General features: G+C 52.0%; 1 protein-coding gene across 1 annotated transcript; it reads right to left on the bottom strand.

Annotated features, from left to right (window-relative positions):
• Nucleotides 1-15660: 15660 nt before the first annotated feature.
• DISP3 (dispatched RND transporter family member 3) lies at nt 15661-64039 on the bottom strand. Its single transcript, XM_032863397.1, has 21 exons — nt 63769-64039; nt 44057-45161; nt 42979-43198; nt 34560-34696; nt 33539-33673; nt 33092-33252; nt 31697-31836; nt 30636-30784; nt 30270-30431; nt 29339-29500; nt 27183-27296; nt 26251-26387; nt 24967-25151; nt 22965-23095; nt 22718-22890; nt 21602-21728; nt 20899-21044; nt 18842-19001; nt 18172-18285; nt 17524-17690; nt 15661-16894 (listed from the first exon to the last, which is right to left on the bottom strand). The coding sequence occupies exons 2-21, from the start codon at nt 45156-45158 to the stop codon at nt 16532-16534; spliced, it is 4185 nt and encodes a 1394-aa protein (XP_032719288.1). The 5' UTR covers nt 45159-45161; nt 63769-64039; the 3' UTR covers nt 15661-16531.
• Between the last annotated feature and the right edge of the window lie 6655 nt (nt 64040-70694).

The raw sequence follows: 70694 nt of genomic DNA, 5'->3' as shown, positions 1-70694 counted from the left end.
GTGTCCTGGAAGCTGCCAGTTTCTAAGGGCTGGACCTGGAAATGGGGAAAACGTTACTTTTGCCATATTCTAGCGGTCAAAGTAGCCACAAAGTGCCCGGATTCAGGGGAGGGGACATACACTTGCCCATGAGATGGAAGGAGAGTCAATGTTACACTTTAAGAGAACATGTAGGATGAGACATATTGTGGGAGCCATGAATGGAAAAATACAACCTACATATACTTAGTGTGGTTGTCAATAATGGTGTTCTTCTAGTCTGGGAGTATATTTTGGACCTATGGTGACCCTCTTGGCTACTGGCAGAATGATTCTAAGCTGACACATGCAGAGCTGAGAGTTGGAAAGAGACAGAGTTCAATCAACATTGCTTGATCCTCTAGGTAGAGTCATGCGCCCATCCAGGTCTTCTCCAGGATTTTCATGTTTCTGGCACAACTGAAAGAATTCTTAACAATAAAGCAAGGGAGACAAAGATGATTGTAACATGAAGGTAGTGTAAGGACCAAGATTTTGGGCCCAAGTCTCATTCTGTGGGGGAGAAACTTCCTCCAGAAGGAGGCAGAACACCTTCCAGGAGAGAAATAGTGGGAGACTGCTCTGGGGAGTTTCCATCTCCCATGGAGTATATCACCCCCATTCCTTCCTCTCCTCTCACCATGAATTTATCCCCCAAAGAATCCAAGAATCATGGAGATAACCTAGAAGTTGGGCAATTAAAGGTAGCTTGCTTTCCATTCCTGTGATATTGAGCCAGTCACTTAAATCTCTCCTCACCTCACCATTCTCATCTAAAATGTGGAGATCATAGGGTTTTGGGAAGTTTAAATGGGGTGACACATGGGAAACCCTGAGCACAGTCCTGGGCACACTGCAAGCTCTTCATGACTGGAACCTATTACATGAGCTCTTTGGGTGGTCCAGTTTCCTCTAATGTTAACACAAAGAAGTGTTAGCACAAAGGAGGTTCCTCACCTCTCAGATAGCCTCGGCTCTGCCCTGCCTTCTCTCAGTGCAGCCTGTGGAACTATTAGAAATGACAAGAGGCTCTCTTACAGATCTATATGTATGAGCGAGTGATAATTTCCATAACAAACACAGGCACACACGGGTGGGGCACACATTCCTCCAAGGTCCAGGAGCTGCAAAGGGAACACCTATTAAATCAGAATGGGTGAATAAAGCCCAGATTGTCTTCCTCCCTTTCCCCATGTTAATGAGCTGATATATTCCAATTATGAACCCAGTGGAAGGGCCTGGCCATGATGGAATTTGCCAGTGGCCTTGAAACTGAAGTAGCAACGCATACCCAGAGCCTGCACATAGCACAGGCATCTTTGTGCCTGTGTACTTCTCCTGGGTATGACCAGAAAGGTTTCAGGATAGCCAGGGCCCAGCAGGCGCTTGAAGGGCCTGGCAAAAGGGGAAGGGAATGTCTGGAATGAGGCAAGTAAGGCTCGCAGAATGCACTGCTGTCAGTTCCTTCTGGAAGAGTTAGGATCTACCTGAGCGAGCTGTTATGGCATTTAAACCCTCTGTTATGTTATAGCATTCAGTTGGTAAATTTCTGACTAGTGCTTGTGACCTCAAGTCCTCAGTTTTCCCATCCTGAAAAATGGACATAATATTACATGCTTTCCATACTTTTTTGGGATTTGGAGAGGACAAAAGGAGATTTAAAAGAACATGGAAAATTAAGGTCCTAGGGCCATTACAGATTCAGAGACTTTTTGAGCTAGAAAACCCCCTACTTTACAGTGGAGAAAAATGAGGCACAGGGAAGGGAAAGGATCTGCCTGACATTCTCAAGTGCATTCATGAATGAGATGAGACCAAGTGCCAGAGGTCCTGATGCCAAGTCAAGTAATCTTTAGTTTTTTCCCCTCATTGCTCAGTTTGCTCCCTTCCCGGTGGTCATGTTGGATGTCAATTCCTAAGGCTCTTATGGCTGGCAAGATTGGGTAGAGCAGGGGCTTGTGCACTATGCATTTGTAGTCTCCCTGGGTCCTCTGGCTGGTCTGGGAATTAATATCCCTGTTACATTAATGCTTTAAACATCATATATGTTGATGTTTTTATTCACTACATAATTAATAGTGTATAGTCTCCCCCATTGGCATCCCATCAGCATGAGCCTACAATTCCCACTGGCTTGATGAGGCTATCTCTCAGATGATGAGCCATGAGGAGAGGATTAAGTGCTCTGCATGTCCTTCCTCCCCAAGTGGTAACCCATGAATTGAAAGAGTGAGAAGAACTGGCATCAAAGAGGTAATAGATTCTATTTCTAGATGAGACAGGCAGCTCTGAAGCCACCATTTATTCATTCTTTCAATGGCAAATAAACCATAATATGTGATCCTGTGCATATTCTCTCATAATATCTCACAATAACTAGTGTATGGCACTGGTTACAAGAGGGACTGGAGAAAGGGAGCATGGATGGCTCAGAGAAGTGCATCTTTAATCTTGGAGATTAAATTGCATATGGTGGGAGGTGAGAAGGTGTTATCAACACCATTGTCTCTCAGTGAACCATTGCAACAGCCTAACTTGGTCTGCTAGCTTCCTCTTCTACCTCCCCAGTCCATTCTTCACATAGTTAAAAAAGTAGGTTGTTTTAAACACAAATCAGATCCCTCCCATGCTTATGATCCAAATGTCTTATATGACCCACAAAGCCCATGTTGTCAGATTCCTTCCTACTTCCTCTCCTAGTTAGAATATTTCTCATTGTCACCACATAGCCCATTTCTCTACTTACTTTCTTCATAGAACCACAATGAACGGAAATTACCCTTGTTATTGATATATTTGGCTCACCATTATTTCTCCAGGGCTTAGCACAAGGCCTGGCACACTAGGCTCTCAATAAATATTAATTGAATGAATGAATGAATTGATTATGCACATATGTTAAAGGAAAGATTCTAAATGACCTTGCTTTTCAATCTCTCACAGAGGAATGCATTCTTGCATCTAGGTTTCAGAAGGCAAATAAGTTGGGTCCCAGGGGTTCTGTCCTTCTATCCATGCATTCCACTGACAATTCTGCATATGAGAAACCCCATTTACCTGGGCATTCCCTGAAGCACAGGTCCCTTGGGAAACACCTGCATTGGAGGAAGGAGGTGGAGGTAGAAGGGAGGCAAATGTTGGGTGTTTTCCAAACCAATCTTCTCATCACACATACATTTTTAATGCTGTCAGAATTTAATTTGTTATACAAAACTGGAAGCAGTAGCGTTGTGTGTAAATAGCAAACTGTGGGAAGATTGCTCTCTGCAAATACGTTTCGCCAGACCAGTGTATCCACAGCAGGTTAATGCATGGGTCGCTGTCCCCAGTGCTGAAACAATAGACTCAGCGGCACCTGGTGTTCACTGCGGGGGGCGGGGGCACCTCTGTGCGAGGTGCTGAAGTAGCCTCAGAGCTACCAGTGGCATGCGGTCACCAAGCCCGGCCACGGTTGGGTCACTGCAATGATAGCTATTGGAAATCATGAGGCTGAACTATAATTCAATTCTAATTTGGCATCTCTTGAAGTGAATCCAGGAGCTTCTGCGACAGCCATCCTATTCTGCCGTAGGGAGGGTAGCAGGGCTATGGGACGATAAGAAATTTAGCAGCTCCAAGGGGCATGTCCAGCCTCAGGCATCGTCAGCCACATCAATAATGTCATGAGGAAGGACAGAGGTGCCACAGATTGCGGTTCACAGCTGTACTCACCATGACATCTGTCAGTTCAGCCTTACATTGCATGGCCTCTGCCCGAAGATCCCATGCCTCATTATCCTCATTTGCACAGTGGGAAGGTACGTTTCCATTTCCCTCAAGATGGAGAATAAAGCACAAGTTTTCTGAATTTCATGGTCCTTGAGCCTTGAGAAGTGAATGACAGGTGATGATTTAAATTTTGGGCTGATGGAGTGGAGTGGAGTGACCATTTAAAAATACCTATTAGTCATTTTGAGGAGTAGCTTGTATAAAGCACACGGATCTTCAGTATACAGCTTAAGTGTGTGTGTGTGTGTGTAACCACCATCCATTTCTTGGTACCTGCTCCTTGTGCTGCCTCCCGCCAAGGGTAACCCTTTTTCTGACATCTGTCACCATAGATTAGTTTTTCTTATTCTTGAACTTCACATAAATGTATTTACTCTCCTGCGTCTGACTTCTTTCATTCATCATTATGTCTTGAGATTCATCCATGTCACTGCATATCAGCAGTTCATTCTTTTTTATTTCTGTATAATACTCTTGTGTGTGAATAAACCACAGTTTATCGATCCATTTGAATGCTGATGGACACTTGAGTTGTTTCCAGTTTGAGGCTGTTATGAATAAAGTTATGAACATTCTTGTGCATGCCTTATGATGGACAAAGCAAACATGTTGGGCTTATACCCAGGAGTGAAATTGTTGATCATGGTATATACATATGTTTCTAAAATGGTTCCATCAATTCACAGTAATGTTTTGGGGGGGAAAAAAGGATTACTCCTTTCTGATTTTGCCTTTCTTCATTCTTTTAATCAACAGAGAAGATGATCTAGGGAAGGCTCTGTTTAAATAATGTGGGTTTAGTTTTTTTCTGGAACATATTATTGACCAATATTGATTCAATGACTATTCCATACTAATCTCTTCCTGGAAACCAGAGACAGTCTTCTCTCAGACCTTTCTTGTCTTTGGTTATCACCATGACTGACCCCTGATATGGAATGCGAATGAAGTGATGCAGAGCTTAGAATGAATAACCTTCTCCTTCTTCCTCCACACCCCAGGTACGACATGTCTGAGAGAAGAATCTGGTCAAGAAGAGCTAAGAGCATGGTATTTACCCCCACTCCCCCCAGTGCAATGGAGGAATCTTGGGAGTTCCACACACTTAAAGCCCAGTTAAAAATCTTCAAGGAGTTTTATGTTCCAAGAATGGGATGGGGATAGGCAGCAGGGGAAATATCTAGTGCTTCCTCCTTTGTTCTTTCCCATTCTTGTCTTTTCCGCAGATTTTATGAGATTTAGGAGCAGTGTATCTACTGTATCTACTGCTAGTATACAATGTTTAGATAATTTTAAGATTCAAATTAGGACTGTATTATAGACAGCTCAACAATCTCAAGGGCACACAAGGATTATTTTACAAATTGTCCTAAACATTGATCCATTCATTAGGAGACCCAGTGCTCACAGTCTGCTTCACCTCCCTGATCATTCTCCCTGACGTTGGGGTCATGAGATGTTCCATTACACATTTACTCCTCTGTAAATTTTCTCTCTCTCGGTTGCTCTATGCTCTCCTTTTTAAACACTAGGTCTCTGTCATTCTTCTCACTCCTTTCCTCTGGACCTCTCACTTTTCCCTCTCTGCTTCCCCTCCCACTCCTTTGGTCTGGCATACCCTTTGGAAAAAAAGATCTCTGGGTTCAGAACAGCCAAAAAGGCTGGTGAAAAATAAAATGAGACTTCAACGTTCTCTTGCGATGGAGCTAAAGTTTCTTACAACCCCTTTAGAGGTAGCAATAGAGGTGGGTAATGGTTTGTGCTTTATGAAATGGAAGCAATCAGAGCTATGCCAAAAGAACCTAAGAACTTCCACCCTGCCTTTCTGAGTTGAGGTTGGAGAAGCTCTTGGCTGAGCTGAGAGTTAAAGGACTTGAAACTTAGGATGAGGGAGGATAGTAGAACACATTTTTGGTATACCTTGACTTGGATCTCTTTGGCCTAGGGCGTTCGAGGTCAGATAGGCATGGTGGGACAAGAGAGGATGCAGTGTTCACCCTAAGGCCCTGGGAATCTTGGAGGGTCTCATGGGTTCTTGACATGCCTTTAGGGAGTTGCTGCAAGACTAGGATTAAGAGTTTTGCCTGTATCAAGGTTATTTAACTTCTTTATCAGCCATCAAGTCTATCTGCAGGTCATACAAAAAGTGATCTCCAAATCTGCCATGACTGCAGGATTCTCCTCTGGCCCACCCCATCCCTCTGGCCTGAAGATGGTCACTGTCAGCACTTTCCCTCTCTATGTAGATCAATAGGGCCCTTGGATATGACCTCAAGTTCAATTATGACTTCAATTATGGAATAAAGAGGCCGTTATTGCACACCTACCTCTTATTAAAAACACTGCACTGGGGGGTTGGCAGAGAATGGACCTGGGGGAAATCATTAACCCACTAATTTGAAATCAATTTAAAGTGCATTTGCTTAATGGCTTAAGCATAGTGAATTATCTATAAATTGTTAATTTAGTTGAATGTCACACCAGATTTTCATTTTATAAATTGCATTTTGGGGTTTGTAAATGTATGTGTCCTTTCCCTCCCCTCCACCCATGCTTCTTTTCTTTTTCTAAAACAAAGCTTGATAATCTATCTTCTGGGATTCAACCTATAACAGGAGGGTTGAACACAATTCAAGCCATAATAGGAGGCCTTATGTGCTCCCACTCATTCTCCAGGAACACACTGCCTTGTGAACGAGTCTGGTGAGTGACGTATGGCCCCACGACCCCCCATTCCTCCAGCCTGACAGTCAGCAAAGCCCCCAAAGCAAAACCACTCAGCTAACCTACAGCTGACTGCAGATGCAGGAGGGAGCCTTTAGGATTGGAAGAACCACCCAGATAAGCCCAGCTTAATTTAATTAGTTTACAGAATCATGAGCTAAATAAATGACTACTGTTTTAAGCCACTAGTTTCTGAAGTGGTTTATTAGGCAGCAATAGATAACTGGTATACTGAGACTCAGAGAGCTCATGCGGCTTTCATAAGGTTGCACAGCTATTGGTGATGGTCTGGTTACCACAGCACTGGGAAAGGATGTGTCCCAAAGTCCCCCTGGGCAAGGGTCCCAGAGTCCCTGAGTGTGACCTCCGGAATTCAGTGATCCAGGGGACAAGGTGGGAGGAGTCTTACCTCATCTTCGTTATTCGCTATGATACCTTGGGAGAAATCACTTCACCTTGCCGAGCCTCAGTTTCCTCCTCTGTAAAATCGGTGGTAATAGGTCTGCTTGGCAAAGTTAGGAGAAGCTGGGGAGACGGTGGCTTGTGAATTGCATAATGCTGTACGCGTTTTAGGGCGTCTCTCTTTTTATTGTAATAATGTCATCGATGCTCTCTGTCCCCTTTGATCCTACCTGCACCACTGAGGCACACCACATCACTGCTCAGTGTGGAGGCAGTTGCGTGCGGGAGAAACCGACCTTGGAGTCAGACAGCCTGGGTTAGACTCTGACCACTGGGTGAAGACGGGTGACTCACTGTTTTCTTTGAAAAATGGGGATACAATCCTCCTTTCAGGGAGGGTGGTAGGGAAGAAGTGATTTCAAGGCATGTGGAAGGGACTCGGTTACATGTCAGCTTCCCTCCACCCCTCCTCCTCTCGCCTACCCTGCATAACTCTACCTGTTCTCAGCAAGGCAAGGCAGATCTGCCCTGAAGGCACTCTGACGGGCAGAGTGTAGTGACTGTTTGGGGACAGCCTGGTCAGAAGCCCATCTCCTCTTCCCACACAGGCCAGAGAAATACAAGCAGCATCTCTGTCAGGTAGGCTTGTGTAGAACAAAGGCTCCACTGATCTGCTGAGAAAACATGTCCTTCACCTTGAGTCCTTTTGACAAGAGGTGGAGAAGGAGGTGAAGGCAAGGAGGGACGCAGGGTTGCTGGAGAGTAAAAGCTGTCAATTAATCCCCTTGCAGTGAAGCACAGCCTGGACATCGCTCTGCCCCGGTTCTGATGAGATGGCTCCCGTTTTACAGGTAGGTGGATGGAGGCTTGAAGGGGCAAGAAATTAATTCAGTCAATAAATATTTACAGCGAGCATGCCCTGTGCCAGGAGCTGGGGATTTTCAGCCTTTTGCCTTCACGGAGTATGCCCTTGTGGGGAGAGAGAGACAAGTAGAAGATCACTAAAAATACAGGACAGGAGCAATCCAAAGGGCTATGGGGTTGCATCCCAAGATGACCAGCCCAGACTTGGTGCACTAATGAGGGCTTCCTGGTGGAAGCTGAGTCTGAAGGGTAGAGAGGAGCTATGAAGATGCAGTAGGGGAGGAATGTTCCAGGCAGGGAGGACAGTCTGAGTGGGGGCTGGAGGTGAGCCACAGCACCACATGCATCAGGACTGAAAGTTTGGTTCGGCTGAGATCTGAGGTGCAAGGTGGAGGCAGTAGTGTGAGATAAAAGTGGGGAAATGGTCAGTGAGATCCTAAAAGAACTTGAAGAACCTTCAGCTTTATTCTGAAAGTCATGACCAATGCTTCAGTCAGCTACTGTTGCAATAGTGCTGCAAAACAAATCTCCCCAAACTCAGTGTTTTAAAATAACAGCCACCAGTGTCAGTTGAGAGTCAGGTGATCTATGTTGGGACCAGCTTTGTTTGGCTCCAGACTATGGCTTGTGTCGAGTCTACTCCACATATCTCTCAGCCTGCTGGAGCTAGTGGGCTCCCTGGGGAATGTCTTTCCCTTGGAGAATCAGAAGGTCAGAGGGCAAGTCCCTTCAGACAGACATATTTCAAGTCTTTGCTTGCTTCACTCCTGCCAGCATCCCAATAGACAGTCCAAAAACATATGGCTAGACCCAGCATGGGACAAGAAAACACATTCCGCCCACAGTTGGAGAAAGACTAATTGGGGAGCAAATAGTTCCTGTTTATTGAAGGGCTTTGCATCTCTAAGCACATAAATGCTACCCTGAGTTGGGAGAAATCTATTTTGTAACAATGCTGATGGTCGTGATGATGGTTTAGCAGGTATTGCTATGACCAAGCCCTTGGCATTATATTACCTCATTCAAAATGCAACAACCATGCACCATGGATTATTCTATTTAATGGATGAGCAAACAGGTTAAGATAGAGCAAATGACTTGCTCAAATTCACACAATTAATGGAGGCAGAATGAGGACACAAACCCAAAGTTCTAGGACTCCACACTGACACGGCTACAGAGCCCAGACCCAGCCTTTTCCTATCACCCTGTGCTGTCCCTCCCAAGCATTCCTTCTGCATGCTCAACTCCAAGGGGGAGAGGGAGAGGCATCAGGCAATGCCACACTCCCAATCACTTCCAAGGCTCTGATTAAACTCTTTGGCTACAGAGCAGGTGACTGCCCCATGTTTCTGCTTAGAGAAGGAGGCAGGGAGGGTACCGCTGGCCGCACTAGCTCCCAGCAGTGCCTGGGTTCGGACAATCTCAGCTAATGTTTGTTGTCGTCTTTTCTGAGTGGGGAGGTGCACCCCTCCTCTTCTTCCTCACTGCTCTCTCTGCCTCACTCTGCCTTCCTCCAGCCCACCCTCTGCCCTGCAACCAGAGTGAGCTCTCTAAGGAGCAAATGAAAGCCACATCTCTCCTCTGCTTTAAAAAAAAAAAAAAAAAAAGAATCATCTAGGTACTACATTCCTGCAGTCAAAAGAATCCAGAATGTGAGAAGATTTATAAAAAATCTTCCTTCAGTTGTTGTCTGCCATATGCCTGGTACCGGCCCCCCACAGCGTACCCACAGGTAAGCAGTGTTTTAGCTTTTCTTGTGCTTCCTTCAGATGCATACACAAGCAAAAATGAGTATATATCCTCTCACCTGCCCCCCTTTTTAAAAACATAAACTAGCACATTTTACACACTGTTTTGCAACGTCGCCCTAATTTGACAGCTGGGCGACGTTTCACATACTAGCACTTAGCTTCCTCGTTCTTTCTTTATAGCTACAGAGTATCCTATTGTCTGAAGAGACAACTTTATTTCATTGGTTCCTGTGCTGATGGACATTTAGGAACCCCCAGTCCTTTGCTATACCAGACAAGTTTTCAGTGATTAGTTTCTACATTTGACCAGTGTAAGTTTATCTTCAGGATAAATTCTCAGAAGTGGGTTTGCCGAATCAAAAGGATCGTGCAGCTGTGATTTTGAGAGTTATTGCCAAATTACCCTTCATAATGGCTGTTTACACTTCTACCAGCAATGCGTAAGAGAACCTGTCTCCCCATAGCCTTGCCAACAGAGGGTGTTATCAAACGTTTAGATTTTTATCAACTGGATAAATCCCAAATGATCTCCTGCTTAAAGAAACCCTTCATTTTATTCCCATTTCCTTGGGATAGAGTCCAGCTTCCTTGGGCAGTCCTGGTGGAGGGCACAGCTTTTTCCTTTCTCAAGGGCTTATTGTCAGCCAGAAAGGTAGATGTGGACATAACTCATGATAGCATGGAGCTTGGCATTCCAACAAGGAGCCATGAGAATGTAGAGGAAGCCTTCGTGGAGAAGGTAGCATCTGAACTGAGCCTTGAGAGACAGGTCAGAGTCTGACAAGCGTTAATGGGGAAAAGAGAGGGAGACATGGGTGCATAGTCCAGAATGGAGATGGGGAATGTCTGGGGCAGAATGTCTTGGATGGCTGGAGGACCTTGAAGGAGATGAGTCTGAAGCCAGGGTTGAGGCCAGATCATGATGGACCTTGAATGTCTTGCGTAAGAGTTGGGGCTTAAACCAGTAAATGATAGAAATACTTGAAGCCTTTGGGGGAGACTCTTTAGTTACGATTCTTGATTTAAGGTGAAAGAGAACCTTACTCAAAGTGGCTTAAGGAAAAGAGGATTTATTGGCTTAAGAAAGAAATCTAGGCACATTTAGCTTTAGGCATGGCTGGATCCAGGGGCTTAAGTGATATTATCAGAAATTTGACTTTTAACCTTTGGTGTCTTTCCTCTGTTTTGGCCTAATTCCTAGGTAGGCTCCAGACTTTTCTCCCACACCTAGAAATATTGGTCAAAGGAGAGTCTACCTTTGCCATAATTCCAGCAAGTCCGCAGGAAGACATTCATTGGACTGGCTTGGGTCAGCCCATCCCTCAACCTATCACTATGACCAGAAGATGGAATGTACTGATTGGCCAGGCCTGGGTTACATGCCATGCACACCTGGTTGGGGGGTAATGTAAGGGGGTAACTGGGGGAGTGTATGTGGGGGAGGGTGGCCTCAGCTTCACCTGTACCACAGGTCTGGGATGGGGAGAGAGCCTCAAAGAAAAAAGATTAAGGCACAGTGACCAGAAGAGGGAAGAATGGGTTTGTATGAGAGACTGATTAAAGGTGGGGAAACCAAGGAGGAAACAGTCAAGGCTGGGAAGAGGATGAGGGAACTGGAAGAAGCTCCCTTGGAGCTGCTTTGTTGGAGCTGTGGTGTGGGGGTGCTGAGTGCCTCTCTGTGGCTGGGAGGCGCACTCTACCCTCCTGGTCTCAGGATGCAGACCTCGTCTCTAAGGCAAATCAAGGCAGCCCTGGAAGGTGGAGAGAGAAAGGACATCAGGCCGCATGCCAGCCTGACCCCTAGGGACAGTCATGTGTGGACCCATGGCCCCCAGAGGCTGGGCTCCTGTTGTACATCTGTTCAGAGTGGCCAGCGTTTCACAGGACTCCACTGGGCCTTGAATGCCAAAGGCAATGGTATTTAGCCTACTGAAATGGGTGTGACTACCACCCCCAACCCCTCTAGAGGCCTCAAGAACCAAAGGAGACTTGGTTCTTTCTGAGCAACTTTCTCTGTAGGAAGGGAGGCTGGCCAGAGAGCCCTGTGCACAGGACACTCCATGTGCTTTGCTCGGCTCTCGTTCGATTCAGCTGGTGGGTTGTGTGTCCCTTTGAAGCAGATGTTCTTTCCTGGGCCAGTGTATTGTCCCTTTCCGTGTCTGCTGCCCCAAGAAGGCTCTGGCCTTAGTCCCTCTAGGGTCCAATGAATCCCTTCTTGTATGCCTTCACATCAGCCTGCAGTAAGCTGTCCTTTTGGCTCCAGAAGGCATGTGTCTGGTGGGTTCAGTGCCCCAGAGGCAAGGAAAGTGGTCCTCATCCTTCTCCAGGGACCCCTCTGTCAGCCCCAACTTCATGGCTTTGTGCCCTTATGCCTCACTCCTCTCCCTCACTGCCCTCGGGTTTGTGTTTTTATGTTTGAAGAGTTCTTCTATGAAAGTTCTTTTCCCCACCTCAATAGTAAGGTCAATGAGGTCAGGGTCTGGGTCTGTGTTTGCATTCCCTTGTATCACTGAGGCCTGGAACAGTGCCTGGCACATAGTAGGTCCTCAGTAACCAAGTTGTTGAACACATGAACGCCCAGCTCCAATGTGGATTCTTCTGCTTATGAGATGTGAACAACGATGAGAACAAGACTCACAGGGGACGGTCACCGGTGGTGGGCACAAGGCAGCTTGATTTCAGGAGACTCAAATTCTGCCAGCATAGCAGAGAACAGATCAGAGCTCTGGGTGTCATTCTGTCCCCTGCCCCATTTCCCAGATTAAGTAAATGTTCAGTGGCTTATTCAAGGTCACCTGGTTAGGGCTGGAGCTAAGACTTGGACACTGGACTCTCAACTCCAGATCGGGTGCTCCTTTCTCTCAGAGCAGCACACAGGTGGGCAAGCAGCTGTTGGAAGCTGGCCAGCTATCCTTGGAGTCAGATGTGGTGCATGCTGGGAGGCCATAGGGGACACAGAGCATGTACTCAGGAGTCAACAGCCCTGGATGGAAAGCCTGGCTCTGACTCTCACAAGCTGTGTGAGCTCAGGCCAGTTACTTCATGTCTCTGAGCCTCAATTTCCCTTAGCAGTGAAATAGAAAACAGAAACATTCCCTTCTGAGGAAGGCAGCGAGGATTCCCAAAAATGCATGGATAGGACCCAGGACACAGCAGGTGCTCCAAAAAAGCTGGCTCTCATTAGTACCTCCTGGCCTCCAAGAGAAGGAGGGAGAGAAGCAGGGGCTTGGGGAACTTTTGGAGGGGACAGGGGTCTCTCTCCCCTGGGCTCCCTTTGTATCCTGTGGCCCTCCTTGGCCTGCTGAATGCCTGCACCTCCGCGCAGACCCCAGGCTAACTGCTGTGCCCGAGCTAATGAAGGGCTTCTCATTAACGCTCAGCAAAAGCCCATTAAGACCGTGAGCTGTGCATCAGTAGCAAAGGAAGGTCAAGTTTCTTCTCATGGGATTTAGTGCTTCTGGGACTCAGTGTCAATATTCACAAACAAGAGAAAGGGGGATTTATCTGTAGGCAAGTAGACAGCCGAGGGTGTGGCCCCAAATAGTCACCCAAGTCCTTCCCCCAGCCCCTGGGAGGGAGAACATCACATCCCAGGAGCTGGACAGACGCAGGGCCTGAGGGACCAGGACAGGTCAGTTTTGATGAGGAAATTAAGATCCAAAGTTGAGAATGTCACCCTCAGGGGGCGGGTTGGGGAAGCAGCCTGGTACAGCCCAAAGCTGCCTTCCCCTCTCGGGGCCCCGGGAGCTCATCTGTGAGATGGGAACCCAGCTCTGCGGAGAGCTGTGAGGGGCACCAGAGTTGTACGTGGGCTGGGCAGCCCTAGTCACCTGGGGGGAGGTGACAGTGACACCAAGGCCTACCTGCTCAAACCCTGCCCCCCACCCAAAACTGGGAGAAAGCAAAGGTCAAGGGGAACGAAGTGGAGCAGCTTCTTAAAAGGAAAAGGGCTAAGTGAGGTATTCTTTACAAATGGGCATTATTTGGACTGCATGCAAATGACATGCAAACGACTCTGCATCCCCATTAAAACTAGGTTGTTGGAGAGGTTACTGGACAGGACAGTCCCTTCTCCGAGCACCTCTGGGATGCCTTGTCACCTTGCCAGCTGCCTCCCTGTCACCCCTCCCACCTGAACTCCTCCCACAAGCTTGCCTGTTCCTCCCACAGCACCAATCACCGGAAGGAGCCCTGGGATCTCCGGCTTGAACCCCTGAGAATCCCCTTCAGGGCTGTGGTCCCGAGCTCCACCTGCCCGAGCCTCTGCTCTTTGCTGGGCCTCCGAGGGCTCGGGTTTCACTGAAGGTTGATGGGAGAGTACTTAAGGGTGAAGTATTATACACATTCAAGGGTTTCCATGCCAGCTTTTCTGAGAACAGGCCTCTTGATTTGACCACCAACCTTGAATGTCCCCATCGTCAGGCTTTGCTACAATTCTCCCCGAGGTTGTATACCTTTAAAGGTTGAGTACACCTTAGGGCAGATTGGCTGGGGTCAAAGTCTGGCTCCGCGCTACCAACTGTGTGACCCAGCCAAGTTAATCTCTTAGAGAGCTTTGGCTTCCCCATCTGTAAAATGGGTATGATAGCACACACTCTGTAAGGCTCATGAAAGCTGATACACGTTGACCTCTGCTGGTTCCGGGCTGAAATGTGCCCCCCCCCCTCCCCGGAGATACGCTGAGGTCCTAACCCTGGTACCCATGAATGTGAGCTCACTAGGAGACAGGGTCTTTGCAGGTGATTGAGTAGAGCCACTGAGGTAGACCCTGACCTGATACCACCAGTGTTCTTGTAGAGGGCAGAGGATGGGAACGTCACAGAGAAAAGATGGCCACGTGCAGACGGAGGCAGAGATGAAAGTGACGTGTTTCTACAAGCCCAGAAACACCAAGAACTGCCCACAACCAGCAGGAGCCAAGAGAAATGCCTGGAACAGATTTTCCTTCGAAACCTCCAGAAGGAACCACCCAGCCAACACCTTGAGTTTGGACGTCCAGCTTCCAGAACGGAGAGAATAAATTTGTTGTTTAAGTAGCCCCCCATCCCCCGCCCTGCACCCAGTGGTGGCATTTTAATTCTGGCAGCCCCAGCAGACGATACAAATCCTGAGAAGAACATCTGGCACAGTAAGTAGAACCGTGAATTACTTGGGGTCTAGCTTCACCATAGATGGTAGGTCCAAAGTCGGCTATTCCCCAGACAAATACCAAGTCCCCACTTGGTCCCAGGCATGCACTGGGTGGGGACACGTTGTTACACCTCTGCCTTGTAGACCCAGCCCCCAGATATTTCCAGATGACCAGATGAGCTAACCCGAAGGTCACTCAGGACTCAGGGCTCAGTTCCAGCTGTTTGTGTCCGGCTTCCTAAGACTCAGGGGGCAACATGTGCCCCAAGGAAGGACAGTGCCTGGCACACCAGAAGTGCCCTGAAATGCCCCGGCTGGGGTGCCTGGGTGGCTCAGTCAGTTAAGTGTCTGCCTTTGGCTCAGGTCATGATCCTGGGGTCCTGGGATCGAGTCCTTATCAGGCTCCCTGCACAGGGGGGAGCCTGTTTCTCCCGCTGCCCCTCCCCCCACTCCTCTCTCTCTCTCTCTCTCTCTCTCTCAAATAAATAAAATCTTAAAAAAAAAAAAAAAAAAAGAGCCCCAACTGACAAGCCAGACAAGCTCCTTAAAAGAAGGTTCACTAGGGCGCCTGAGTGGCTCAGTGGGTTAAAGCCTCTGCCTTCGGCTCAGGTCATGCCCCCAGCATCCTGGGATCGAGTCCTGCATCGGGCAGGGAGCCTGCCTCCCCCTCTCTCTCTGCCTGCCTCTCTGCCTGTGATCACTGTCTAATAAATAAATGAAATCGTAAAAAAAAAAAAAAAAAAAAAAAAGTTTCATCTACGGAGCCCCATTCCCACAGTGCTCCTGAGGCTCCCAACCTCAACCCGGGCCCGCAGAGCACTGTGGGGCCTTGGTCCCTGGGGAGTCTGGCACCCTCCACCCACCTCCATCTCCCTCCAGCCTCCACCCCCCACCCCCATGCTGGGCTCTGGCCACGCAGCCTGTGAGCACTCAGTACTACAACGTGAAGAACGTGCAGCCCGTGACGCTTACGATGCTCATGTTAATGGCGGTGGTCTGCAGTGTCATTTCACTTGAATAGGAACGATCTGCTGTGACCTGGTGGCAGGCACAGCCAGCCCCCGACCCAGGGACTGCCTCCCCCAATTCCAACCCCCAGAGTTGAGTTGGGGAGGTGGGGGCTTGGATCAGTGAGGAAGGCTGTATTGGGGAACCCACAGCACCCCTGGGGAGAAGGAACCCCTTGAGGCCGGGGCCAGGGGTAGGACATGCAGAACCCAGGCCAGTCTCTTGTGCTCTCTGGCCAGGACCAAAAGGCCCGGGAGGGACCACAAGACCACCCAGCATTGGCCTCCACAAAGCTGGTGGGAAGGGGAAGAAGGGGTAGAGGGGTGCAAGGCCCCTGCCCTCGAACCCACTGTGCTCTTCCTGCAAATTCTCCGACCAAGGCACAGGGCTCAGGAGGCAGCTGGGCTCTGCCACCGAGCCTTCTACATGTCAATCAGTTTGCCTCCTGGTGCCTCAGTGTTCACATCTGTAGAATGGGGGCCCTGTAACAGCCCCGTGGGAGAGCTGTCATCAGTACTGAGGCAGTACAAGGGGGAAGTCCCTGTGGTGAGCCGGCATGGAGGGGCGCTGGACTCTTGGGCTGTCAGGGGGTACCTGACACAGCTGCTGGCCGCCCAGCAGAAGGGGGGTGGTGGCCGGCTTCCCACCCAGCTCTGGCTGGGTGCCGTCATGAAGGCAGTGCGGGCCACACGGGCAGGCGTCCACTCCCACACCTAGCGATGGGGCGCCTTTCCCGGCCCAGGCCTGGGAACAGAACTAGTTAGAGCCGAGCCGGGAAATAACGTGCCTCCGGGGTCAGAACAAGTACCTCGTCCCACACCCGCCGGACAAACGGTGCACTGGTCAGGACCCAAGTGCCAGGGCTATAGGGAGGCCCCGGCGGGCAGGGGAATCTTATAGCCGCTCCGGAGGAGCACGAGGCAGGCAGCCAGCCCCAGGGCCCCTGCCAGGAGCACAGCGCCCAGGGCTTTGAGGAAGGAAGTCCTGGTCCGGGTGAAGGAGCCGGGTGCCATGATGCCAAGCAGGGCCGTGCTGACCGTGAGCGTGTAGAGGATGGACACCCCCGTGTTGAGCGCGACGATCTTGCCGAACTTGGCAAATGGGGCGATGATGCAGAAGAAGAGGGGCACCGTGGCGATGACCGTGGTCAGGGCGCTGGACACGATGGCCACTCCCACGTGCCGCACAGCCTCCAGGGTCCGCCACTGGCGCTGCGAGTGGGCGTCCTGAGTGCAAAGGGAGGGCAAAGGCTGGGGCCAGGGACCCGACGTGCCAGGGGGATCCCTCCCTGCTTGGGGCCAGCCTGTTTCTGGACGGCCCCAGCTCTGCTTCCATAGACCGGGCCAGGGACGGCCCCTGCTCCCCGGGCTTGGTGGGAAGATGACCTGGTTCCCTGCCGAGGGTGCACAGGCAGGCGCTTAGCAGTTGCTGGGACAACTGGGCTGCTGCGGTGTGCGTAGTAGGTCCTCAGAAATGGCCCTGAGGGGAACGGATTTCTTTCTTTGGACCAAAAGCAGCTAAAAACATAACTGACTTAATGTATGTATTTACGAATGTTTCCACACCACCACAACTCCAAATTAGGAGAAAACAAAGCCCTTGAAAAGACCCGGAGCTGGTGCTGAGTAGATGAGTGCGTTCTCACTAAGCCACAGACGTGTGGGGGGTGGTGGGTGGCTTCAGAGTCACGACTAGAATGGGCCACCCCGTTCCCCAGGCTGGAGAAGGAGACTTGGACTCAGGGAAGCAGGGAGGCCTTATGCTCATTAGCGGAACAGGCTGGTTGGGAGTTGGGCACCAGGGTGTCCAGCTGGCCTCGGGGGATGCCCTGGGGTCGGGCCGGCAGGGCGCTCACCTCAGCCTGGTTGGGGGGCAAGTTCTCTCCGGCCAGCAAGTAGCCCTCCACCAGGTGGACACAGTAGTCCACAGACGAGCCGACGAGGATGGACAGGGAGATGGCTTCCACGGCCCCCATCTCCCAGCCGCTCCAGTACATGATGGTTACCACGAGGCAGACGATGCCTGCAGGGGGCAGGAGACAGTGGGCAGGCAGCTTGGACCCAGCCTTACCCACGCAGTCTAGAGGGGCACTGGGGAGACTCAGAGGGCCCCTGGGGGAGGCGGCATAGCCTAGAGTGGAGCCCCCATCTCTGGTGACAGGAGGGACCAGGAGGGCCAGGGTCAGAGAGAAGTGGGGGTTCTGGGGGAGGGACAGGTGCAGCAACAGGTTACTGGGCCAGGAGCTACCACCTGGCAACATCCGGGTCCCTTCTGGGAGCACACAGGTTGGTGGGGGACAGTCCTGGGAGTGACCATCACGCAGGGTCTTTCTGCCGGGAGTGGATGTGGGGGTGGCTGGGAAACCTTCAATAAGGACATGTGACAGTTAAGGATGGAGAGGAACCTGCCGGCCTGAGGCCACCTTCGGGACTCCTGCCCACTCCTGGCCCCAAGAGCCTGATGTCTACCTATTAGCCCCCACCCATCCCCCCGGCCCACATACCCAGGATGCTCAGGAGCACGGGCAGGAGGAGGAGCACGTGGGTGGTGAACACGGCCACTGCGGCCACGCAGATGAGCAAGGACAGGGCCAGGCCGTACAGGGCACTCTGCACCCCTGGAAAGCATGAGAAGAGGGTCTTCAGCTGGGCTTCATGGGGGGCACCTATAACTACCCCCCACTGCCCCTCCATGGTTCAGAGGTTACTGGGGTCCCAGAGATGGCCACCATCATAGCTGGCCATGTCACTCTAGGTAAGCCACAGGACCTCCCTGAGCTTCATCTGTAACACCGAGCGACAGGAGTACCCACCCCACAGGCCTCCTCTGGGGTTTAAAGAACATGGTCAGGCCCTTGGCAGAGGGCGTGGTCCCGGGAAGGGACCAGAGAACTGCCACAATGGTGATCACTGTCACTGTTCAGGTGACCAAATTTAGGAGAAAGGAATGGGGCTAGGTGTCCCTGAGCAGGAGACCCACACTCCAGCCTCTGATTGGTGCTCCTGGCCACTGGGCCATTCCAGTTGCCCCGGGGCTCTTGGCCAGGCTGGAGAAGATGACAAGTGGGCAACTCAGACAGGCCACACCCTGCCCTCCCTGCCCCAGGTAACCTGCTACCATCCCCGGCTTCAGACCCGGGGAGTTAGGGGGTGAGGGACTGGGCTGCCGCTTGCCTATGATCTCCATGAAGATCTGTTTCCAGTGCTCACACGTCTGGAACCCTCGGCGCAGGGCTGAGCCCTCAGGGAACGTCTGCAGCTGCTGCCGCAGGAAGCTCTCCCAGCGCAGGTAGTCCGAGTACGTCTGGAAGGAGGACTTGCCCTTGTACGTGGTCTGTGGGGCACATGAGCCAGTGAGATGGGTAGGGGGCAGCGTCCACTCACGCTTCCCAGGTGATGGCTGGTCCGCCCGGTGGCAGGTGCAGCTGGCCCTTGGGCACCTGCACATGGAGAGTGCCCCAGTCCGGGAGTACCTCCCACCGGCCTCTGGGTGCGTGTGTGAGCCTTACAAGGGCAGCAGGTTCTGATGCCACCAAAGTCCCTGCCCCTTCCCAACAGAACCAGTGGCAGCTCCCAGAGCCCCCAAGCTCTCACGCCCCAGCCTGTGCACACAGTTCCCTCTGCCCGCACAGCCAACTCCCAACATCCTTCAAGCCTCTCACGGGCTCTGTCTCCTCCAGGAAACCTTCTTGGAAGCCCTGAGACAGGCCTCTGCTGGGCTCTGCCAGGCCTCAGTGCTTCCCTATCAGAGCTGTTGTCACGGCCCAGCATCCGGCCCATCTCCAGCCCCGAGCCCCGGGGAGCTGTTCAGCGGGAGGACAAGCACTCAGCCTGCTCTGGGACCTTTGCACGCGCACTCCCACACCCACTTCTGCTCTCCCCGAGTGTACCACGTTACAATGTGTCTGTGCACATGTGTGTGTCTGAGCGTTGGTGGGGTCTGCCCGGAAGCGACACTGTGGTGTGGCCAAGCCCGAGAGGGGTTCTGTCCTCTCTCAAACTGTCTAGGGCCTCAGCCTCTGAAAGGCAGAGGATTCTGACACAGGCCGGACCTGGGTGAACTTGGGGACCGTTATGCTGAATGAGATAAGCCAGACACAAAAAAACCAGTGCTGTCAATTCCGGTTACCTCGGGTCGAAGCCAGGTTCCCAGAGACACTTCGTAGAACAGTGGGTGCGAGGGCTGGGGGAGGGGCGGGAGGGAGCTGGTGTCTCTCGGGACAGAATTCTAGAGGCGGCATCACAGCGTAAATATCCCTAAGCGTTACTGAACCATTCTTCCAAAATGGTTAAGATGGCCAATTTTACGATGCGTATTTTACCACAATTTTTAAAAAACTGCCTGGGGCTCTGAAGTGGTGTCTACATGAGCCTGGGGCTCCCTTGGAGGAGGACTGGGAGGGGCTCTGGGGCCTTGTGACTCGGTGCAGTGAGTGGCAGATGGCGGGAAGGAAAGCAGGGCCCCAGGCCAGAGCACGAGGCCTGGTTTTCATTCCCCTCATCTCTAGGTGACGGCCCTGCTGCTTCCGGGGATTGCCAGACAGCGGGCAGGGACATACCACCCTGTGCTTCAGAGGAGGCCTTGGAGGCCGGTGGGGAGCCGTGATTGGCACAAGGAGACACAGAGCGCTCCAGCATCAGCGCTGGGACTGGACCCCGGGTCTCAGCACACAGGCAGCAGTGGCAGGCTCGGCAAGCCTCTGGAGCCAAGCACCATGGCCATGGGGCCTGCAGAGGCCCAGGTCAGGCGTGCTTGCGTGTGTGTGTGTATGTGTGTGTGTGCGCGTGTGCATGTGGGCCTCCCTCCTTGGGCAGAGTCCAGGCAGTGTCAGGATGAGGGAGAAGGCAGTGAGGGGTGTGGATGGCTGGTCCCCTGGCTCCCAAGCTTCTTGGAGGCGGCCCAGCACCCAGGACTGTGGCCTAGAGCCCAGCGTCCCAGAGCAGCAGAGGGGAGCGTCCTGAACTTTCGCCAGGGCTCTCCACCCCAGAGGCAACAAAGCAACACAGGCCCTGGCATGGTGGGAACAGCCTGCATGGTAGAAAGGGCAGTGCCCTGTGGTCAGACGGCTGGCTTCACACTCGATGTTGACACCCATAACCGTGTGAGCCAGGGGGAGTGTCTTCAGCTCTCTCGGCTACAGTCTTCCCCCCCCTCTATAGAGCCGCCTCTCAGACCTGGGCTGGGCACTGCAAAGAGAGCCCTGGGCCTGGCGAGGCCATGGGGAGCTCACCGACTCAAAGGCCATGGAGATCCACTGTACCCGGCCCTCCTTGACGCCCACCGCCCCATGAGACAGCTGCCCCGGGAGCAGGTTGGGCTCAGGTAGCTCCTTGCACTCAGGATGCAGCATCTGCAGGAAGGATGAGGTGCTGTAGCCTGTAGGGAGAAAGGGAAGGGAGAGAGGCGGTGGGGCTGGGGACCCTGGGAGCATGTCCCTTCCCCTCCCCACCTTGTCCCACCCAGGGCATGTATGCACCTGCTGGGAGGGCATGTGGGAGGGGCCCTGCCCTCCCCACAACCCCCCGCCCTTAACACGTGTCTGTCACCAGGGACAGTGACCTACAGCAGTCATTTGCCACTGGGGTGGAAAAGGACACCTTGGGTCTCCTTCAGCAGAGCCCTGGCATGACCTCACCCGGGTTAGTGGCGTCCACCCCAGCCCTGGTAGGGAAAAGCCACTCTGACAGGTGTGCCCACACCCACGGCACACATCCCGCACACTCATGCACCTCCACACCAATCCGTGTCTGGGCACGATTTGGCTCTAGAAGTCTCCCCCCTGCCCCTTGCCCCAGTGGGGAACAAACTCAAGCAAGGACGTGTGTCTGCCAGACTCCTGCCAGGCACGGAGGTCCTCGTGGCTATCCACCCTGGGAGTGGCAGCACGGCCTCCCCAGTGTGTCCTCCCTCTGGCAAATGGCTCTCCCACACACCTGAGGGCAGACACTGGGCCCCGCCTGGCTTCACCAGCTCCGAGTTCCCCGCGATGGCCTTGCAGAGGCGACACAGGTGCCCAATTTCTTTGAAGAGATCAAAGCTGCTGTCATAGACGACACTGCCCTTTCCCAAGGAGACACAAGTGGGCACGGGCCGCTCAATGAGTTGGGAACTCGGTCCTGAGCCCCACCCCAAGGGAAGAACCTCCCCAGCCCCCAGCCACCGTTGCAGACATCAGGCTGGAGTCTCTGCATGGTTGTCTGAGCCCCCTGCCCGAGACTGCTGTGTCCTGCTCCGACCAGTACCTTCTGCTCCCAGCATAGACCCCTAGGCTCAGCCCTGCTTTGACTCACAAGCTCTTACCCTGGGCTTCCTCCTGTCTCTCCCTGCTCCACACAGCCAAATCTCCGCCCTCCCTCGACTGCTTAGTGTCCTCCCCGCCTCCCCACCCTCCTCTGAACACCTGGGGGACTCGTGGCAGGGACAGAGCACACGGATCCGGATTATCCCGGCTCCAGAACTACTTCGGGTCTGAAATCCTGTATACCCAGCCGGACTGACTTCTCAAGGCAGGAGCTCTGACCCTGCCACACCCACGGTCCTTCCCACCACACACTCAGCACCCACCCGTGTCACACAGACCCCACGGCTCCAGCAGTTTCTCTCCCTTCCAAAGCCCAAGAGCCCAGCGCAGGACACAAACATCTACAGGGGGAGGAGCCTACACAGAGGGGAGGGCCACTTAGTCAGGCACAGAGCAGAGGCTGTGGGTACAGGGAACGGCCTTCTGCAGGGAGGGGAGGGCCGGCATGGGGGGTGGTTTACACACCTGCATCTCCCTTGGCTCTGTTCTAACCCCTCACGGTGAAGGGCAACCAGCTCAGGCCCACAATGTACTCAGATTCCTGGGTGATTCTGAGAGCCCCGCCCTGATCGCTCCTCAAGAGAAACCACCCCCGAGGGCCCGTGGTGGTCCTGTCTGGGCCTCAGGAGCAGTCAGAGGAGCAAGAGGATGTGTGGGGAGCTGGGCCAGTGGCCACCCGGGCTGGCGTTTGTTTGCACATCTGGTGTGGTCTGGCCCCTTGACATCTGCCCAAAGTGGGCCCACGTACCGGGTCTCCGATGACATGGTTGTCCACCTGCCGTGTGCGGTTGATACCAATAATGCCAAAGACCACGAAGACCATGGCCCCTGTATCCACCAGCGGCCGCACGGCTGGCTTCCCGCAGCCCGTGTTCACGCAGGGGTTGAAGCCAAAGGTGGCTGAGAGGCGGGCCTTGGGCACTGCAGAGGGAGTCACATCTGTATGCGAAGGCGGGGCCCAGCCTCCCGAGGCCCCAGAGCCTCCCCGCATGTACCTTTCTCACTGGGCACATAGAAGAAGCCTTTGGTCGGGCCGTCGGGGCTGGAGCTGAGCAGGCAGCCAGGAGGCGCCGCGCACACGCGCCCGTGGAAAGGAGGCTTGTGGGACTGAGCAAAGTACACTTTCCTGCGGAGGCAAAGGAGACTGGCTGAGGCTGGGAAGGCCAGGAGGTGCCTGGGAGGTGAGGCCAGCACAGCCGCGTGCGGCTGTGCACAAGGACAGGAAGAATGCGGGGACGGATTCTGGTCCCCACCCCCCAGCACGAGGATGTAGTCTCAGGTTGGGGGCTGGGATGTGGAGGTCACTCCTGGTCCCGCCCCTGCCAGGGGCGCCTGCTCAGCAGCCTCCTGCTCTGTGTGGGTCTCCCCACCCGTGGCAAGGAGGGTAGAGACCAGGAGTTTCCAAACCATCCTCCAGGGGGTGTAAGAGTTTGCAGAGGGGCCCCGGGGCCGGCGGTTCCCTGCTTGGAAGCACCCCGGCTTTAATGGGAACAGTTACTGAGCCTCAAGATTTTGCGTGAAGCAAGGTTCCATGGTTAGCTTGTTCACCACTGGACCTGACATAGCTCAAGGTTCTTTCTAGAAAGTTCTAAGCTCCTCCAGGCAGTCTGATTCCATTTGCTATTGTATATATGCAAAGCAAGCCCAGTCCTGGGCTCAGGGGAGGATGGGCAGAGGGACCCCTATCCCCTGAGCCCAGGTACCCTGGGCTAGAAGGGCCCAGTGAGCCTGTCTTGGTCACCTCCCCCCACCTCCATGCCACTGCCCTCTGCCCCAAGGGGCCTCCAGCCTCTGTGGGTGCCCAGTGCCCAGAGGTCAGGCTCGGTCAGAGACCAGAGCCCCATGTGTCCCCAGGGCAGGGTCCGCACTATCGCTGTCCAGGCCCAGCACTGCTCCCCCTTCCAGAGCAGAGCACGTGCCAGCATTTGCAACGACACTGGTTGACTTGTTAGCTGTTGTCTCCCGCTCGCCAGCCTAAGGGCAGGAGCCACATCTGTCTTGTTCACCACTGAAGCTCCAACACGAGCAGGGTGTCAGCACATGCTCGGTGCCCCACGTTTGTTCAGTGAGCAACGAAATACAGTCTCAGTGGACACATGAATGTGGGGCCCTGGTCTGAACACAGGTGCCCCCAGCTGCTTGGGGCCCCCCGCCTCCCCAGGAATAGAATGCTGTCATCCATTAAATACTCTGGGGCACCTTCACGTGCCAGGCACTAGGCAGGGCCCAAGTATACAGAAGGTAAATATAACAGACAGTCTCTTCTCCCGTCTCCTTACAGTCTGGCAGAACGGGGGTAGGGGGGAGGAGTGGTGTGGGGGGTGGCATTTATTAAATATTTACTAAATTAATTATATGTAGAGAGTGAAGAGTGCCTTGGACAGGAGGTAGAAAGTGCACACGTCCACTCATTTGGCCAGTGTTCACCGAGAACCCCCTGGGTGCCAGGCCCGACGCTGGGGACACAGTGACAGAAACGGTCAAGGAGCCCGCTGCAGGATGCTCCCGAGGAAAGACAGGTTATAAACAGGTCAGAGTGATTCCAGGTGGTGATGGGGGCGGGAAAGGGAGCAGGGGTAAACGCACAGAGAGGGACCGAGCTTGGTTCTTCTGGACGGGGAGGGAGTTCCCATCAGGGACAGCCTCTCCCAAGAGGGGACCCTGGAATGGACACCTGAATCCCGGAGAAAAGTCATCACACCCGAGGAGCTAGGAAAGAGCATTCGAGGCAGAGGGAGCAGCAAGTGCAAAAGTAGCGCCTGCTACTGCAGGGAGGGGTGGTGCGAGCATGAGGCAGGGGGCAGACAGGGAAGCAGGTCCCCGCCCATCCTCTGCGCCCGCGTGCGTCCCCCGCTCCCCAGCCCTGGGCCAGGAACTAGTTGAACACACGTGTGCACATGGACGGGTGCCTAAAGGCACCTAAAGGTGCCTGCTGACATCTCTCGGTGGAGGGGGTGGTCCGGCTGGCGCAAAGGGGCTTATCCACGAGGCTGTTACCGCGTGTGCTGCTGCTCCTTGGCGGCCGCGTAGAAGCTGAAGTCAAACTTCCATCCCCGCTTGGCGTCGCAGCCCAAGGTCGTCACCATCCACTTGCGGGAGGGGCTCGCCGGCTGGAGCAGCCCTACTGTAGACATACAAGCGGTGAGCTTCTTGGTGAAGTTACCCAAAGGCGCTCTATACACCTAAGCAGTGGATCGACAGAGACAAGACAGGTGACTCCGGGGGGCTGCCTCGGCCTGGGCCCAGCCTCAGGCTCTGGCCCCTCCCTCCCTCCCGGGCAGCTCCCCTGACCCTGTCCCAGCACCCGCGGAGGGGCGGGGCAGAGCCCTGGGCAGAGGTTCAGGAGGCCTGGGTTCGAGTGTGAAGATGGAGCACGTCCTTCCTTCCCTGTCTGAGCCTCGGTCCTTTCCCCAGCGGGGCACCTACTCCGCCCAGGTCCTGAGCTGGGCAGTGAGCATCCAGCAGCGAGCAAGATGGGCTTGGCCCCTGTCTCCGGGGAGCCCCCAGGCACGATGGCTTTAGGTTCTACTGGGGGCTATGAATGTGCTAGGATGCGAAGACCGGGGATACATGGGCAGGGGAGGAGAAGGCAAACCGAGAAGTGGGTCAGTGCAGGGCTGTATGAGGGGGTGACATCTATGCTGAGGCCTCAACAAGGGGCCTGCCATGCGTTCCGCTGGAAGGAAAGCTTTCGAGGCAGCGGGAACAGCAATGCAAAGTCTCAGAGTCAGGAAATGCCTCAGATACCTCACCATTCAGATGGAAACAGAAACCCTGAACAAATGAGTTGACACAGGGCGTAACTTGTCCAAGAAACACAGATGATTCCTGAGAGGGAGAAACTGGAGGACTGGGGTGGCCCTTAGAGGCTCTTTTCTGGGGTGCTGGAGCAGCTGCCAAGAACAGTCACCTAGCTACCGGCTACCAAGCACTTCCTGTGTCCTAAGCACTACCTACCATTACCTCATGTACCTCCAACCCTGGTTGTCATTTATGCACCCCATTTCACAGATGAGGAGACTGAGGCTCAGAGAGATTAAGCAATCCGCCCCAAGACACACAGATTATAAATGGCAGAGACAGGACTCGAACCCAGGTCTGCCTGACCTAGAAGCCCGTGCCGTCACTACTCTGTGGGTACCACAGACCTCGCTGGGAGAGGGTCCTCGTCTGCCTCACAGACCCTGCCTTGCCCTCCCGATGTGGCCAGGGTCCACCAGCGTGACTCTGAGGGCCCCCTCCCCCATACTGGCAGTCCATGTCACTGCAGCCCAGGCTTACCTGGAAGGAGGGCACCTCCCCGTCCCCAGGGGACACGATCTGCCAAGGGGCAGGTAGGCTGGCGTTGAGGGAGAACCTGTACACAGCCGGGTGGCCTTTACTCTTCACCTTGGAGACATACACGGTGCCTGGGGAATCTGGGAGACAAATGAAGGATGGAGAAGGGGCAGACAGTCACCCACCTTGCCTGGCTTCCCTGGACTTGGAGCAGCCCACTCTCTGTTCTGTGGCCCGAGGAGCTAAGCCCTGACTTGGGCTCCTCTCTAAATGCGGGCTCTGTTCCTCTCTACTGGACCAAGCCCATGGCCATGATGGGGGATGCTGGTGGTGGACGTGGGGATGGGGTGGTGGGCACGGAGGAAGTGGGAGATGGTAGTGGTCACTGGGATGGGGTAGCACAGTAGGTGGCCAGATTGACAACGACGTTACAAGTCATGGGAAGATGTGGTGTCTGGGCTAGGGTAGCTGCTCTGCTGCCTGTGATGGGGGTGGGGGTGAAGGGCAGGGCCAGAGCTGTGAATGACAATGGCAGGCAGCGCAGATGGGTGACGACCGCCATGGGGTGACAAGGACACACAGAAGTGCCCCATGGGGGAGCTAATTCCCACACGTGTCCTAGTGTCCCAGCTCTGATGAGGATCTGGGCAGGGATAAGTCACTCTTTGGGGCTCAGGACACTCAGGAAGGATCTGGCACGCACGGCAAGTCTATGGGACGCCAGAGGCCTGGCTGGGGTGGTGTCAGGAGGGGATGCCACTGAGGAGAGCTAGTAGGATAGTGGGCGAGGGCCCCAAGTTCAACTCCCAACCCAACCCCACCTCAGTGTCCCCAAGGCACAGACTCTGGTTCTCATCAGGAGCACCCTAGTACAAAGGCAGGATCTCCCAAAGCCATCCCCCTCCCCCACCAGCCAGACCACACTCCCCACTAACCCTGTGGGGTGGCCTCAGGCCGGCTGGCCCAGGAAACCCCTGAGCCCCGCTTCTTCTTCTCCAGAGACGTCCGGATGTTGTTCTGCAGGCTGTGGGGCTTCTCCTGGAACAGACCTACCCCCGCAGCTCCTTAGGGACAGCCGGGCCTCCCTGGCTGAGCCCGGCAGGGAAAGGCAGAGACTAAGAGAGCTGGCCACCCTAGGGACATGGGGGGCCCTCGGCTTGGGGGACGGGTGGCAGGGGTCTGAAAGAAACTGGATAGAACTGAAAAAAAAAATGCCAAATATGGATTTTGTGGAATCTTAAGGCAAAAGGAAGGCACCTGTCTGCTCCATCTGGAGAAAGACACTCTGACACTTTCCTCATCCTCGCCGCGCCTCACGTCCCTCCTCTGTCAAATGGGGTAATGCCGAACCTCCAGAGGGTGGGCGGCAGGGCCAAACAGGACACTGCATCGCACGCATTTAGCTGATAAATGCTCCACGAGCAGGAACAAGTAGAAATGGGACGCCATCCACCAGCCGAGATGACAGGAGACTGTCCTGTTTTGCCTCAACAACTGGGGATGAATTTTCTGGTTTCCTTTGCTGTTGTTTCACGAGAGGAATTTTACACCTTCAAAGATGCAATCTTCACAGTAATTCTCGGAGGTCGCTATCATTAACCCCATAGGACAGAGGAGAAAGCAGAGAGGTTCCGGGAGGTTCTGTGACCTGCGGAGGAAGTGACAGGAAGAGCCTCATTTGGATCCTGTCTTGGTGGCCCTAAAAGCCCTTTCTGCCACAAACCCAACAGGCCTCCCAAAGGGCAGTTCAGGGAGACAAGAGGGCCAAGAGGCTGGGGGCTGGACTTGGGCCAGCATTCTGGCCCTTCTCCGGACAATTTTAGGAGCTTCAGCACCATTCTGGGTTTCACCTAGCTAGGAAATGGGGACTGGCTTTTTGACTCTGAGCCCCGAGGGACAGCAGGTGGCTTCTGAGCAGCAGTGGTCATGGAGTCTAATGCATATGCACTGGCGGGAGAGGAGCTGGGGATGCGGCCGGGGCTGGCTCCAATTTCGGAGGCGCTCTTCAGGCACCTCTCTGAGCTGCAGTCGATTATCGTGCATTTGGCTAATGCCATTACCGAGGGGAAGGCCAGGTTAATGCGAACACCACCCTAATTAAATGAAGGCAATTACAGCAGTCGGCGGATCTTCTCCTAGGAGCTGGAAGGACAAGCCCAACATCTTCTCATTTGATTCTAATGGACCTGGCAAAGCTGTATGACCTTGTGCCAACCTCCTCTGGCCCCAACCCCAACCTCCAGCTTCCCTCTGTGAAATGAGGGCCTGGATCAGACGACCTCTAAAGCAAGGGTACATCTTCAACTCACCTCCTTGCTCATTCCTGACACCCACTCCTCATCACTGTTTCTATGGATTTCACCTCCTCAAAACCTCTTGACTCCACAGCCACCGTAAGCATGCTGGCCCCAGGCCCACTGTCTCGTGCTCAGATGAGGGCACCAGCCGCCTGCCTGGTCTCCCAGCCAGCTTCCACCCTCACCCTCCCATCCACATCCACACAGTGCCCAGGAGACTCAATCATGGCCCTTCTCTGCCTAAAATCCTCCAGGAGCTCGCCTGACAATTAGAATCAAATGCAGACTCCAGTCCTCTAGTCCTTGGCCCGGCCTACCTGCCTTGCCTTAGCTCCTGTGACTGACTCTCTCACACTTGGCCTCGGCCTTGCCCGTCGCTGGTGCTTCCCTCTGCCAAGACCTCTTCTCTTCTCTCTCAGCCTGGCTAAGTCTTTCCCTTTCTTCGAGTCTCGGCTTAGACACTGCCTCCTCCAGGAAGCCCTCCGTGATGCTGAGCTCCCCAGGCTCCCCGTTCTTCCTCCATCACAGCTACCTACTATTCCAATGCCGGCCCCTAGCAGGCAAATGGACTCCCAGAGCTCAGGAAGCCTGTCTGGCCCATGACAGTTTCCCCAGCACCTGGTAAATACCTGTTTCAAGAAATGGGGAAACACTGAGGCTCAGACGTGAAATGATTTGCTGAGGTTGCACAGTGATGGGAGCCTGGACCTTGTATCTCACAGGCTGACAGTCTTTGAGACCTGAACTCCAAAGAGAGCAGGGAGCCCGGGGGTACACCCCGACTGAACTCTCACCTGAGCAGGTGATACAGGATATGCCCTCGGCACTCAGGTTGTACTTGAGGTCCAGCAGCACCTGGATGTTGGTGTCGGGCCGGAAGAGAAGGGGGGCCCGGCTGGCGGGGCGGAGCCGGCTGACAAAGACCAGGGACAGGATGAGGACGGAGATGAAGAGCCCTGCCAGGAGAAGAGGCACGCTAGGCGGGCCCGGGAGGCTGCGGGGGCCTTCACAGCCCTGGGGAAGAGCTGCTCCCTTTATGGGGGAGCAGAGAGGGGGCAGGGTCTCCAGGGAGCTGGCAGAGGTGTGGCATGGCAGCCTGCGGGTGAAGCTGGTCAGGGACTGGTCCTCTGGGGTTCGGAGCTGGATGTTATTTGTGTCACTTGGGGAGGCAGACGAGAAGCTGCAAGGTTGCACTTTTGGGCAAGAGAGAACCTAACAGTTTCTAAAGAGCCGATGCGTCTGCTTGATTATACACAGCCCTAAATACAGTCCGTGATTAGAATAATAACAGCACTGAGTCTTTATTGGGCACTTACTGCATGCCACACCCTGGGCCGAGTTCTTTCCTTGCACCGTGGTTTGCCCTCCTTCTGCCCTAGTAGATAGATACTATTCTTATCCTCAGGAACAGGTTACCCAGCCAGTACAATGTAGAATTAGGATTCCAACCTGGCCAAGCTGGTCTGACTCCAAAGCCCAAGAATCTGCTCTACAGCCCGGTGTGATGACTGGCACACAGCAGGCGCTCCATCAGCAACAATTATAGGGGACCAGCTCCATTCCACACAGGAAGGGGAGATGCGAGACGCCAACCCAGGGTCATTTGCAGGAGGGGTGCTGGACTCCCACGGCCAATGCGTCCTTTGGGGGAGTCTGTTCCTTGTGCCTTAGGCACTGGGGAAAGGCTGCAAGTCAGAGGGGAAGGAGGGCAGAGACCCCACTTACCCACAATCACCCAGCGGCTCTTGACAGCAGACCACAGGGCCCAGTGGTGCAGCAGCTCCTGCAGCTGGGCAATGAGCTGGCCGCGGCTGCCCTGGTCAGGGGCTGGCTGGAGGCTCTCCGGGGTAACAGACATCAGGGACACGTCTCCTAGCTCCAGTGACACTGCCAGGACAGAGCAGCAGCCCCTCAGAGGTCAAAGGCCACCCTGGTCCCCATCCTCTCTAGGGAAGCCCAAATGCTTGATGAGGATGCCTGAAACTGTGAGCACCAGCCTGTCCTCACACTGTCTCGTCAAAAGTGACCTCCCTGACAGAGGCAGGCTCAGCTCACACCGGGGTCAGCAGGGCAGGTTGAGGCCACACTCACCTGGCTCCTCTTCAACATTCAGCAAGGGAATGTCATCGTCCAGGTAGGGCATGGGGCCCTGGACAGGGCTGTCCCCAGCCCGCTGCGGGGTGGCGAAAACATCCCCAGGAAAGTGCAGGGAGCTCTTGCGGCCACACTTCTGGTGGCAGCTGTGGAGACAGTGGGGGGGCAGGTTGAGCCCCGAGGACCAGGTGTGCAGGGCAGGTGGGCAAGGCCCCAGCTACCATATTGAGCCCCAATATGCTGCTGTGGACTTCTCCTGGGGGACATTCAGCACAGACTCCCAGGAGCCCATTGCCTGATTTCTTCCCGGGTCCATCTCCCACCCCCTCCACCCAGACCTCCAGTGCCACCACACTTCCTCTAGGGAGACAAAGGGTGACGGCAGCCATGACCCAGGGAGAGGGTCTCCTGCCCTGGTGTGGCCCACCCCAAGCCCAGATCCCCTGTCATTCCTAGTACCCAAGCCCAGCCAGCCACCCAGGCCCGACTCCATGTGGCCTCCCACCCTCCCTCCTTTCCTCTCTTACCTTCCCAGATCACTCAGCCTGGAAGACCCCAACCCTTCACCTTCTGGCAGCAACTGGGGGCTGACCCATCCAACTTTGCACACAGTTCACTATGTCTAAATATGTTTACTCCACCAAGGCGAGAACGCGAGAAGCATTTAACATGGAGGCTGGCGTGGGGGCCATTCAGACCACTGGGTTGAAATCTTGCCTCTGCTGCCTGCTGAGTGGGCGACCTTGAGAATGTCGCCCACCCTCCCCCAGCCCTTGCTTTCTCATCAGTAAACAGGGAGAAACAAGGGAACCTAGCTCCAAGGGTCCTGGGGGGAATAAGGTCTTATATAAAAGCACTTTGCCCACTTCCTGGCATGGAGTAGGTGTTCCCAAATGGTAACCACCTGGCAGGATCCTCTTCTCCCTCCTCGTACCTGCAGGAGTGCCCAGCAGAGAACTGGGCACACAGAAGGTGCTCCATAAAGGATCCTGTTATGGACCTGTTATGGACATTCAGTGGGAGGAGGGCACGGCCCCTCCAGCGCTTTGGCCGCTCACCTGGTCTGGCAGGCGCTCTCCAGCGGTGCCATGTAAAGGCTCCAGATGCCCAGGGCAGCTGGCATGGTGAACAGCACAGCCAACCAGCAGCAGGACACGATGAGAGACATGAACAGGCCAAAGTCATGGACGGCTGGGATCTGGCAATGGAGAGGTACGGGTGGGCTGTGAGGCTGCTCTGGTCTGGCATCCAGGGAGCCTGCATCGCTGCAGCCAAAAGCACTCAGGACCCCAGACCACTCCCAGAATGCGGGGCGGGGGGATTGAGGAGGCCGAGGCTGCCAGGAGGACCTTGTAAGGCAAGGGACTGGTGGAAGCTCAGGTCCACATTCCGCCTCGCTGCCCACAGCGGTGTCCGGCACGGAGTAAGCGCTCGCTAATGGTCGTTACCCGAGTGACTGGGGCTCGGAGGAAGACAACCTGTTAGAGCAGGCCACAAGTGAGTGAGGGAAAGGGAGAGAGTGCTCACAGGTGTTCCCGGGGCTGCAGAGCAATGGGGTGTCCCAGGGACACACACGGGGATGTGGCGGTCAGAGGAAGACTAACCAGCAGCATGCAAGCCTTTGCTGCTTGTGAAAAACTTGGACAACCAGCTTGTTTCAGTCCCTGAATAATCCACAGAGGAGGTGAGTGAGGCCTGGAGGTCCTAAGGTCAGACAGTCAGTCACAAAAGGAACCTAGAACCCAGCTCTGCCTGTTTTCGGGACACAGTTCTCTAGCAAAGCCTGGATACTCCCAAAGCATCTAGTGGTTTCTAGATGGGATACTTGGTCCAGGTCCTTAAATGTTTTGAAGGCTCAGGTGGGCTCACTGCTTTTCGGGTTCTGTCAGCGCCAAGGACCTGGCCCAAATTCAGTAACTCTGATCCTTCTCCTGAGCCCAACTCAGGGGCCTGAAGGAGCATGGGGCCAATGAGAGGGACATCGATGAGAAGGATGACAATGTAGGGTAAAGCTGCTGGGTGGGAAGAACTCCGGATTGGGGGTCTGTGGACTTGGTCAGGCTCACCACTGACCAGCTGTGTGACCTTGAGGAAGTCACGTTACCTCTCTGGGCCTGTTTCAGTATTAGGAAAAAAGGGATGTAATTGTACCTTTCTCATATGTCTTAAAAACTAAATGTGGAAGAGCTTTGCAAATTGCCACATACCCTTTAGGACAGAGGTTGGATTACTATTAATGAGCATTAATAATAAATACTATTTGTATTTTTGTAATTTCTCCATTTGTTAATTTCTGGCAATCTTCCAGGAGCAGGAACGGAGTCTAGGGACATGGCAGGAGCCTCGAGGCCAAGGCTGTGTGGCTGCAGGAGAAGGGGTGAGTGGGAGGAGCGAGCCCAGGGTCTATGGGCATAAGAGGGGAGGCTGAGCCCGGGACAAAGGCCATCTCTCACCTGGGAAAAAACATTAGCTGCGTAGGCAGCAGCGGTGGTCAGGGAGGTGAAGAACGTGGCCTTGCCGGCTGTCTGGATGGTGTGGATCATCCGCAGCTGTGGGTCCTCCAGGTGGCTGGCCTGGCGGTAGGTGTTGACGAACACAAAGACATCGTCCACACCTATGGGCGGGAGGCCCAGGCCAGCAGGGGCGGGCTCAGGATCACGTTGCTCTCTCCAGAATCAGACCCACGCTGGGCCTGCACCAATCCTGAGTGGCCCCCCAAGAGGTCAGGCTCCCAGGGAGTCCTACTTCTCAGCCTGGAGTTTGGAAAGACCCATCTGACTTTGCAACACCCTCCCCCCCAGAATCCAAGTCCCACCCTCCATGCTTCCCCAGAATGAGGGCCTTATTCCAAATCTTCACCTCCTTTCCACCCTTCCTGCCATGCCACAGAGGCAACTCACCAATGCCCACTATCACGAAGGCAGCCACCCCATTGAGGATGCCCAGGTACTGGATGCCGAAGACCACGTGGTACAGGAAGAGTGCCACCAAGCAGCTGAGGCCAATGCTGGCAATCCCGAAAAAGGACAGGAACACTGGGCAGGGCGAGAGGTATATAAGTGGGAGGGTCAAACAGACCACACACCCTTTGGGCACACCACTGGGTCCTGCCTCATACCCTGTGTCCCCGCAGAGTGCCCTCCACCGCCCGGGTATGCCCTGAACAGTTCTCATGCCCAGAGAGAAGGGTTCAGGCAGGAGGCCAGAGTGGCAGAGGGAGCCATCTGAGTGGGTGGTTCACAGGCCCTCACCTTCATAGAACTGACCTCAGTTGCTGGTAGGGAATTATTATATATTTCACATCTGTCACCCCAGCAGACTAGAGGTTCCATGGGGCTAGTAAATGTGTCTGTGATGTTCATCACTGGATCTCTGGTGCCTCAGGGCACCCGACACATAGTTAGTGCCGAATTTGTATTTGTTATGTGAATGAAAGGATGTCTTTTCCATTTTTGAAGGTATGATGAACCTGTCATTTGCTTGGGCAATAGAGAGTACCTACTGTATACAACAGTAAGAAGCAGCCAGGGTATGTGGGAAGGTAGTGTTAAGGTGAACTAAGGGACAAAAGGGCAGCTGACCTGGGACTATAAAACATGCAATGGAATAATCCATAAAGGAGGGCCTGATATTCCAGACCCCCAAAACAAAATTTTTAGCAAGGAAACAATGATCAAAGGGTACAAGGTTAAGCATGCAGGGTCCTGGGAGCAGGGGCCCTCAGGTATGGCCCGAGCTGAGTCTGGACTACAGTCCACCTGCCTGGGGTTGGAAGGTGATCTCTGAGCACCCCGCTCCACCAGCTCTGACACAGTGGATTCAAGACGTGGCATTCTGGAGAAGGCAGGCTTTGGTGGGACAGGAGCACACAGGGAAGGGGGAGGGGAGCTGGCTCCTGCTGGACCTTCTGAGGAGGCCTACCAGAGCAGGAGGTGAGAATGTAGACGAGGGCCGCGATGCAGCTGCTACTGATGAAGGCCAGGAGCATGTCATTGTTGAAGGTCCTGCGCACCTCATAATCAAAGAGGTCCGTCCCCCCATACAGAACCTGGACTTTGCTGGAGGTGTGGAGAGGAAACACAGAAGTGGGTTGCAGATGGCTGTTGACACTTGGAGGAACAGGAGCTATCCACCTCTGTAGTAGCTCTTTACTTTGGCTCTATGTTGAATCACCTGGGGGCTTCCAAAAATCCTGATGTCCAGGCTGGACACTAGACAAATTAAACCCGAATTTCTGGGGTGGGGTCGAGTCATCAGTGTTTAATCCCAGGTGATTCAAATGTATGGCCAATGTTGAGACCTTGCTTGACACAGACAATAATCAATCACTGTCGAATCCTTTGTCATCTCCAATCCTCAATATTCACTGCAAAACCCTAAATTCAAACCAGCTTCCACACAGCTATTCCATGTGTGGAGAATACAAGCTATTCTTAATAATAACAAAAACATAACCAGCTGATCACATTGAGTTTTAAAATACAAACAGGAGGGACACCTGCCTCTGGCCATGACGGAGTGATAAGATGAGATCTAGATTTACCCTCCCCCTAAAATTAACAACAACAACAACAACAACAACAACAAAAAAGAAAGAAAATATATAAAATGAGATTCTGGACACAAGACAACACAGGATGATGATACCTGAGAGATGAGAAGCAAAATGGATCCTGTGCTTATCTTCACTTATCACCTTGAGAGTTGCTGGGCTCCCATGCAGCATAATGGGTTATATATCTCATCCACCCAAAGGAGAGTGAAACTTTCCCAAAGTTGATGGAAACTATAAGCCTGCTGATTCAAGAAGCTCAAGCAACTAACTCCAAGTAAAAAGAAAAGAAAAGAAAAGAAAAGAAGACTCCCCCCACAAAAAAAAAAAACATGAAATGACAACAATGCCCATCATAATCAAATTGCTCAAAACCAGTAATCAAAAGAAAGTCTTAAAAGCAGCCTGAGGAGAAAGACCCATCACATACAGAAGAACAAAACTAAGGATGACTTCTCATCAGAAACCATGTAAATGAGAGGACAATGGAACAGTACGTTTTACCTACCAGGAAAACAGCTGACCCAGAATTTTATACCCAGCAAAACTATATTTCAAAAGCAAAGGCAAAATGGAGACTTTTTCAAATACACAAAAGTCCAGGACATCTGGACTACAAGAGATGTCAAAGGAAGTCCTTCAGGTACAAAGGGAAGGATAACAGATGGAAACATGGATCTACACAAAGGAATGAAAAGAACTGGAAATAGCAATGGCATGAACAAATATGTAAAACTTTCCTATTACTTATTTAAGTCTCTTTATAAGATAATTGATCATTTAAGCAAAAATAATAATGTAGTGTATTTATATCATGTATGAAAATAAAACACATGACAAAAATAACATAAAGTCCAGGAGGAAAGAAATGGTAGTATACCACTGTAAGGCTCTCACACGATATACATTACGTGTAACATCATCTGAAGGTATGCTGTGATAATCTAAAGTTGCATACTCTACGCACTGAAGCAAGCACCAAAATAAATAAAAAGTTATAGCTAAAAGGCTAACAAAGGAAATAAATGCAATAATAAAAAATACTGAATTAGTCCAAAAGAAGGCAAAAGAGAGGAAAAGGGAAACAAAGAATGTATGACAAGTAGAATAAAATAAGAGAGACTTAAGTCTTACCATATTAGCAACTGCATTAGCTATAATGGTCTAAATACCCCAAGTAAAAGGCAAAGACAGTCACACTAACTTTAAAAAATCAAGACTTAGCTGCTACAAGAAATGCATTTTATGATTTTTTGAAGATTTTTTTTATTTAAGTAATCTCTACACCCAACGTGGGTCTCTAGCTCATGACCCTGAGATTAAGAGTTGCATGCTCCTCTGAAACCCACTTTAAATGTAGACACAAACAGGTTAAAATCAAAAGGATAGAAAAAGATGTGCCATGTTAAGTGAAAAGAAAGTGGGAATAGTTATGTTAATAACAAATGAAGTAAATTTTAGAACAAAGAATATTACTAGGGATAAAGAAGACAATTTCAAAATGATAAAGGGTTCAATTAATCCAGACAACACAATCAACCAATTTGACCTAATTGATATTTATTAAACACCTCACCCAACAATAGCAAAATCTGTGTTCTTCTTAAGGGCACAAGGGAATATTTAACAAGACACACCACAATCTGGACCATAAAACAAGACCCAATAAATTTAAAAGGACCGAAGTCATACAAAGTATGTTCTCTGACCACAAAAGAATTAAATTAAAAATCAGCTACAAAATGATATCTGGAAAATCACCAAATATTTGGAAACTAAATAACATACTTTTAAGTAACCCATGTGTCAAAAAAAAAAAAAAAAAAGAGAGAGAGAGAGAGAGAGAGATCAGAAAGGAAAATAGAAAGTATTTTGAGGTGCACCTGTATGGCTCAGTAGGTTAAATGCCTTTGGACTCAGGTTATGATCCCTTGATCCTGGGATCAAGACCGCATCGGGCTCCCTGCTCAGTGGGGAGTCTGCTTCTAGTTTTTCCTCTCCCTCTGCCCCACCCCCCCTGCTTGCGTTTTTTCTCTCTGTCTCAAATAAATAAAATCTTTTTTAAAAAAACTATTTGAATTGAATGAAAATAAAAACACAACATATGAAAATTCATGGGATGTGCTAAAACAATACTGAAAAGGAATTTTATAGCAATAAATGCCTATATTGGAAAAGAAGAAAGGTTTCAAATTAATGACCTCAGCTTCTACTTCAAAAAGTATAACAAGAGAAAATTACATGTAAAATAGACAGATGAAAGGAAATAATGAAGATCAGAAAAGTTAATGAAAAACAACAAAACCAATAGAAAAACAAATCAAAGAACCCTAAAGCTAGTTTTTTGAAAAGAATAGTAAAATCAAAAAACCTCTAGCCAGACTAATCATGAAAAAAGAGAAAAGATACACATGAAAGAGGTGACATCACTAGTTCCTATAGATATTTAAAAGATAATAAGGGAATATTATGAACCACTTTATACCAACAAATTTGACAATTTAAATAAAATGGACAAATTTCATGAAAGACTCAAAACTACCACAGCTCATGCAAGAAGAAATAGAAAACATTACTATCCCTATGTAACTTTTAAATGAAATTTTTTTAAGTTGAAATAGCCCTGTGTGTGTTTGTGTATTTTTTAAAATATGCAAATAAATAGATTGATGAAACAGAACATAGAGTCCAGAAATAAACCCACATATATAAGAATAATAGATTTTTGTCCTAGGCGCAAAGGCAATCTTTGTTGAGGGGATGATATTTTCAATAGATGATGTTGGAACAATTAGATACCTGTATAGAAATATGTGGCATCTCCACACACTGGATTACTGCTCAGCATCTAAAAATAATAAACTATTGATACCTGTAACAACATGGATATAACTTAAAATAATTAGGTTGAAAGAGGTCAATTAATGAGTGCATACTGTATCATTCCAAGAATATAAAATTCTAGAAAATGAAAACCAGTATACAGTGATAGGAAATGGAAAGTGGTGCCTGAGGTAGGGGTGGACAGACAAGAAGGGGGAGGATGGAGTCATTAGCCAGGGTACAGAAGGAAACTTTTGGGGGAGGTGGTTATGTTCACCATCTTGACTATGTTAAAGGTTTTATGGTGTATTCATGTACCAAAACTAATCAAGCTGTAAATTTTAAGCATATGCAGCTGGGTTGTATGTCAATTATATCTCAATAAAGCTGTTTAAAAAACCAAATGGAACATTTAAAAGCCAAGTAGAAAAGATCTTTGGATTATCTATTCATTAGAGTAGAACACTGAAAGATCAAGCAACTCTTTAGTTATTCATTCATTCATTCATTCATTTGTATAGCATTTATAGAGTGCCTTTGAAGTTCTAGGTCCTATCTTAGTTGCTGGCTATAAAAAGACACAGGCCCAGATTTTTACTCTCAGGTATAAAGGAATAGCTCATGGAAGACAGTATTCTTGCCAAGAACTACAAAAAGTCAGATAAAATAAACAAATAATCTGAGGACAGTAGAGAGTATATGAGAATAATGAGGAAAGGAACTCCAGAAAGACTCTGGAAAGAGAACTTAGGAAAGGTAAATTGTCCTTCTGTGGCTGTTTTCATCCTGGAGGCATTTGCTGATTCTGAACACAGGCAGAAGGCTAAAAATTAAGTCTGGGAGTCAGATGAATTAGCAGAGGGCAGAAACCTGTAGACCAGCAGAGTAAAATGTCAGTTTCTTTCTCAGTACTTGTACTGAGTACTGGAGCTGCAGGAAGCATTAGGCTAAAAGTCTAAGCAGAAAGCCTCTGAAAAAGTGACATGGAGTTTTGTTTTTGTTTTTGTAGTTTTGAGAAACAAATATTAGAGTTTGTAACCTGTCAGGGGAAAGAGTTGTGCAGAATACACCAGGCTCCCAGTTGAAAATTCTAGAGAATCAAGAGCAAACGAGAGGCAGACTAAGACTTTGCAGGGCTGCAAAACAGCCTTGACTCAGTGAAATGGTAGGCTACTTAAGGTGATCAGTTACAACTGTGCCTAGTGGAGAGAAGGATAAACTTTCTGTGCATGAAAAAAATATCATCTGGACTTCTTTGTTTTTTATACACAATGTTCATCACTCAATAAAAATTACCAGGCATTGGGTGGCTCATTTGTTAAGCATCTGCCTTCAGCTCAGGTCATGATCCCAGGGTCCTGGGATCGAGCCCTGCATTGGTCTCCCTGCTCATCGGGAAGCCTGCTTTTCCCTCTCCCACTCCCCCTGCTTGTGTTCCCTCCCTAGCTCTCTCTGTGTCAATTAAATAAATAAAATCTTTTAGAAAAATTACCAGGCATACTCATAGACAGGACCACATGACCAAAAACCAAGTGAAGAACAGATTACAGAAACAAATCCACAAATTATCCCTATATCAAAAGTCAATGGATAAGGACTTTAAAATAATGATAATTAATATGTTTAAGGAGAGAAAGGATAATAAAGACAAGTAAATAAAACTGAAGAATTTTGCCAAAGATTTAGATCAATAACAAAGGATCAAATGGAAATTCTCCACAGAAAAATATAAATTAACATTCAAATCTCAATAGACATTAATTGGCAGATTAGATATAACAGAAGACTGGAGTATAACAGTGAACTGGAATATCTAAAACATAGAAGGAAATTAAACACAGAAAGTAACATATACCAGAACATAGAAAAAAAAAAATTAAAACCTCGGGAAGAGCACTGAAAACACATGGGACTCAGTGAAAAGATTTAACATTTGTGTAATTAGAATCCTAAAAAGGAATCCTAAAAAGCAAAAGCAATATGTGAATAGGGAATACCCAGGAAACTCTTAAAACTGATGACAGTTATCAACCTACAGATTGAAGAAGTTCTGTGCACCCCAAGCAGAACAAATACAAAGAAAACTACACCAACATAAATCATAGTTTTCCCAGTCTTGCTGAAACCAAAGCCAAAAAGAAATCTTAAATGCAGCCAGAGAAAAAAGATAATTTTCAAAGGGGCAACAAAAATATTTACAGCTGACTTTTCCACAGAAATGATGGAAATCAGAACACAATGGACTAACAACTTTAAAGCATTAAAAGAAAACTACCTGTTTATAATTCTATACAAGCAGAAATATGCTTCAGAAATGAAAGTAAATTAAAGATGTTTTCTAGGCAAACAACACAATTTATCACCAGCAAACCTGCACCAAAAAAACACAAACCAACCAACCAACAAACAAAAAACCCTACTAAAGAGAGTTCTTCAGATACAAGCAAAGAGATTCCAGAGGGAAACATGAAGTTGTAGAAGGTAATGAAGAGCAACAGGGAAAGTAAATATGTGAGTAAATATAAATGAGTACTGACTCAGTAAAGTAATAATGTAGTGTCTTACGGGGCTTAAACGTATATAGAATTAAAACGCATGCAACAAAATGCAAAGGCTGAAGGGATACAAGTGCAGTGAACATGTTCTAAGATTCTAGTATTATCAGGGAAGTAGTAAAAGAGATTATGTGTACTATTCTGCAATAAGTTAAGGTACATGTTGCCATCTCTTGGGTAACCAATAATAGAATAATAAAAGGATCTGATTATTCTACAAGAAGAAACTGAAGTCAAGTCTACAAGGACTCTGCTTGTCACCAAACCTATGAAGCTCTAAGGGGGTGGGAAGGGGGGCGAGAGGCTTTTCTACGCAGGTGGAGGTTTTGACGCAGCAGCTGAACATATTACCCAGAAGGAACTGTCAGTATCTGAAACCCTAAAGATCCTCCTCAGCCAGCCCCTCCCAGCTTCCCAACCCAGCAAAGCACCTTTCTCAGGAACACCCCCATTTATTCATCCATCCACCCATCCACTCATTCATTCCCAAGATAAATCCCTACTAAGGGGTTCCTGGTACAGGGGCTAGGCCTGTAGAAGTGAGCCAGGAACAATCCCAGTCTCGACAAACTCCCAGTCTACTGAAACGTAACAAAACTAGACTTCCTTAAACTTTAATGTGCAAACAAGTCACCTGGGAATCCTGCAGGTCAAGGAAAGGCCTGGAGAGTCTGCATTAATAACAAGCCCCCGGGTGATGCTGATGCTGCTGATCGAGGTCTGCCCTTTGAGAGACAAGGAATTAAACAACTAAAATACAGACTGTCAAGGGCCATGATGGAACTGTAGCTCAGAGAGGTGAAAGAACTCACTGGGACTGCCACAGCTAAGCGAAGTCGCTGTTATGTGACCCCAGATATGTCTACCTCAGTGTATGCTCTTTCCTGCCTCCTGTAGGGAGAAGGAAGGGCATGGTGGGCTTTTGATCTGCCCAGGCTGTATCTTAATGGATGAACAGGGGTTTCCTTGGCAAAGAAGCATGACTGGGGGAAGGATCCTAGTGCAGCAACTGGCATAAAAGCACAAAGGGTAAGGAGTCCAGATTAGAAAGCCTGGGTTTTGTTTTGTTTTTTTGTTTGTTTGTTTGTTTGTTTGTTTTTGAGAGAGAGCATATGCAGAGAATCTTTTTTTTTTTTTTAAAGATTTTATTTATTTATTTGACAGAGAGAGATCACAAGTAGGGAAGAGAGGCAGGCAGAGAGAGGAAGGGAAGCAGGCTCCCCAGTGAGCAGAGAGCCTGGTGTGGGGCTCAATCCTAGGACCCTGGGATCATGACCTGAGCCAAAGGCAGAGGCTTTATCCCACTGAGCCACCCAGGCACCCCAGAAGGAAGAGAATCTTAAGCAGGATCCACACCCAGTGCGAAGCTAATCTCAGGATCTTGAGATCATGATCTGAGCTGAAATCAAGAGTCGGATGCTTAACTGACTGAACCACCCAGGCACCCCAGAAAGCCTGGATTTTCATGTCATTCTACCATTTATCATTTTGGACAACTTCCTTAACTGTGCTGTGCCTCAATTTCCTCAACTATAAAATGGAGATAATCAGAATGGCACCTACCTCGCTGGGTCGGTGTGAAGACTCAATGAGACTAAATGTATAAGGGGCTTTTACCTGCTCTGTGCCACATGAATGTTAGCTGATTTTCACAGTCATTGCTCAATGTAGTTGTGCAAACTAATGGATGAGTAATGGAAGGAACAAGGGTATTTCAGGCAGAATATTTCCTCCTGTGTATGGGGCTGGCCGGTCAGGGCAAAGGACTGAGAAGCATTCCAGTTGTCCATCAGGACTGACAGATGAATAGCTAATGCCCTTTCTGGGTGAGGACAGGCCTAGTTGTATTTGTAGACACATACCCCAATGTCTGACGGACAACCAAAGCACTCACTGCCTGAGAGCACCTTCACATCTCTTGGCTCATCTCCTCCTAATGCCTCCAGAAGAGTATCAGGACTTACCATTCCCATTTTACAAGTAGGGAAACTGTGGCCTAGAGAAGAAGAGCAACTCGCCAACTATGTCCCTGGATAGTAGACGCAGAGAGGCCAATAATTCCTGGTCAAGAGTCTTTCCAGAAAGCCCTCTAGCACCATCTCAGGAGAAAAGCAGTACTCCACACCTCCAGGGGCAAGAGCTTCGGGACTCCCTGCCTCTGCCAAAGCTGTCATGTCCAGTACCCATTAGCACTGATCAAGAAAAGGGTTTATCAGCTGTCAGAGTGACAGCGAGGATGCACCTGGCTCTGCTCCTGATTCAGGAAGAGAGACTTCCTAGGGAGAAGGTTGAGAGCATGTGATCTGGGGTTTAGGAAAAAGAAGCCTGGGAAGATAGTTTCTTGCCCGAACACAGCCCTTTCCTGGTATACACAAGGGCAAATACACACTGGTGCATTTGGACCTCCTACCTAGTAGACTGCTTGGCCAGCATGGCCACGTAGGTGACCACAAAGCTCTGAAACTTGGCCCGCTGCTCCTCCCAGCGATCGTCCACCGAGTAGTAGTTGGGCAGGGGTGCTCCAAACAGGATCTCGCTGCGCAGGAGGGAGCTCTTGAGGTTTTCTGCGGAGAGGCCCTCGTCCACATACCAGTAGAACTCAGGGTGAGTCATGGCCAGCTCTAGGGAGCCTGCAGGGGCAGGGGCCCAAGGAACTCAGAGGGTCAACACCCCCCCAGCCCTCCATCAACATCACCCTGCCCTCCTCACCATCTGACTCCTCTCTAAGGAGGTAGGAATCTCCCCCTTAGGCTGCCTCCAACTGTCCCTAACAGGACAGAGAGAGGGTTTAAAGAACTCACTAACCACGAGATCTGCTCAGGCAGCCCCCAGTAAATTCACATTTTGTTTGCATCTGAACTTCACCTGATACCAAGGCTCAGTCTTTGCAGTCCTAGAACTCCACCTTCCCATTGCAGTCCCCCTTCATCTCCCTAGAACCCTGTCCATGTGTCCCTTAAAAGGCACACCTAAGCCCCCAAGCCCCTTGACCATTCTCTAACCCTCTTCAAGTCTCATCCCCAAATTACCTGGAACTAACCCCACCTTGGTCTCCCTTCAACCCCAATCTCTTCCCCTGGTTAGATGCCCAGTCCTCTACCACCACTCCCAGGCTTCCCTCTAACCAGCCTCATGCCCAACCCCAGTCTATGCTTTCTCTAACTCCCAATTTCCCTCAACCCAGGTATGCGTCCAAACCTCCTTCTTTGCCTCCCTCGAATCCCATCTCACACCCAACCCTGCTCCCAGCCCTTCAACCTGTTACCTTCAGGTCACGCCCAGCAGGCAGCTCCAGCCTGACTCCGCCCCACGGCCAAGTCCCACCCCATCCTCCTTCAGCTGTGAGTTCAAGGCCAGGTTTCCTACGCGCCTCTAAAGCACCTTGCCTCAACCCCAGGAAGACCCAACCCCCAGCCTCACGGAGGCCCTGCCCCTTACGAGCCCTCCCCACCCAGCCCCGCCCCCCAGCCACACACAGGTCTGCTCACCCCGGATGTCAGCCAAGTCCTGGCCCATGCCATCATAGTAGATCTTGCCGCCTCTCTCAGTGGGAAAGAAATAGGTCATGAGCGAGCTGGGTGGGGAGCAATAGGAGTAGGACCCTAGTGGAAGGTCTTTGAGCACCTCATGGGGCTTCCAGCAGAACTCCCGGAAGCCCGGGTGGTCCATGATCTTGCGCTCAATCTCGTGGATTGTGACCAGCCGCTCACTGGTGAAAATGTTTCGCTCTGCGTCGCCGCGGGCCAGGAAAATGAGCTCGATGCGCCAGTGCGCATGCGTCTGGGTGTTGGCGCTCGCATAGGAGCGGGAGTAGTCCCAGCGTGAGGCACCTCGGCGGGCTCGGCTCTGATTGGCCGCAGCCACAGCAGGGGGCGGGGCGCTGGGTTTGCACTGCCCATTCTTCTCCAGCCTCTGGTTCATTGGGCCTTCACTCTGGTTGGCTGCCAGATCCGCCGGGGGTGGAGCCTCGCGCCGAAGACGCCCACTCCGATTGGCTTCTGGCTCCTGGTCTGCAGAAGTGTCCCGGGACAGGCCTGGGCGGCGGCGCCTTGGGGCCGCAAGGACTGCCCGTGGGGGCCTGGGGGCCGGCCGGGAGCGGTTTCCCAGATGCAGCTGCTGCAACTGCTCTGAGATAAGGCGCTGGAGCGTCTCAGAAGTGAAGTCGGCCAAGTCGCGCCGGTTGCGCCCCCAGGACCCAAACTGGGACTTGAGCGCCAGCGCGAGGGCGTCAAAGCGCTGGGAGGCCTCGTGGTTGCGGATCTCAAAGGCGTTGTAGGATATGTCAATGTCCAGCGGCGGGTAGTAGAGGAACATGAAGGCTGACAGGGCCATGGGGATGCTGCAGCCCAGGAAGAGCACCAGCCCCGCGCAGCACGGGTTTGTGAAAGCCCAGCCCAGGGTACTCCAGAAGCCCGAGGCTGGGGGCCGGGAAGGCAAGGTCCAACGCCGCCAGCAACACTGCCCTGCTTCCCCAGCTTGCGGCCCTGGCTTCTGACCCCTCCTCAAGGCCTCATCTGTTGCTTCCTCCTCCTCTTCCTGCTCCTCCTCTAGCCACACATCCTGCAGCAAAGGGTCATCCTCCGAGTCCATAGCCTACAGGAGATGGAGAGGGTCAGCAGGCTGGAGAGATGGAGAGGATGGTACCCCGTGGCTGCAGTTGCCCAGCCCTGGGGATTGACCCTGTCCACAAATACTACCATGGAATTACATCAAGCAGGCATTTAACTCAACTGAATCCAATCACTCATACACAACTCAGAAAGAAAAAAAAAAATTATTTGTCCATCACCTCCCCCATCTAGATCTTGACTTTCGAGATCACAGAAAAGGGAGACTCACAACCCAGTTGCAAACAGAAGAGACATCGCTTCTCATGTAAGGGCTCTTCGAAGGGAACTTTGACTGCACATGATTTCCCAGCTTTTGCTTCATGCTCTGATTTTAGAACTCAAGGCCAATGTGAAGTGTTACTCCATTATAATTAATTTTATTTAATCAGCAACTCTGAGGTACCTTGCAGAAGTATCAGGGTAGAAGGGAAAGAACACGATCTTTGGAATCAGATGGACCCGAATTTGGGTCCTGGTCATTTGAACCTTGGCAGCATGGAAAATCTCTCCGAATCTCAGAGTCCTTGTCTATAAAACAGAGGTGGCCATCCCTGCCCCACACCATTGCAAGGTAGGTCAAGGGTTGGAGCATGCTGCAGTCTGTGCAGTATATTACTCATTATCTGTCACATAAACGGATTTCTTTGCTCCCCTCTGGGGGCCGTCATGTGCTCAGCTATTGCCATGGGGCTGTGCCAGAGCTAGATGCCTGTCATGGCGCTCCTCAAGAACTCTCCATGGCTCCCCACCCCCTCTTTGGGACGCTGCAGCTGCAGCCACTGTTTGTCAGACTCAGACCACTTAACATGCAGCTCCAGCAACGTCAAACCTTTGGGCATGAGCCGGGGCCAGGCATCTGTCTCCCCAAGACTTGGGCACAAGCAGCAGGAGGGCCTGGCAGGAGAGGGCAGGCTGGGCAGCCTGAGGACTCCAGCAGGGTGGCCCGAAGGCAGGAGGCCTTCCAGCATCCCCGGGCATGGCCTGTCCCCCTTGTCCCTCCTGTCCTCTGTTTGGACGGAGAGAGACTCATTATCAAGTTAGACGCCAGGCATTGAGAAGAGGAAGCTAATTATGCCAGAGCTGGCTAATTAATGCTGCCTTTCCTATTAACATTCTCTAGAGTGCTCCATTTCAATTAGACAGTCTGTCCAGGAAGAGAGGGGGCTGCCGACAGCCCAAAGAAAGTGAGGAAGAGAGGGTGAGGGGAAGGAGGGAAGCAGAGACAGAGAGACAGGAAACGGGAGAGATGAGAGACAGTTGGAAAGAGGAGACAGAGAGGAGAGTGGAATTGGGTGGGGGTGGGCAGACAGAGATGGGAATAAGGAAACAAAGGGAGAGAGAAATAGAGTGGGGTGAGGGTAGGTGGGAAAGGAGGAGGGCAAAGCAGAAGACTTGAAAGGGAGACAGGCCCAGAAGGGGTGGGAACAGCTCGTGTAATATGCAAGATTCCTATGATGAGATAATCAAACTTTCCATTTGCCATGCCCTAAAGCAAGCCTGCCGAGGGGATGCTATCTGCTCCGGGGCCCAATTTGTATTAGCAGAAACTCCTGAGTATGAACCAGAGGGAGCTCAGACTCTCCCTACCTCCAAAAGATAGAACTAAGTCAGCCTTTGGAGGTGGGGGCAGGTGGGAGCCTTGGCCCCACTCCCAGCCTTGGAAGGAGTATGCTGATGGAGTATGGTGGAGGAACTGGGGTCACTTTTGCCTTTTTTCTGGGGTCTACCCACCCTGTCCCCAGCTTTCAGGGTGTACAGTTTATAATATATTGATGTGTGGTGGTGGTGGTCCAAGGCCAGGATTCTGGGTTACAGCTTCATTCTTTGAGTGATTTGGGGGATCCTCTAACCCACTGCCTGCACCAGGAATGCCACTCCCTTCCCCAGGTGTCCGAGTCTAAGACATCTTTCAAGGTCTTGCTCAAGTGTCACCTCTGATAAGAAGCCTTCCCAGATCTGAAGCCCCCAGCTGCCTGCCTAAGCTTCTCACCACACCTGGGGTGGGGGGGGGTAAAAAGTACTTAGGGACATGGAGGGAGAGGCAGAATTTCAAGAACTATGGCTTTGGAGGCAGACAGATCTGGGTGCCGATCTCAGCTGTATGACTTAGGGCAGTCAGGGTAGCCGTCCTGAGCCTCGGGTTTCCCATCTGCAAAACGGGGCTAACAATACCCTTCACAGAGGTGTTTGAATGATGTATATGGCAGGCTGACCACAGGGCCTGGGAAAAGACTGCTACTTTTCTCTTATGCTCTGTTTCTTCCCAAAAGCTGTGAACTCCTGCAAGACCCACATGGCCCTTTGCGTCTGCCACAGATGGCCACAGCAATCTCTCTCATCTCGTGTGTTTTCTCATGGTATGACTGAGACTTCTCCCATCTGGAAGTAGTGTCTGCATTCCTTCCCCTTGAATCCGGGAGCATGGGGGTGGTGGTGGTGGTGTGGAGACCACAGCAGAAGTGGTGCTCTGAGACGTCTGAGACAAAGGGAAAGGCAACTCCCCCCGGGCTCTCTTGGGACACATTGTCCTTGGAACCCAGTTGCCACGCTAGGAGGAAGCCCAGACTAGCCCAGGAGGAGAGACGACAAGTAGGAGCTCCTCTAACAGCATCAACCACCGGACACATGGGTAAAACACCTCCGGTCAAGGAGTAACCCAAGCCTTCAAGCCTTCCCAGCTGAGACCCAGGTACCGTAGAGGAGAGCTAAGCCACCCTCTCCTGTGCCCTGTCCTGACCCACAGAGTCCATGAGCATAATGCATTGGTTATCATACATCCCTAAGCTTGGAGATAACTGCTGACATAGCAACTGGGATAATTGCAATGGAGCCCTGTCCCCTACGTGTGACTCTATGCCCTGCAGACAACATTTGCTGGATTTAAATGACCAGAAAATTGGGCACAGCCATTCTGCCTCCCGGTGAGAGCACCACAGCTGGGTGGACATGAACTCCAAGAGAACAGGGACTTGGCTGTTATGTTCCCTGCTGGGTTCCATGTGGCTTAAAGTACTTGGTTGGGGGGCGGGGGGTAGTGATCAGTGCTTAGTAGATACTGTTGAATGAAACAAGGCAACCAAATCTCTGGAGAATCTGAGTTAGATATTAGATAGGACCTCCCCCTGCACAGAGGATAGTCACTCAACAATACAAACACATGGCTGAGAGTGTGGTGACTTCTTCCTTGTGGGGGGTGGGGGGGAAGGATCTTGAGGAGGATGAAACAGACAAGCAAGAATTAGACTCGATGAGTTGTCTATGGCCCCCCCTGCCCCCTCCATGCCCACCTTCTCAGTCCACCCCTGAAAAGAAAAGCTGTCATGTAGGAAATGACAGAAGATTGGTGGTCGGCCACACTGGCTTCAGACCTGGCTCAGCCACCAACTTTCTGTGTGGCCCTGGCCATGTCCCTCCCTTCTTGGGGCCCTGTCTCCTCCATCTGGTCCTGGGATGGTGAAGATCCAGGTCTTGCTCAGTGTGACATCCCTACAAATTGCTGAGAAGTCTCAGTCCGTAGGCCAATGGGGGGGGGGGGCGAGATCTGAGAGACACTCCCCCCAAGCCCAGGGAGGCCCAGCTGGCAGGTGGGGGGTTGACAGCAATGCCTCAGTGGGCAACCACGTCCCTGGGCTCTTCTACAGGGCAGGCAGCAAACTGCACACTTATTTTCCTTTCTCAAATGATGGGAATTGATTAGCTTAGCAAGAAGCTCCAGCTGCTCCACGGAAAGGAGCTAAGGGCGGCTCCACAGTGCCCGTCATGAGCTGCCATCGCAACGTTATGGTCTCCCATTAGGGTCGGCTCTTGGGGGGTGCTTCTGCTCAGTAACTAATGTCCTCTCTCTCCCGCACTCTCTGTCACACACACACACACACACACACACACACACACACACACGCTCACTCACAGAGGTGGCCAGAATTAAACTCTGGGCCTCCCAGGAGCCCGTGAGCCAAGGGGGGCACACATCCACAGAACAAGCTCTCCCTCCTCTTGGGAGAAGCGAGAGGGGCAGCTGCCTGCAAGGAATGGCAGACCCTTGGGGCCTGGGGAGGAAGAAGCTGGCCCAGTTTTAAGGGCCAAGTGTGGGGCAACCCAAAGCCACATTTGAAGTATAACCTTAATTTTATAACAGAAAAAAAATTCCGCATGTAGACGCATTAAAAAAAATTTATAGTGGTTATCTCAGTCTGGGAGGATTATGGGTGATTTTTATTTTCTTTTTTATACTTGTCTATTTCCAATTTTTCTGCAGTGATCAGGTGCAGCCTTACTTTCAGAGTGAGGAATCACTGTTATTTAAAAATAGAATGTGTGTGTGTGTGTGTGTGTGTGTGTGTGTGTGTGTATGGAAGAGATTTTGGTAACAGCCTTCAACTCTTTGAGGAGTTACTATAATCAGCCTGGGAGGAGGATTCTGTCCACCAAGGAGAGAAAATGAGGAGGGGTGACTGAGTTGCAGCAGGAGAGACCCTGGTTAGACAGCAGAAGGAACTGGCCAGTGCCTGATGAGTGAGTGAGTATGGAAATTTCCTGCTCCCCTGAGATGAACAGAAAGGTCTTGAAAATGAACAGGGAGTAGATCATAGCTCCCTGGCCCCAGAAGGGACGTCAGAGCACAGCCAGTCCAACTCCTTCATCCTCCAGCTAGGGAAACTGAGACCCAGTGAAGAGAAGGGACTTACCCAAGGTCTTATTTCAGTGGCAGAGGGACTCTTGGCTTGGAGCGCTCAGTCTGCTCCATCGTCAGATTCGGGGGGGGGGGTTGGCAGTCCCCGGGAACAACCAGGCGTGTGCACCCAAAGAGCCAAATGGGGAAGCTATTTTTAAGGTCTAGGGAAAGAAATATTCTTCAAGTCCCAAGCCAGATGGACTCCCCCACCTGGATAGAATGGGGCTTTGATGGGAGGCAGTGTTGCCTCAAAGACACCCCCAGCCCCCTCCTTGCTCTCCTGTAGAGCAACTCCCAGGGATGAGACCCCATGCCAGAGACTGCCCCTGCAACCCTGATTATAACTTCCCTCCTCCCCGCAATGGGTGACAGAAACCTTCCTTCTTCATTCCCTTATCCCAGCCAGACTATTAAAATATAATAAAAAAGATCACATTAGACATGCAGATTTGACTTAAAATACGTATATGTATATATAATTTAACGGCAATTAGGAGCTAATCAGCTTTTTCTTCCTGTCTTGGGGTGTTTTGCCTCCCTGGTGCATGCAGCAGCACTGGTCCTTGGAAACATCTTGGGGTCTTTGATTCTCCTACCCTTCGGCTGAGCAATTTGGGTGCAAGTTCAAAATGAGATAGTTTGTGCTGAACAGCTCCATTTTCCCCTGACACTGGAGCGGGGACATTGTGTCCTTCTCTGCTTCCTGATTCTGGGTCTGGTCCTTTTGCGAATTCAGCTCATCTGAGGCAGAGAAGGGAGGACAAGAGAAGGGAGGTCCCTCCTGGGCAGCAATGTCCTAAGTCCTCATGCCCTATCTTTTGAGAATCTGCAACCCTCCCCCACCACCACCCCTGCCAGAGGCCCCAGCTCTGTGCCAGTCATCCTGAATCCCAAGCCTTTCTCCAAGACTGGGGCACTCCATCTCAGGCCAGGAGACTGCAGAAGTATTAGAGACAAGGTGGCGAAACTGGGGCCATATCACACAGATGGGGGGAAGAGCCCAAGGTGCTCAATGCGGGAACTGCCACCCATGAAGATAATCATAGTCTAATAATCCACTGCTTGTCTACCAAGAGCAGGTGCTCTATCCACTCTCTCTGGTACTCAGATCAGCCCTGCAAGGGAGGCATTACAAGTGTCCCTGTAGGACAGCCAGTAAACAGAGAGGTTAAGTGACTCCCTTGTGGTCACACAGCAAATAAGGGGTGAAACTCGAGTTTGAACCTCAGATCTTCAGATTCTGACACCCATGATCTTTTTCTCCTTTGAACCTTAGGTCTTTGGATTCTGAAGCCCATGATCTTTTCTCCATTCCAGGTAGCCCTTAAGTTCCTTGAGAGCTGAGATGTCAATACCCATGGAGGAAACCTACAGCTCTTTAACAAGCCTACACCGGCCCCACAAGACCCCAAATCACTCAGGTGTCATCAATTCTGTTTCCGGTACATGACAGCTCAAGGCATGACTTAAAGTCCCCACCAGTCTCAGAAACCTGGTCTTCCCTTCACAGGGAACATGGATTGGTGGTTAATTTTCTGTGGCTGGGCCATGGGACGCCCGGACATTGGACCAATGTGTGGCTGTGGAGACTGAGTAAAGCAAAAGACCCTCCTTCATGTGGGCTTCATCCAATCAGTGGAAGACCTGAAGAGAATAAAAAGGCTGAGTGGGAGGGCACTTCTTCTGTTGGCTGCTGGAACTGGGGCTTTGGTCTTTTCCAGCCCTCAAACTCTGCCTAAAACATTGGCTCTTCTGGGTCTCAAGCCTGCTGGATTTCGGGCAGGAATTTACACCATTGGCTCTCCTGGGTCTTCAGGTGGCCCATTGCAGACGTGGGACCTCTTAGTCTCCATACTTACCTGAGCCAATTATTTTATCTCTATCTATCTATCTATCTATCTATCTATCTATCCATCTGTCTATCTTATCTCTAATCTACCCATCCATCCATCCACTCATCCATCCACCTCACATCGGTTCTGTTTCTTTCTGATACAATTTCCCTAGAGGCAAAGTGGGGGTCATGCAGGGAGCCCCAGCTCAGCAGCTAGATCTTAGGTGTCTCCTAGAGTCTTCTCTCAAAAAGCCCCACGTCTTACCCAGCATCTCAAATGAAAATGGTTAAAGAGCCAGGGAATGGCCTCCAAATCCGTAGACAGAGGGGCATAGCTAGGTGGCTCTCAGGATACGTCTGAGCCCTTCTCTAGCAAGAGGACCCGAAATCCCCCACCCCTATCCTCCCTGCCCTGGGCTCGAGAGAAACCTGGCTTTGCAGCTGTCGCTGAAGCAAGCACCTGCACCTACATCCCTCAGACCTCCTGCCCTCCAAGAAACACCAGCCTCATTAACTAAATGTGCCAGCAGAGGGCAGGAAGTTTGAAGGGATGCACATGGCCACTTCCCACAAAGAAAATCTGGGCTTATTTACCAGGAGTCAGGAGGGGTGGGAGAGGGAGTCGCAGGGGCTCTGTGGTGAGCCTTTCCCAGAGCAGGTCGGGCTGTGGCGATGGGGCTCATGAAGGACAGCTGGTCTCTCCGGGTTGACAGCTGGTGAGGAAACTGGGCACTGACTCGTAAGCCCAACAGCTCAATATATATCTGGCAAACAAGCTTTGCTCTGGTCAATATATCACCCGGGGAAACGTCCCAGCCAGCACCAGAGGAATCCAGTATTGATGGTTACAAGAGCACCGCAACCCTTTCCCGTTCTGTGTTCTCTCTAGTGGGCTCGGGGGGACAGAACTCATCCCCCCATCACTAAGAAGATTATGGGGTACTGAGAGCACCGGGGCCTGATTCTGGGGGGTGGCAGTGGGGAACTAAGCACGGACTTTGCAGTCTGATAAACCTGGGTTCAAACCTCTGCCTCCCGCTGGGGGTCTGGGGTCTCAGTTTCTTCATCTGTACAGTGGCAATGGTGACACCCTGCTCGCTGAGTCACAGCTGCTAGTATGATCGTGATGAGCTTCAGAGAGGGGGAGAGCCCCAAATCTGGCCCCTGCTCATGAGCAAGGGTGGAAGTTGGCCAGAGCCAACTCTTATTCTCCACCACCTTAACCCTCAGACTTTAACATGGGTCAGGCACCAGGTGCACCTTTCAAATGCAGATTTCTAGGCCAGACACCAGGTCCAGTCAATCAGACTCTCTGGGGACGGGGTGGGGGCGATGGGTGGGGTGAGGCCCAGGAACTTGTAGTCATACCATCTCTCTGGGTGATTCTGCTGCAGGTGGTCCAGGATCCTTTGAAAGACCCTGCTACCCTGGTCCCTTCCCCAGTCCCCAGTGACTTCTTCAAAGAGGTGGTCTAACCATTGGCATTTCCCTGGCCTGGGCCTCACACTTGCCTCTCTGCAGGCTTGCCATACCCCTGGTCCTGAGGAGGGACTCAGCCTCCTGGGTCTCTGGCCAGGGCTTACTCCTCCAAGCGCCTCTTCCTCCAGCGGTGGGGAAGGACGAAATGACAGCCTCTGGGCCAGGAACAGGATTCTATGTCCAGGGAGAGGAACCCAAACAGACTGCCCAGATCTGCCAACCAGCTTTTCAACAAGCTGTGAAAGGAAATAGAAGGCCAAGGGGCTTACCGTCTGGCAGAAGCTATGTGAGGGGCTTGGGCAGGGAGCTCTGATTCCACCAAGCACTGCCATGTGCCCAGCGCTGGTCACTTGACTTATCTATGTCATCTCTGATCCAGCCGCGGCTCTAGGAGGCAGGGTGCACGGGTGGGGGGTGGTTGCAGTCTGGGCCTCTGCAGGCCAATGTCAGAGCCCCATCATTTTAGCCTCTGTGTTCTACTGCTAGGGGGTGTTATAACCAGACTGACCCACTTTTGCCTGCCTCCCCCCTTCTCCCCCCACCTCTTGCTGTTATCCCGAGTCAGTGGGAACTCTCCCCCAATCCTGTCACAATCACGGGGCTCTGTCCCCTATCTGCTTGGGCTCTCAGGCTAGTCTTCCTTCCCTTTGTCAAATGGGAGAGCTGGACTCAAGGAGCTTTCAGATACACTTTGGAGACTCTATCCCTAAGCCTAAGGGTTCAGGCCTCACGGCCCAGACCCATCAGTCCTGGCTCCTGGAGCCCACCAAGAAGCCTTGGCATCTCTGAAGAAAAGGCAATGAAAGCTTAATAAAATGAGTAACACTTACAGAGCCCATAAAATACAGCCAGGCCCCTGGGTGTCCCCTTGCCTGAAGGGTCGGAAGGTTCCTAAAAACCCTCACTATATGCCTTAGGCAACGTGTCCCCCTCCCACCATCTCTTCCCCACCCCCTGTCCCTGGCCATTGTCTGGACCTCAGTGTGAGCCCGGAGGACCCAATGGGCCCGGTGGCCAGTCAGCAACCCAGCCCCCGGACCGCTAGGTGAATAAAAAAATAAAAATAAAAAGATCCCCACAAAATACGACCAATAACCATGGCCATAAAAGCCAAATTGGATTTCTTCGTAGATGATGAGCTTGGGGTCCTTCTCTCTCTCTCTCTCTGAGACCTGATTAACAAATATGTAAAACAATTCCCCTATCATCTCTGGCTCCAGCCAGCTCTCCTGGCAGCTCGAAGCTCAGGGACAAGGAAGGAGGCAGAAGCAAGGATTGCCATCGGGGGCAGTAAATGTGGCCCCAGGGGCTGGGGATGCCCCCTCCCACTGGCTGTGTGACTGAGAGCAAGTTGCTTACAACCCCTGAACGGTGGTCCCCCATCCGGGGAGAGATGCTCTCAAACCCTCCCTCTTTGGATTCTCAGCCCTGCTGTAAGACACAGAGACAAAGGCTAGGGAGAGGGCTCCCTTTCATCCCATTCAGAAGCTGTTGTACAACTGGGGGCCTGGGGACATGCAGGGAGGGTCCTGCTGTGACACCAGGTAAGCGGAGTGTGCCCGGTGCCATCAGCTTCCCTGGGACACAGCAGGTGGCCACCTGTCAGTTCTTAGCTCCAGGGTGACTTTGGAGACTCTATCCCTCCCCTCCTCCCAGCACACCCAGACCACATCTGTGGGTCCAGGGACATGGCAAGACCCTTCTCGGCCCCTTACCATAAAAGACAAGCTCGGGAGTAAACAGGAAGCTAAAGGATGCAAAGCACATAATGCAAAGTGCTCAGATCCACAGAGAGGTCACAACAAGTGGCCTGGGATGGAGCTCTAAGAAGGCTGGACCACAGCCTGACTGCCCAGGGCTTGGGGAGGGGAGCGCGGGAAGGGTGAAACCTCAGGGCAAATGTCCCCTCTGAACCCTCAGGGCTCCCCCAGCCCCTGCTGCCAGACTTGGGGCTTGCGGAGGGACAAGGGGGCCAGCACCGGATGAGAGAAGCACAGCACGGAGATACTGGAGGCTCCTTGTGTCCCCAGGCCAGAGCCACCACTCTCCCGGCCCCTCCCCCTCCCATCCTAGGGGACCAAATGGGTCTTGTATCTATGCAGCAACTTACAGCTTGTAGATCATTTTCACAGGGGTTTCCAAGTATTAGGAATCATTTCTAATTTGCAAACAAGAAAAAGGAGGCTAAAAGAAGTAAAGGGATTTATTTGAAGCAGATTTCTGATAAGCCTGATACTCTTCTCACTATAGTCGATTTTATTTGAGTCTCACATGTTTGAAAACTCAGTCCTCCTGGTCCCCACTGGTGTGCACACCTATGAGTTCCTTCTTGCTCTCTTCTTGTCTCTCTCTCTCAGTGTCTGCCCCCAGAGTTTTCTGGCTCTAGTCTAGGCTCCGCTCTGGCCCCAGGGAAGGGAGGAGGAAAGCATCAGGGACTAACAAGTTTATCAACTTGGGGGTCTGGGTGGAAACGCAGCTCCGGTGCCCGCACAAGTCAGTGGCTCCAGGGGAAGGGCTTCCTGGCTACCCTGACGATGGGCAGCTCGGGTGCCTATAGTGGGGGTCGAGGGGTCAGTCTCGGAGGGGTACCTTGTACCCCTGCATACATGAGGCCAGCACAGAGGTCCCTGACAGGGTGGGGAGTCTGACACTGGCTCTTAGCCTCAGCCCACACTCCGTGAAGGTGCGACTACCTACGGAGACAGGAATCGAGGGTCGGAGCAGAGCGGTTGGAGCAGAGGGCCGGGGAGGGAGAACAGATCTCCAAGTATCCTCCCTCCTCAACTCTGTTGCCTTTCCCGTAAGACACTTGGGAGATTCAGGCCCCTGGGAACTAACAGCTGCTCCCAGCCCCAGAGGCCAGGAGAGACCCCAGTGAAGCTACCTGGGCTCAAGAATCTCAGTCCCTCTCTGCCCCACCCCCACCCTGCTCATGGCGCAGTGTTATCCCGAGTCAGTGGGAACTCTCCCCCAATCCTGTCACAATCACGGGGCTCTGTCTCCTATCTGCTTGGGGTCTCAGGCTAGTCTTCCTTCCCTTTGTCAAATGGGAGAGCTGGACTCAAGGAGCTTTCAGATACACCGTCCAGTTGTCATTTGGAGTCCACAAAAGGCCAGGACAGAGAAGTGGGACAAGAGAGAAAATGGGGTGGCTTAGGGCTTAGGGAGCAGCTAGGAAGGTGAAGAACATCGCAGATTTCTCAGGGTGCTGGGACTGTCACCTCTATCAGCTTTGCAGCAACCTGGTTCTGATCTGTGCCATGACCAGAGCCAGAGGGGCCCTGTGACCAGAGGGTCCAGCAGAATGGGGTGGGGGGTAGAAGTGAGAGGACAAGGTTCAAGGATTCAGGCTCAATCTCCCTAATCCTGTGCTGATGGCTGCTCTGGGGACAAGAACAGGTCCCTTCCCTTTGTCAGCACTTGGAGTCAGGCCCTGTCAAATCCGGGGCCTGGCTGTCAAAGCCCACTTCCCATTCATTCACTCATTCCCTAATTCATTCATTCACTGTCTTCCTTCATTCACTCGTTGGTGCTCGCTCTTTAAGATAAAGACTTGCTGTTAAATCGTCTTTACTTGAACTCCTTTTCCCCAGAAGTCTCTCCAAACCTTCCCACCCCAGATCTGTTCTAATGCTCACTCATGCCCAAGATATGCCTCTTGGCTGACACATCACTGTTCATCACAAACTCCTGACTCTGTTACTCTGGAACCATCTGCTCAAAGCCTCTGGAAGACTGGGTCAGAAAGTCAGGAACCCTTACAAGCAGCACTCAGCACCTGCTTCCCGCAATGCTTCTCCAGCTTCTCTGCTGGAAGAAGGGAAGGCGGGGTCTCCTCCTCTGGTCACTGACACTGCTCCAAAGCCTGACTTCTCTCTAGCCTACCCTAATGCATCTCAGTCCTGGAGGGCAGAGAGGAACTGAAACCAACATCCTGCCTTTGGGAAGTCACAGGATGATGCTTCAAAGCCAGCAAATACTTTTCAACCAGGGATTTCATACATGTGGTCATGTCCAGAGGGATCCAAGTCCCAGCTGTGTCTATATGGAATGAAAAGGGGGAAACATCTGGAGGAAAGCTAGACAAGGCCTGCCAGTCTGCCAGATGTTGCACACATCTGGACATCTGAAACATGATCCGTGTGGCTGCTTGGCAGTCAAGAAGCAAATGGTCTACCCATGTCTCCCTGTCAACTAGGACACAGCCCCATACCTACAAATTGCTCAGATTACTGACGGGTCCGAAGGCACTTTGGCTGCAATCTTAAGAGACCCAAATCAAGTTAATACAAAGGCCAAAGCTTCGGTCATCGTATGGTGGCTGCTCTTACGCACCTGAGTCCAGCCTGCCTGCGTTCCACTGATCGGCAAGCTGCTTCGTCTCTCTGCGTTTCACATTCCTGATCCTCAAAGTGGAGTAATAATAGTGATGTCCTCATAGACAGGTATGAAGACGGAGTTGTAACAGCTATAAGCTCTAAGCCAGTGCCTGGCAGGTAGAAACACTCCAAGTGTGTTGGCTGTTCTTAGCATCATCGTCATCATCGGAGGCGTCACCTTGCAGAGCCCTCCCAGCCAAGAGCATGCGAAATCCTCCGGAGAGTACAAAGGCCAAAATGGGGGAGAAGGACACATGCCCCTCCCCAAACATCCCAGGAACACCAGTTCGCCAAACCCTTTGCCCAACTCAGCCCCATCCAAGCTGCCTTTCCCAGAGACAAGAAGATCCCCACATTCTCATCCGTGATAGGAGTGGCGTCCAGCTAGGAGTACTGTCTCCCCTACTGAGAAGGTTTGGCACTGTCCAGGTGCCAGGATATGCGTCGGGTGCCTGGGCAGATGGCTGGGCGGGGAGGAGCCTTCCCTACCACACCCCATCTCCCACCAAGACATCAAGCTGGGAAGGTCACCCAAGCATGCTGCAGGCACTGCCCATGGGAAGCTTTTCTCCTGACCCTGGAATGACTGCTTGATTGGATCATGTCCTCTGAACCCCAGAGGACACCCGAGTCCCTCTTTTACTTCTGGCAGGGGACCTAGAGGAGCCATCATTTTCCTCCATCACTTCTGCTCCAAGTAGGAGATGCTGGGTGGGGATGGGAGACTCTGGTGAGCCCTACAAGGACAGAGACAGGCTTTTCCATTTCTGCGCCCAGTGTCTGGCACACAGTGGGGCTGCCTGGGCAGACACGTGTGGGATGGGGGACTAAGGAGAAGACTTTTTCAGGTAGAGGAGGTTTAAGCCTCTAGACACTGTCTCCCAGGATATCACTCCCTGGTTCAAGGAGCATCCCCTGTAAGAGTCCTAGATGGCACCTGCTGGCATCAGAATCCAAGCCACTCCTTCTCATTGTCCCCGCCACCTCCTCTTTTCCAGTGGCCATGTTCACTGCATAAAGCAAGACCCTAGATCTGCCACGTGATGGCTTTTTCTGAATTTCCCAGGTTCCCAGTCTGGTTCCCTCAAAGGGAGGAACAAAGGAAGGAAACAGGATGCTAGAATCAAGGGCACATTCTAGGGGTTCCATCTGCCCAGTGGGTTTCCCCCGAGTTCAGGGAGAAACATACCCAGACCAGAGACTTCGGTAAAGTCCCCTAGGGAATGGTCCCGGGACCCTGAGCCAGGCTTCTTCCTTCCAGGTTTTGGCAGAGACACAGTTCTTCCTGGCACAAATGCCAGCAAGCGTGACAAGACCTAGAGTTATAGTATAAATAGCTTGCTGCTGCCCATCAGCTCCTCCTTCCCTTTGGCTTTGGTTCCAGACTCTCCCCCTTCCTACCCACAGAATAAACTTGCCAATGGGGGGCTCTGTGGGCTCCACCTACCTCCTGGTTAGCTGTGTGACCTTGGGCGAGTGAGTCAACCTCTCTAGCCTCCGTCCCTTCAGCTGTGAAGTGGAGTAAAAACACCTACCTCTGGGTTGTTGTGGGGATTCCATCAATTAATGCATGTAAAGCATTTAGTACAGTGTCTGGCACATGACAAATATTCTGTATTGTTATGATCATGCACAGTTGGGGACCTGGGCATGTGAACAGGGTGAGGCTTGAGGTGGGGGTGCCCTGTGCGGAGCAGAGGACTTGGTGTGACATGCAGCGAAAGCCAGCTGTGTTTCACCCCTGTGCTTGGAAAGGAAGTATTATAATGACCGCCTGCATCCGCTCAGCTCCTTCCCTGGGGTCCCCTGGATGCTTCCCACACACACACACACCAGCCCAGCTCCCTGGCTTTCAGGTTCTGCTACCAACGTGTTGCTGCATGATGCTGGGCAGCTCGCCCTCTCCGAAGTCACTTCCCCATCTGCAGAGGCCTCTTAAAGCCCTGACATCTCACAGAGTTAAATCATTTTTCCTAATTCAAGCTTTATAGGAGGCTCCCACCTGAGCCCATCCACAGGCAGACAGGTTTGGGCTCCCGTGGTTGGGGACAGAGTCCAAGACACTGAGTCAAAGTCCCCACTCCCAGCGCTAGCCTAGAAACCACTGGTACCCACCCCCGGTCCCTGAGAGATGGCCAGAGCTGAACTCGGGACACAGCCCTGCCCTTCACCCTTCACCCTTGGTGGGGCCAGCAGAGGAATTCACATTCTTTTGAAAATCATCATGTAAATGGCTTCTCAACAAAAACTGTTCATTCAATGAATGAATGGATGGATGAATGCCAGAAACAATGCGGAGTACTGGGCAAAACAGGGACTTTCGGTTTATTTGATAAAAATCCCCCATTTGGCCTCTCCTCAGTGTATGGTCTTGGGCAAGCCTCTTCACTTCTCAAACCTTGGTTTTCCTGTATATTAAATGGGAATAACAATCCCTACTCCACAAGGTGGTTGTAAGGTTGATGAAACAGTATATGTAGATGCTTAGTATGTACTCAACAAATGGCAGCATCGTGATCAGCACTGTTATTACCAGCCTGCTGCTCCCACTGGAAGCCAGAGGACCTGAGGCCATTACCCTTGAATGGTGCCCATTTCCAAAGAGTTTCGATGCCCACACAGAATTGCAGTCCTCCCACCCCTGTGCCTTCCAGCTGGTGAGGGGCAAAGAGTGGCCGTCTGGTCTCCCCATGGCTGGGCAGGGAGCTGGCTCGCTGGGGAGGCTCTGCCACCTTCCCTGGGCTATCCTGGCAGCATCCACGCCTCTGGCCTTTGTCAAGCAGCTGGAGTGTGAGCCACACCGTCTGCCTGTGAAATGCAACTTTCAGAAAACATGCATATTTGGGAGTTGGTGCATGTTTCTATTTCGGGCCGACACTGCCCTCTTTATTTATTTTCCCTGGGCTTTGCATTTGGAACCCAGCTCGGAGGGGAGTTTTGACAGACTTTGACACTGCTCCCGGTTCCTCTGGCAGGAGACATGCTCTGGTGGGGGCGGGGTGGGCAGGGAGAAGAGGATTTAAAATGACAAACTTTCTCTCAGCTAGGACCCACCAACAATCAGACACCCCTGCCTCACTGGTCCAGCCCTCGGTATCTCCATATGTGGGTGGGAGGAGGAGTAGAAGAGGTTCAGATGGGGAAACAATTTCAAAGAGCAGGGAGGAAAAAACCAAAGAGGCTAATCATTATCAATACCAATAATGTTATTATCAACCATGGCTGTCACCACCACCACCACCACTTTTGGGTGCCTGTTTTTATGACTGACAGTTGCCTGGAAGACTGCCCTTAGGGAAACCACCTCATCTATCAGCATCTCACTGTGCTCATCCGTAAAGGCGATTTTGCAGAACTCAGCTCACGGGGCTGTAAGAAGTGGCCACTCAGTCAAATGGCAGCAGTGACTGTCTTCCCTCCTGGCCTCAGATCTTAGCCAGCTGCCTATGAACAGCTGACTTGGTCCAGGTCTTAGGGATTTGGGGCTGATTGCCAAGACCCCACCCACCAGGCAGGTCTCTACTGGTGTTCTCAGCTAGTGTCTTCTCTGTGGTCATTTACAACCAGCCCGGAGTTGACCTTAACTCAGGGAGGAAGGACCTTAACTCAGACAACTCCGTCTGCCTTTGGATAACCAGATGAGTGAAGGGGAGAGGAAGAGACAAGATAAGTGTGCTTAAACTGTTAGAGAAAAGGGGTTAAACCATAATTCTAAGGCTCTGGGGGTCAGGAGATCCCAGCTGAAGTTCCTACTCTACTACTCATACATTCATTCATTCATTCACCAAGCACCCACCAGCAGAACCAGGGGTTCATGCAGAATCAATGTCTGCCTCAACAGAGAATGTGCTTCAGCAATGTGACCTCAGGAAAATTACTTGACATCTCTGGTCCTATAAAGGAAGTCATCTGAACATCCCTCATTCAGGGGACAGGATGAATTCACCAGTGGGGTGTGCCTTGAGTAGGGAGGAAAGGTACTATAACCTCTGAGGTTAGAACCCTGATTTTCAATCCCACCCACACTCAAGAGTGAGCTAATGTTCCCCATTATTAGGATTAAATAGGCGCCCTTGAGGTTCGCTTCAGCCAGCCCTGTTCTTGCACAGATGGGAAGCCTGAGGCTCAGGGAAGGGAAGTAACTTGACCAAAGACACACTGGGAGACTGTGGCCAAACTGAGACAAAATGCAGGTCTCCTTACTCCCACTCCACTGCTCTTTCCACCACATGACACTGGGACTCTTCCCTTTCCAACAGTTTTTGGATATTAAGGGCAATAGCAGAAAAGGTATCAAAGGGCAAGCCAGAACATGGGTACCAGATCCTTCAAAATCCCCATGGGATGGGGGCCCTCTGTGATTCTAGAACAGAGGAATCCTGGCCCTTTGGAGAGACAGTTGGGGCTCTGGGGCATCTGGCCCTAGACACGTTCCCAGGAAGGGGCTGGAAGCTGCTGAGGCCATGGGCAGGGAGGGAGGCGGTGTCAGACTTTCACAGAGAGGGGAGTGGGGGGGGAATCTGCCTGGAGAATGGAGTCAGCTCCCTCTAAGGTCAGCTGTGCCCATACTGGAGCAAAGACTGACTGGGTCAGACCCAGGCTAAGGAAAGTTGGTGGAGAGTGAACTGGGAAAGACGGTGGGGTGGGGGTGGGGGGTCAGAGAGGTACACAGGAGAGACCAGAGCAGGGAAACAAAGAGAAAGTGCAAGCAATAAATGATGCAGAAAGAGTGGTGTGTACCCTGGTACACATTTGTCTGGAGTAGGGTCTGAGGAAGGGGAGCAGGTCTGAGGGTGGTGAGCTGAGCAAAATGGACTCTGAGCCTAAAATCCAGATTCTGTAAGGCCAGGTGTCTGCCCATGGCTTCCAGTGGGCCACAGCCCTCTCCTTCTGTTTGGCAGGTGCCTGGCTTCCTGCTTAGGTCTGCATTGGGGGTTGGGGTGGGGGGTGGGGATTGCTTTCCCTCACCAAGAAAGTGTGTGTGTGTATTGTGTGTGTGTGTGTGTGTGTGTTGTGTGGGGAGCCCAAGTAGCTCTGAGAATCACTGGGTAGCTCTGTGAGCACCCAGAAAGGAGCTCTGGAGTAGGGCTTAGTAAGATGTCCAGAGACAGCGGGACCTGGAGGAAGGAGCTGCAGAGATGGCAGTGTTTGTGGGAAGACCTGAGTTTGCCCACGTGTGAGTGGATGGATCGCCCCTCTGTGCGTGGACTGTGAATCTGTGTGGGGATTGTTTGCAGGTGGTCTTTAGGTCGATGTGAGTGTGCGCGAGGACCCTGGTTCCGTGGGCGTGTGCCGGGGGTTGTGCGTCTCCAAGGCAGGCTCGCGGCGCTGTCCGCGGTGCTGAGCCGGAGCGTGGACCGGATGGCACCTGCGTCCAGCCTCAGGTGGGCTGCCGGACAGGGGCCTCGGAAAGGAAGTCTCCAAGTCTTCCTTGGAGGCGCCTTCCCAGTCCGAGCTGCGGATCTCCCCGGGGAGTTGGGAAAAGTTCTCTCCCAGCGGCGGGGTTGGCTCACGGGACTCTGCGCTACTCGCAGGAGGAATCTTACCCCAAGCCTCAGCGCCACCACTGCCCCCCTGCTCAGCCCACCTCCACCCTCACTCGCCTCTCCGCAGGGCCCGGGGACCCGATCGCATTCGGCTTCCTCCGCCCGCCCAGTCTGCCTCAGAGCTCCCGCGCGCCCGACAGGACCTGCAACCAGATTAATTGCTTTCCAGGACTCGGGAAATGTCCGGCCGAAAGCACGAGTGCGCTAAGGTGGGGAGTGGATGGAGAGGAGGTCATTAACCTTTTCCTCCCTCTGCTCTAGCCTGGCCGAGATCCGGATCCCGGGCGGCTTCCAGACCGACACTCAACTTTTACAGAATCAGTCATCCACCCGCGAGGACGAGCAGGGGGCTGGAGGTCGGAAGCCTCCCCGGAGACCGGAAATCTCGCCAACTGTGGATGTCAAACTGACCCACGCAGACCGAAGCTGCTCCGGCCCCGGGAGGAGTTGGTGCGCAGCTGGGGCCCGGCCGCGGGGGGCAAGCTCCGGGCTCTGCCCACCACCAGCTGGCTTTCCCGGGGACGCCAAGGCCTGCTCCCGGGGCTGGCTGGAGAGCTAGAGAACTTCACACACAGCCCCGCGCAGGCCGGGGTGGGGCGGCGCGAAGGGCTTGCCCTTTCCTCCGAGCAATGCACCCCCCAGCCGCGACCCGGATGGCGCCCAGCGGCCGTCGCACTCACCTCGGCTGGCCAAGCTGAGCTGGCTGAGCCGCGGGCGCTGGAAGAAGGCGCACGGGAGGGGCTGGGGGCTGCGGCCACCCCGCCGGGAGGACTTGTCCCCTCGCGGAAGTCTCAGTGAGAAGCTCTTCGGGGCTGCAGGAGGCCGGGGTTCCCCGCTCCACTCCAGAGAGCACAGACCGCGCAGAGCCCGGTGCTGATCCTGGTCCCCAGCGCGCAACCCAAGCACTCCGCGCCGCCGCCGCCTTTTATTCGCCGCCCGCCTTTGTTTGGGTCCCGGCTGCTACCACGGGGTGTGGGGGTGTCCGGGGCCGGCTCTGGAGCTGCACGGCCCCCAGACCACTGGCGCCTCCGGCTTTCGCTCCGCCTGGCCTTGCGTCAGTGGCCGGTGAGAACCTGCGGTCCGCCGCTCACTGCTGTCTCTGGGGTCCGCCGCCAGGCGCAGCGGTGGCCGCCTCTCCCCCTGCGGGAGCCGCGCGGTGGTACAATCGGGCTCCCAGTGCCGGCGGGCGGGGCTGCAAGAGGCGTAGCGACCCCTGGGGGTCGATGCACGCCTCTGCAAACGGCCCAGGCCGTGACTCCTGCCCCGCCCCCAAGTTTCCAGGTCCCCAGGTCTCTCTCCGGCCTGCGTTCCTGTCTCCCCTTCCGCACAGCCTTGGCAGATCACCAGCCGCCCGGACACTCGAGGGCATCCCCGGGTCTTCTCCGGAGAGAGCTGCCAAACCCGGGCTCCTGGCGCCATCCCTTCTTCCCTCCTTTATTCACCTTCCTGGCACCAGAGCCCAGAACCATGCCAGCTCCTGGGACCAGGCATCCCTCCAGCTTTAGCACGTGGTCTGCCTAACACCCCCGTCCAAAAGGCCACAAGGAGAAAGGACTGGGCAGCAAAGGCCAGTGCCTGGCCCATTTATGTCCATCAGGGCTCAGAAGGCATAAACATCGGTGTCACCTGGGGAGAGCTGAGGGGGTCGCTTCAAAAGTGGGGTAGCCACACGGCCCCAGCTGCAGAATGCAGAGGTTTTCCTTACAGAAGCCAGGAAGAAGGGAGGCCACCACCACTGTTGTGTGAGGGGTGAGCCAGATTATCGTACATCCTCAGAGTGCGTGCGGAGAGGAGCAGGGAATACAGAGATGGGGGAAACACACTCAGCCTGCAGCAAGTTCCCAGCTTCTGGGAAGGATAAGAACAGGAGAGAATTCTAAAATGAAACACTAAGCCCCACACTCACACACAGGTACTCAACCCATGCTGGTTTCTCCAGCCCTTCTCTTTAAAAGAGGAAAGCTGAGTTGAGGGGACCTCTAACTCCAGGGTGCTGAGTGGAGCTCCTGCCCTGTGGCTCACCTGTCATTCCTGCTCTGTGGTGTCCAGTTCCTGGGAGCTGTACCCACTGGCTCGCTGCCAACTAGACACATTGGTATTTATGACCCTGGATGCCTTGAGAGCTCCTCTATGCAGAAGCAAATGGCCCGAGCCAGTGTCCCTGCCCCAGCACTCACTCCCCATGTGCTCAGGATCCTCAGGGGAGCCATTGCCAGACTGGCCAAGCCTGTTAGGAAACTCCCAGTGGCTTCATCTGGCCTTGAAAACATTTAGGGTTGGAAGCAGCTCCTGACTCAAATGGTGCCACCCTGAGCTTGAGGGGCGGGGGACAGACACAGGAGGCCTCTCCTGAGAAGTGGGGAGTATGTGGGTTGCTGACCCCCAAGATCAGTGGCCATATCTGACATAGGAGTACAAAGGAACAGACCTAGCGCCACCGTGCACACTTTGAGTCTCCCTTGCCACATCCCAGAGGAAAGCCAGAAAATGTGGAGCCATGGGAGAGGGTGGGAGGAAGGAGAACAGGGAAAAGACTGGTTTTTAAGGGAGCAATAGGGGAGATACAAAATGTGTTCCCAAGCCCAGCTGAGAGCAAAGGGTTTTCTTTGCTGGGTGAATGGCTTACTCTTCCCAATTGGTTCCTGGAGTTGCTGCTTCCAGAAGTCTTCTTAAAGTTCTCCAAGCCTCCAGTACTGTAGCCCTCAGTCTGACAGATCCACAGAGAATGTCACTGGGGAGCCCCCAAAGTGCGGTGCCACCCCCAGCTCACACCTGGGGACACAGCCCCCGCTCCCCTGGGAACTATTTTTAGCGGATGGGGGTCCTAGCTTCTTGCCACCTAGCTAGCCACAGCTGTAGCCACCCTAACCACACGCTCCTCCAAGCCCTCTCTGCCTCTGGGGGTCTCCAGATGATCTCCAGTAGGGGATGGGCTTGCTCTGCCCTTGTCCAGGGATTTCTGGGTACTGAGGATGCAGAGGCAGAGGCCCACAGAGTGGGGGAGGAGGTAGGGAGTGTGGTGCCCAAGAACACTGAAAGGATGCAATTTTCCCAGGCCATCAGCAGAGTTTTAAAAATGCAAATGGAACCGGGCCTTTGAAATATGCCTGCCATAAAGTGGAACTGGTGGTGGCAGCGGGAGCTGGCGCGGGTGTGGAAAGTCATGAAAAGCCTCCTCGCGGGGCCTCATCCTCAAGTTTCCTTCCCCCCACTGCCCACTCTGCCTGTAGGAAGCATGTTTATGGGGGACTGGAGATGTTGGACTCAGAGATCCCTGCCCAACCTCAGGGCACCTCCCTGAAGCTTCCTTTACCTCAGTTATCTGTCCAGCAGAAAGGAGGCAGAGACTGAGATTCTCCATCTCCCACAGTCCATACTCCCCCCTTACCTCCCTACATCCCCACCCCCCAGCCCTCAACCCCCCCGTGCCCCGCTCCAGTGCTGTCTGCTGGAAGTTCTTCCTGGGTCTGATTTAAATGCCTCTTGGTGCCGATAAGCAGCTTCCCTTATACTCTGTCTTCACGACTAATTTAAAAGCTTCTTTTGTAATGGGTTTGAGCTATAAAGGGCTGCTTTGTCCTTCATTCCCATCCCTTTATTTCTGTTTTCATTTTCTCTCCAGCTATGTCTGAAGCAGAGCCTCTGAGCCCAACCTCTGAGTCCACCACTCCCAGTAAAGCCATATTTCTGCTCCACCCCTTACCAGTTGTGTGACCTTGGGAAAGTCATTTCACCTTGCTGAGCTCAGTTATTTTGTCTATAAAATGGGAGTGGGAGAAGTACTTATCTCATACTAGTGGTTATGAAGAGTTTATTAAATGAGTGAATCTCAGTGTATAATAGCATTTAGCACAGTGCATGGCACAAACCAAGCTCTAAATAAATGTTAGGTGGTGATGGTGATGATGAGGAGGAGGAGGATGGCTTGCTGAGCAAGAGATGGTCTGGAGCTGTGTTGCTGGAGGTGACCATAACCTTTCTCATTTCTTCGCCCCACCTCCGATGAGATGAGCTGTGTACAAATCAAGTCTCTCACGAGATGGTTGAGCAGCTCAAGGGAAGAGTATATGGGGAGGATTGGAATTGTCTATCCTGAAAACTACGGAAGAGTAAGATAGTTGCTTCATTATTCCAGCATCAAGGAATAGAATAATTACATTTAAAAGTAATTCCCTCTTCAGTCTGCTAACACACTGGCTTTGGAGCTCTTGGCCCCAACTAGTCTCACCTCTCCATGAAACCACTGAGTAGAGGCAAGTGGACTTGGGTGTGCTGGAAAGAGTTCTGGATGTAGAAGTCTTTTACTAACTCTATGACCTTTGATAAGTCACTTCATTTCTCTGAGACTCGGTTTCCCCAGCGGCGAAATGGGAGTATAATGATCTGTGCCTACAATATCCCTGTAATTATCTTCTCGGCTGAGGCAGAACACAGATTTATAGGCAACCATCTGATAATTATTTATATATATAGTTATATGTGGTTATAGTTATATGTAGAGATAGGTGGAATGATCAATCCCTCTTTCCATGACTTTCAGGGTTGACTGCACTTCCTTTCATATAATGGATGCAAAAGAGCTCAGGAAACTTGCCCAAGTTCATGGTGAATCAATTTCTGACTCAAGATGATATAGGAAGTTAGTGGAAGAGTTGGGTTGGACCCAGGCCTCCCTGGGTTCAGTTTTGAGCTTCTACCAAGGCCCCATCTTTCCTCCTTCTCCCTGGAGCTCTGTTCAGGAGGTGAGTGTAAGTTTATGGGGAGCACAGGATAGAGGGGTCAATAATTCAAGAGAAGAGAGAAAGTTCTGGAAAAAGGTGATAGGGCCAGACTGGGATAGGGGCGCTAAAGCACAGGGCCTGGGGGAGGCTGGACAGATGGCAGCACTCTTCTGCCTCCAGAATTCTGCAAGCAGCCAGACCCAGCACTCCTTTCCCAGCCTTGCCTGCCTCCTCCAAGGAAGCAGGCAGCCTGTGCCAGAGTGAATACAATCCAAGTTATTAATTGCCTCCAACAATTAGCCCCAGTGCCTGGGCCTACAGACACCAAGGCTCAAAATATAAAAAATAAAGGAAGGCACAAAAAATAATAAAACACCAATTACAGCTTTTTCAGTATTCACTCTGCTGCATAATCCTCCCCCAACACCACCCTGCTCCCCATCCATGTTTCTAGGGGCCTTTGATCTGACCCCAGTATCTGGAGAAGACCAAGTTTTTCTGAGGACTTCAAGAGTGGAAGTCACTCAAGGGTTAGACCCTAAGGGACATTACGCATAGCAGGGTCAAAGCACTGGCAGGAAGGAAAAAGCCCCTGCCAAAGATCTAGCCTACTGTGTGGCACTAGCCAAAGTCTATCCCACCGTGTAGGAGAGAGTACAACCTCCAGGTTGAAGGTTTAAATAGATTTCCTGAGGCTCTTATTGTTAGTCCTGGCAAGGGAGAGATCAGAAACGCACCCAAAGTTCTGGTTCGAATCAGTTCAATCACATACTAGCTTTGTGGCTTTAGGAAAATCCCTTCATGACGCTGAGCTCATTTCCTTATCTGTAAACTGGGGATGGTGGTCACACCTCATCATGGAGGGAGATTCAGGGAAATGCTGTGCAGCAGCACATAGAAATACAGTGAGTGGCATGGGGTGAGCTGGAAAAAATGGTGTTTTGTTCTATATAGATAGAGCCCTGGCAGGAGGCTCCATGCTACCTGTGGGTCCCCTGTCCCTTGGCAGGGGAGTAGAAGTGGGAGGCAATGGGGAAGGAGGTAGATAGGGAGTTAAGAGGTCTGGTTGCTGAACCCAGGTTTGCTATAACTTCCACTGTGGTCCTGGCGCCCTTTCCAGTCTGGCCTCTTGTTCCGACCTGATAAAGGAAGGCACAAAGCTAGTGAGCTCTAGAGCCCCTCTAACTGATTTTTTTTAGAAGAGTGTGAGCAGAAGGAATGAGTTTAGAATGGGTAGGAGGCCATGGGGAGTGTAGAATCCCCAATTTTTCAGGGGTGAATGGCAGTAGCAGTAAAAGTAATAGAACGGCCAAGAGAACATGAAACCAGTTACATCAATAGTTAAGCCTAGAGTCACAAATCCGTTGGTTCTGCATCAGTAAAAGAAACCAATTACCTTTTATCAAGGCAGGGAATAAAGATCATCACCTGGTTCAGAACTATTTGGGAGAGCCTGGGTAGAAGTCCTCAGCACAGTTCTCACAGGTGGAGTGTTTCAGGACCACGAACAGCGGCAGACGCCAGCCTCCAAACCTCTGGGCCACGGTTGAGGTGAGGGCAAAAGAATGAGGGACATGGGCTTAGCCACTCATTTGGATCCTCAGAGATGCTGTAATGAGGCTGATGTTTGATAATAACTCACTTACCTATGGCGGGGGTCTCTGAGTGCCCAGCGGGATTGCCCAAGTGTTATAGAGCAGGGTCATGTATAGGGCCCGTCTCCCAGCCCCTCCCCAGGAGTATCTAAGGCTCCTGGTGCACCTGCCTATGTGTGAGCTCTTTCATGACTCAGCATGGAATTCCAGCCCCATCTCTCCCCACTCCCATGCCGCCCTACCCTGATCCTCTGTCCCTCTGGCCTCGGCTTCCTGGCACAAGTTGGCAGTGCCTCCCTTTGCTTCAGCCTGGCTGGCCCACTGGCGCCAGAAGCCAAGCCGGCTTTAACCCTGACCACCAGGCCCCATCTGGGCCCCAGCAGTGACTGTAATAAAGAGCTTTCCTGGCATTTTCCCAGTCAGAGATCTGCACAGCTCTGATGGGCTGCCCCAGTGCTAGCTCTTATTCCAGCACATTCAGTGTGAGCAGGGTGGGGAATCTTCTGCGCCAGAGAACTCTGTGGCCAGGGCCCCTGAGCTGGAATGAAGGGCTGGTAGAGAGACCATCAGTGTTCAGGCAGTTAAATTACCTTTTAAGCAGGAAGGAGTGCTTCTGACAACATCAGCATCATTAATAATTAATGGCTACTGTTTGTTGAGTGCCAGGTCCCATATATGCGTTACTTCATCTAAACTCACAACCACCCCAGGAGGTGACCCCTTTATCGTCCCCATTTCTAGGTGAGAAGATTAAGACTCAGAGAGTAAGTTGCTTCAGGTCACACAGCAGGTAAAGACTCAGCTCTAGGCAGTTTGATTCTATAGCCCAGATTCTTTACCATGTTATTATTCCCATTTTTACAGATGGAGAAACTGAGGGTCAGAGAGGTGAGGGAATTGGTTAAGGTCACAGGAGAGTCAGTGATGGAGAGGATTTGAACCAAGATTTGCCTGATGTTGGAGATACCATATCTATCCGTTCACTCTACTGTTCCCCAGTGAACTAGGTCCCTTTTGGGTGCCCACTCTCAGAGTCCCCTTCCTAGGTCTAAAACACAACGAAGCTAATCTCCCTGTACTTCTTTAGGGAAGTCACTGCCTCTCCCTGAGCCCCAGTCTACCAAGGGCAACATGCTAAGATAGAGCTCACATTCCAATTTGAGAATTGCTTTGTCTGAGAACATCCTCCCATGGAGACTAGAAGGGCCATCCTGCAAAATGGTAAGATAGTCCTCAGGACCCAGAAGGGAAAGGTCATACTCTTCCCTTCCAGGACAAGGTGCAGGAGCC

Source organism: Lontra canadensis, unplaced genomic scaffold, assembly GCF_010015895.1.
Source record: "Lontra canadensis isolate GAN:19392208 unplaced genomic scaffold, GSC_riverotter_1.0 scaffold25, whole genome shotgun sequence".
NCBI lineage: Eukaryota > Metazoa > Chordata > Mammalia > Carnivora > Mustelidae > Lontra > Lontra canadensis.
Note: the sequence above shows the minus strand (reverse complement) of the source record. Positions and strands in the feature narration are given on the sequence as shown.

Excerpts from the sequence above, each read along its gene's own strand:
- DISP3 (XM_032863397.1), bottom strand. The coding sequence starts at position 45,158 with ATGGACTCGGAGGATGACCCTTTGCTGCAGGATGTGTGGCTAGAGGAG. Across the intron at positions 22,891-22,964 it reads CTATGTGCCCAGTGAGAAAG|TGCCCAAGGCCCGCCTCTCA; the intron begins GTACATGCGGGG and ends CTCCCTCTGCAG. Across the intron at positions 18,286-18,841 it reads GATCTTCATGGAGATCATAG|GGGTGCAGAGTGCCCTGTAC; the intron begins GCAAGCGGCAGC and ends CATGCTTTCCAG.